Source organism: Streptopelia decaocto, assembly GCF_964273445.1.
Source record: "Streptopelia decaocto genome assembly, chromosome: 1".
NCBI lineage: Eukaryota > Metazoa > Chordata > Aves > Columbiformes > Columbidae > Streptopelia > Streptopelia decaocto.
In genome coordinates this window covers 79,330,213-79,402,301 of record NC_138663.1, presented here as the reverse complement: position 1 = coordinate 79,402,301, position 72,089 = coordinate 79,330,213, and positions in this window count along the sequence as shown.

Sequence of the window (72,089 nt, the reverse complement as noted above, 5' to 3'; positions counted from 1 at the left end):
ATTAGATATGGCACCCACATATTACCTAGGTTGACAGTTTCTCACACATCAGAAGAGTCTGATCTCACTCCCACTGAAACTGTCAAGAGACTTTCCATGAATTTCTATGGCAACTCAACGAAAAACTGCTTTTAACAGGTACTATGATATTTAAAATATTGATGAATCTGAAGGGTGTTTGGAGACTTGTCATGGCAGAAGAGAAAAAACGGTGGTAATAGAAAAATCTATGCCCTGAACAGTCTTGAAACGATTGTTAAGTAGTGAGGAGTACTTGAAACTTGGAAACAAGAAAACTTGAGAAGGCTCGTTTTATCAAAAATGGAAGTTGAAATGTTTCACAATTCATTAGTAATTAAGAGTCGTTTTATAGACTATGCATTTTTGAGACTTATAAAAAGTGGGATTCTTGGCACTATCCCGGAGTATAAAGGTAGTCCTTTCAATCTGCTCCCTGTGGGCCTGATTCTGCAAAAAGATTAGTGGCATAGATTTCTTTATAACTCCACAGTGTCTCTTGAAGTTAAATATACTCCGTAAAGAGTGAAAGAATGTGTTTAGTTGTAAGGATGAGACCAATGCTTGTAAAACCAAGGTCTAAGCAGATGGAGCAAGCATCAGTGTAATAAACCTGACACACACAGAGCAGAACATGTATCTGAACTCTAAGCAGGGTAGGTATCTTTTAAGACTGTTTACTAGCAGGCTTAAAGGTTGGTAGTACCTACCACTAATTCACTATTCCTTTTTCTTTAAAAAAATCTTTTAATGAGGTGTTTCCATATGAGCTCCTATACATCACGCATAGGATAATATAGTCAGAGACGGCTCTCTCATGTAGTTTTGGTGATTGTAACATTATATATATATATATATATATATATGATTGTTATGTAACATGCTAACACCCTTACTAGAGAAGAAGAGAGTTCTGGTATTTCTCCCAGCTCCTATATATTACAACATCCCTAAATGCAATGCAGGAGACAATACTCTAATACTGTTTTAAACTACTTTTAAAGCTTTTTTGCTTATTGAAGAACAAATGTGTTGCTTTTGCAACTTGGTAACAAAAAATGGAGAATGATTACAGAGATATTCCTAGAAACCGGTATCAGTTCAGCCAGTAGAGCTGGTAAGTAATATCTGGTGCTGCAGTGAAAAGACAGTGGTAAGCTTCCCTTTCATTAAGGGACACCTATAGTGGAAAATGAATCTCATTTAAACTAGCAGGTCTTACTTCCATACACCCAGTTTCAAAGCCTTTGCACCTAATCCTAATATTCTTGAACTGAACCCTACTGCGTTATTGATGCTTTGTTGAAGATGGTTTCCAGACTCTCTTTTTCTGTTTCCAAAGTAGTTATTTTTCCTGTCAGATAAGAACATATTGACTGACCATCTAATTATGAAATGTTGTTGATACAGGTAAGTCAAAAGAGGTATGAGACTGATAGATACAGAGTAACACTACTGATAACTTGCTCAAATATTTTATTTGTATTACTTCATCTTTGCTAGCTTGTATGTTTGAACATTACAAAAGATTGAGCATGTGTGAGCAAAAAAGCTTCTTTCTGTAATCTATGCTACTAACAGCCACTGTGTGTAAATGTTTGCAGTCCAGTTTACTAACATGGAACTGAATTTTGGTCCTCCAGTTTACACCTTTCCCTTGGTCCTGTGGGCTAACACTTATCATTAAGTGAAGCTAAGATTCTTGTACCAATTTTAGCAGCTGGAGCTTTAACAGTTATCAGATCTCGTGAGATTCCACAATAACATGCAGGAATGGTTAGCAATAGTTGTTCCTTTCTTTCTGTAGGAATATTTTGTGGGAACTTCGAGCTACGAAGTTGTGTAATCTTTGGAATTCAGTGTGGATTATAGTCAATGTATTCTAGTTAATCAGGACCAGTAAATTAGTGAGATCCTTTCTGTGGCCCCCATGAATCACCATGCCTATGGTGCTGACATGGAACAAGTGAAGTCACCTGAACCTTTCACTCTGATGAAAGACTGGGAAAATGAATACAAGGCCTCTGTGTTTTCCTAGATGCAAAGAAGGCTGAGTGGCTGATTGCCAAGTGTACCATGCCAAGAGTTACTGGGATCTCTGACACATTCCAGTGGGAATATTAACAGGTCTGCATATTGCTGGATAAAGTCTTCCAAACTTTGAAGAGTGCTGTGAATTTCTACTGTTTAATGTACATACGGTTTGTGGTCCCTAGCTATCCAGAAAATCTCAAAACTTTGCAAATACCTCATGAAACTCTCACACCCAGACAGCTCTCCAAACATTCCTTCTCCCCTCTTTGAGCATATGTGGTCTCAGAATCCTAAAACCATCTGGAAGTATAAGCTATAGGCTTCCAATCATCACCTTGTAATAGGATTAGCACCCCATCAAGCCCACAGATGCTGGGCATCTGCTGAAATAGCTGTAGTACTTTGAAATTGAAAATATCATTAAAAGGGTGTGTGGAACCTGATCCAAAGCTCACCAAAGTCAGTGAATTCTGCTGCTCCACATGTCTCAGTGGGGTTTGGGTTAACCCACAGTCAGCAACAGCTTTGGATCCTCTGGGTCTTTATTCCATTTGAATACACTTTGAAGCAGCTCATCAAGACCAAATGAAAGGTATTTTGCCCCTTTATGCTGTGTGAAAAGACTGAAATAATATAAAGTTGCTAACAAAAATCTACTTCTGGACAAGGCAAAGACACTCTACAGAGAACCTCACCAAGAGCCTTTTCAATCTGTGGCCATAGGAAGGCGAGAGAGGAGTGTGTCAGGCATCGTCAATGCCATTGCCAGACTTGACTGACTCCTGGTAGCACTGTAGCCCATAACAGGGTAGACTCCAGAAAAGCTCTGTATTAGCTTTTGGATTGTGTAGACTGTGCTGCAGGCAGAAGTCTAGATGTTCTAGATTTTGGGTGTTTGAAAGCTTCCTTTGCTTTTTGTCCTGCTGCACTGTGGGTGCTGTGCTCTGCCTTCCAGAAGAGCAGTGGGGAAACTTGGCCCCAGGCTGTTTGGCACCCATTGAACTTAAATTTGCTCTATAATTTTATTAGAATGGCAAAAGACTTCAATTCTAATATTAAAAAAAAAAAAAGTTACCGTTGAAGACATTCCCTTTACTATTTTGGAAGCTCTACCTAAGCCCATATCTCTCTTAAATGTCAAGAACATTTTAAACAGTTATTTGTAGCTTGTCTGTCCCAGTTTGATAGATCTACTAGTTTCCAATGTTTCTTTGCCTTTATTTTATATTCCTTCTTGGACATCCCATGAAAAAGTACCACCTATGTTGAATAATCAGTCCTTCCAGCAAATTATAACATGTATCAAAAACATCAAAAATAGTCCACCTTATACCAGGAGATGATAATGGCTCTGTCTTCCAAGAGGTATAAAAAGGTTTTCAAGAACTATCACTGAAAGGATGGCATGAGTGCAAGTACCTTGCTGGATCAGGAATACACTGAAGAAATATACATCCATCACAGTAGGAGGTTGTGGAGTTGTTTGGTGGGTTTTTTTGAACAATGTGAAGTTTCTGCTGGAAAAGCTTTATATCATTCAGGATCTAAACTTCTGCGAGGAATAGTAGGCATCTGCTTTCTTGCTCAAATTCATGTTTTCATTTCACCCATCAGGGGAAGGAATCTAGTGATGCTTGTTTCCAGATCTGAACATCATATGAGGACATTTAAACCTCTGTCTTTGATGTGGACCCACCTAGTCTTTAAAATAAAGTCAAGAGAATAGTAAAGGATTGGAACCAAAAGTCACATTAGAAAATTTTCAAAAGGAAGACATGCATTACCTGACAGTAGAGGAATTTCAAGAGGCAAGCACCTGCTGTTACACTAATAGAAGACAGAACACATTTGACCTGGCAATTGTGTGGGGACTTTACGGTAGTGGAACAAAAGGAGAGCCTGAAAGCACATGAAAACTCTTACGCTGGGGAGCGTGGAGGGGAATGAGATGACAAACCGGCCTGGTCCCAAATGGAAATTAAGATGCTTGTTTTTTTTTTTTTTTTCTTTCCTCATAGACCGAAAAACTTATAAAAGCAAACTCAACTCAGTGTGTTCATGTTTGGCTCAATCTGCTCATTGAGTTGTGTTTTCCTGGGACAGCTGAAGTTGGTAAATGCTGCTAGAGCTATCACCTTCTGTTGAAGTTTTATGCCAAGGTGGGTACCCTTGGCTGGCCATAGGCTTAATTATATCACTGCTTCCCTCTACACCTCATCTGCCCACAACAACAGTTTTTTTGGCTGGCACTGCTTCTTTGGGTCAAACTGGGTAGCTGTGAAAACAGCAGAAACAGGTGATGGAGACACCAGAAAAGCGTGTACTCAAATCTCTAGAGAGGTTTTCTGCCTCCTGAATTGTTGTGGTAAATATCACTAAGCTGAGGAGTATCAGAATTTAATACTAGGTCTCTTCCTGAGTGACAGAAAGATCTCTTGCAAAACTTGGATCAGATTTCTGGCTTAAGGTAGCAATTATTTGAATCTGAGATTTTGGTCTACATTCCTCTGTAGCAGGAATGAAGAAAAGTGATTTGGGCAACATAAGAAAGAACTCAGTGTTCACTCTCAAAATGAACTGAAACAGAATATTTTCTTGCTGTTTGAAGTTGCTTTAACTTCACATTACTTGGGGAAAAAAAAAATACTTTTCATCGTCTTTTGCTTCCAGATTTGGTAATGAAAAGTGGCTACTCTTGCAGAACGTCTTCTGCACTGGTCTTGTCAACCAGGAAATGCACAGTTTTGTAACTGGTAAATAAATCATTGTTTTGCTCACTTAATATTTAGACTGGTCATTTGTTAATGTTATTACCAGTAGTTAATGCAATAATTTGGCAAGTTGAACAAATATAAAGCTATGCATCTAAAACAAAAAAAAAAGGGTGCAAATAATAGAAAAAGAAACGTAAGGAAAGGTAACTTTGAGATTAAAAAGTTGAAAAATGCCTAGAAACAGTGACATTTGGACAAAATAATATTTGTAGTTAGAAAATATTTCAGTGAAGTATCTCCGCTGAGCTCTGGTAGCCATATTTTTTGCAGTAATTAAAAAGTAACTGTATTATGTGTAGAACATTGGGTTAATGGATGATGAAGTCAGCCACTCAGTTCCAACTGATTGTGAATCAAACCCTAATTGCCTATAGACATTTCTTAAAATTCTTTTGTATATCTTATATGGCAAAATAAACCTTTTCAAGGGTGGTTGGTACTGAGTTAAGATGAACAGTTTTAGAAATGAGAGAAGTTATTGACTGGGTAAGATGGTAATTATTTCTGTATAATAACTAATGTGGAAAAATAAATGCAGGATGAGTGAATATGGAAGATCAAAAAAAGGATGTCATTGGCATCATTTAGGAATAACTTTGTTTTAGAAAGAAGGGATGGGATTTTAAATCATAGTAGGAATAGAAAATCCCCTTGTTTATTATTTCAGTGATATATTTATGAGACAGACCTGTAAAATGAAAAAATCTGTTTAACATGCAGTGATCACTGGAGTAATGTGAACCTTTGCTTTATTTCTTCCTGTGATGCAGCTCTTTTGCAACTCTTGACTTTTTCTGACAGTAACACATTATGAGGTTCATAAAGACTACTAATTATATTGTACAGCTACACAAGCAAACTAAAACTTCATAGTGCTTTAAAGAAACTGCAGTTCATATTTTCAATTTGGTGTTTGTAGTTGTAATGATCATGTTGTTACTTCATTCATTCATTCATTCATTCATTCATTCATTCATTCATTCATTCATTCATTCCAGAAGGGGTTGATTCAAAGCCCAAGACAGCTGTTGAAGGAACTAGTAGTGGTCTTTGATATCATTAAAAATTGGAAGTGTTACAGAAAAAGTGGTTGTGTTAGATTCAGTCAAGTCATCCTGTTTCTAATGTCACAATAGGTTGTACTAGGTGATTAAGTTCGACCTCTTTGAATGCCAGAGATTAACTAGAAATTGTCAAATTATTCAGGTACTTGTGTTGATTATATGGTGGGAAAAGCTGAAAAATATAGATCCTAATAAGCAGGGTATTGGTTGAAGCTAGAAAGGTGAGGATACCCAATGAATTGTGAAGACTGGGCTGAGGTTCTGAAATAAAAGGAGGAATCCCACCTAATGAGGCCTGAAGTAAGGTAAACTAGCAGAAACAAAGAGAAAAAACATTCATCTTTGCGTGTTCAATTGATTTTCTACCAGCAAGAAAAATACATAACTTGTGATTTCAGTGTCAAGTGAAGAGAAAAGACAATATCGGCAAAGAACTGAACTGGAGGAAGAGCATGACATGGGCCCTCATTCAGTACTTAAAAAAATATAGTTTTACTCAGTCATCACAGGATATGTAACTGGGTGACAGTGAACAAGGAAGTAATGGAAAGCTGTTTCTGACCTTTGTTCACAACCTAGTTATGTGGTAGCTGTTGCCTGGGGATAGCATGCCAGGGTTCAGCTGTCCTGCTCCACAGGGATCAGCAAATTTGCTGCCAAGGAGGAATCAAACCAAGTGGGTTCCCACCTCTCCACACATCATTTGGGTATTCTCCAGGGTTAGGGAGTCTCCATTAATCTCTGAGACTCAGTTCAGGAGCAGATGGCAACAATACCTGGGACAGCAGAAAGAATTGTTTCTTGGCAACGGTAAATCCATGTGCTTGTGATGAGCAGTAGGCAGCTTTTATCACAGGAATAACCCATCATATGGAAGTAAGTTAGTCCCACATCCTGTAAGTATTTCAATGTTGCACTCATCATCTGCATAATAATCTTGAGCAGGCCAGTTAAACTGTTACCTCTTTTGCCTGCCTCTTTTTCCCTCCAGTCTATCCTATTTGCAGACTTGTATTTTTGCCTTTTCTGTACTGTTCCTTATGTATTGTACTTAAATGATATTCTCATTTGTTTCTGTCCAGGGAGGGAGAGCGAGAGGAAGGAATATGCCACAGATACTTTGGTAATAATAGAGTGTTGTTGGACTAAAATAATCAAGGATTGACACACTGACCTTTTCCACAACTCTGTCTGGCAGTAATGTCTATCAGCTGCTTTGAAGGCAGTTTCAGTGAGATCAATGAAATGGCAGCCCCACTGCAACCATCTACACTGCCTCAAGTAACTTCTTGTCGGCCAGCAATAATCTGCCTTACAGTGATTCTCTTTTCTATTCTGTAGCAAATTTTCAGTTAATGGAGGCATAACATCTTTCTGTTGTCTCCACTGTTCAAGACAATTTTGCATCTGAAACATTAATCTCCTGTAAAGTTTATTACGTTTTTTTTTCTGTGTATCTCAGGAAATGGTATCTACGCTATTCCCCTGTGTGTGTACCCTGGCCAACATCCCCTGTGAGAACTCCAGCCAGTTAGCAAGACATGGACTCCTTTTCCTGAAGTCTGGTTCGCCATCATTAATCAAGCTGTTCAAATAGTTTGCTTTGTTTTAAAATCAGCTTCAGCTAATGTGTGTGTAATTTCCTGCTCTGTTCGCAGGCTCTCTCTAAGACAGTGACATGATCTGGGACCTTTTCTGTTTGCCCAAGCTGCTGAGGGATCTCAGCTGTTATAAAAGTCATCTCTAAGGGAGCGGCACCCTCTTCCTCATTCCTGTGTGAGTGCCATGCTACAAGATGATGATGTTTTTCCGAGAAGGGAAATAAAGTCTCTTGATTGCTGTGGGGATGCAGGGTACCCTTCCCATGCATGCACCAGCACTTTGTGAGAAAAAGCACCCTCTGTGTGGCACCTGCCTCTGATAGCTCTGTGGCAGCTTCTCTGAAGTGACTAATGGACTTACATGCGGATTATTGGCAGCAGAATCTGTTTTCTGTTGGTCTTAGAGCTGTGTTAATTAATACCTCAGCTGAAGGATATGAAATAGTTAAATCATGGAGAAAAAATAAGCTGCACCTTTTATGAATATTTGAAATTAACCTTGGCAGGAAACGGAGCCTAGGGTTGCAACAGTTTCTCTCTTACCACTAACCTGGAAACAGAAGTAGATGGTGTAGTGAGGACTCATGTCAGTTTTACCTTCTACCCATGGGATTTCTGTCCTTACTGATGTAACCCAGAGTTTTATGTGGAGGGTCATCCTGCTATAGATATTCCACTTCAGTATTGAATATCCACTGAATGAACCAATGACAGAACTTACTTACCTGCAACAGGAAGTTAAATATTTTCCATTTATGATATAGTCTCTTGCCCCGATGAACATTCACTTATTTAAGCAAAATGGAGAAATGAAAGTGTGCATGCAGTAGTACCTGATGCTTTGATGAGAATGTGAGAAGATATCATTCAGGCCTAATTAGGAAAACAGAGAAGTAAACCTCAGTTTTCAGTAGCCTGGACATGTCCTATACCTCGTCTGTTCTTGTGTGAAAGGGAAGCAATCACAGGAACTTCAAATGTAACTCTTTATTTGCTTTGCTTTGTTTTTCTTGGTCCTAAAAGAAAAATTTTCTTATTCAATTGTACAGAATGTTTCATTTGCAGAAAACAGATTTCTCTTTTTTTTTTCCCCCCCCCAGTGAGATATTTTAAGTGTTTTCAACAGTTTTATGATGAGATTTTTTTTTTTTTTTTCAGAGAAGTATTTTTGATTAAAATGCTGAATCAAAAATGATTTGTGCAGCCATGCTTAATATATTCAAGATATTACTTGGGTGAAACAGAAAATATAATACCTTTTTTTTTTTTTTTTTTTTTTTTTTAGTATATGAACTCTTTCTGTAGCTTTTGGATGCTCTTTCTCTTCTACATAACCAGGAACTGCAATATGTTGTAACACATTCTATTTAGTTCATTATTTGTTCCCTCCCACTTGTGATCTTCACAGACTGAGTGTTTCAAGTGAGCACTAGTGCTTATACAGTGCACTGCTGTTGTGCAATATTGACCAAATAAGTCTGTCAAATGAGCCATGAGAAGAACTTTGTAAAAAAAAAAAAAAAAGTGGGTTTGATTCGCAAGAGTTCCTGCTATTTACCTTCTTCCTTTCCTTTTTTTTTTTTTTTAATTCCATTTTTTGTGATAAAACAACTAAAGGTGGCAAAGATGTGATACTGTTAGACAAGTAGGGTGGCATCTCCTCAAAACCACTCAGTCTTTTTGCAAGCTGCAGTTTCACATCAATAGAGATGTAGCATAAGAGGAGCTTCTTTTTCTGTAGGCAAAGAATTATCTGTGATTAACAATAGAGGCAAAACTTAAGGTGGTATGAAATAATTTTTAAGCTGGCAAAATGCCTGTCAATCTTAAACTTACATCTTACAACAATATTCACTTTATGTGTGGAGCTTTTTTTTTTGGAAGGTCTTTTAATAATATAAACCAGTTCCTATATGGAATCTTAAAAATTCTCTTACCCTCTTAACCTTTCACATTCTTCCAAAATCCCTCTTTCAGAAGGCTGTAAAATATATGTTAGTCTTCTGCATCTTATCCTGTTGTTTGGCAGGCAGCTTTTTAAAAAAGGAGTAGATTATCTATCCGTAACATCTTACAAAGTAATTATATGCATTTTGCAGAATCATAGAATCATTTTGGTTGGAAGAGACCCTCCAGATCGGAGTCCAGCCATTAGAGTAACGCTGGCACTAAACCATGTCCCTAAGAACCTCATCTACACGTCTTTTAAACACCTCCAGTGATGGTGACTCAACCGTTTTCCCCCAGGCAGCTTTCCAGCCACTCTTCCCCGAGCCTGTAGCGCTGCCTGTGGTTGTTGTGACCTAAGTGCGGGACCCAGCACTTGGCCTTGTTGGACCTCATACAATTGGCTCAACCCACTGATCCAGCTGGTCCAGATCCCTCTGTATGGCCTTCCTATCCTCCAGCAGATCAACACTCCCACCCAACTTGTTGTCGTCTGCAAACTTACTGAGGGTGCACTCCACTCCCTTGTTCAGATCATTGTCAAAGATATTAAACAGAAATGGCCCCAATACTGAGCCTTGGGGAACACCGCTTGTGACCAGCCACCAGCTGGATTTGACTGCATTCACCACAACTCTTTGGGCTTGGTCATGCAGCCAGTTCTTTGCCCAGTGAAGAGTACAGCTGTCCAAGCCATGAGCAACCATTTTTTTCCAGAAGAATGTGGTGGGAAACAGTGTCAAAAGCTTTACTAAAATCCAGGTAGACAATATCCACAGCCTTTCTCTCATCCACTAAACAGGTAACCTTGTCATAGAAGGTGATCAGGTTAGTGAAGCAGGACCTGCCTTTCATAAGCCCATTCTGACTGGGCCTGATTGCTTAGTAATTCAGCTTATGTAACTGAAAAAGTGTCAAGACTTTTACAGAGCATCATGATGGACACCACCACTATGATAAATATCCATGCAGGTGAGGTATTTCATGGTGAGAGGATGCATTATCAGCTTGTGGACAGAGGCTGTGTGTGAAATCAGCTCAAGCCTTTGGTGAGACAACAGGTTGTCAGAGCTCCTCTATGCCTTTGGCAGCATTGTGAGGAGGCTATGAGGGGTAACTCCTCACCGGAGCTGCTGCCTCATGCTGTCTTCCCAGGTAGCAATAGCTGCTGCCAGCCTGATCCTCCAGAGACCTCCCTTTGGCTCATTGCCCATTCCCACGGCAGGAACAGCCTTGCCCAAGCTATGTCTGGGCAAAATTAAAAGCTGTCTGAGCTGGTAAGAAGCCTTGACTTCACCCTGTCTGTGAGAACACTTTCACAGATCTGCAAAGAGTGGAAAAAATTGAGAGGTAGCCCATTCTAGGCTGAGGGTGCTGAGCTCTTGTCAACACCATGTGCAATGGGACAGGTTAGGTGGCACCAGTGGGCGCTGGAGGTGGTTTTGGTGGTCTGAGCAGGCTCCCCAGGGGAGCCCAGGGGAATGGAGAGATCAGCAGAGATGTGTGAGGAGAAATATGTAGAGAAGGGTGCAAAGCTTTCAATCCTCCCCATACCGGTAGCAGTGTGACACCTCTGCTTCCTTGTGGAGCGTGGTGTAGCTCCTCTGGTGCTGTTGGGGACAGTCCCCACAGCCACTCTGCTCTTAGGGAGCCCTTTATTTGTTTTGAATGTCTTTTTTGTTGTGCTAAAATGCTTATCAGCTCTTCAAATACGCAGGCTGCTCAGTATGGAAACTATACTACTGTTTGTATAGAGGTTTTGTTTACAAAAACAAATAATAGTTAAACATAATTTATCATAATTATTCACCAGCTGGTCATTTAAAAACCAAAACCCCTAGTACTATGTGCTTAGTGCCTGAAAGCTGTTCAGTTTAAACCTTTATTATTAATGTTCTCATGCTCTTTCTTTTAATTCCCATAATGGCCGGATACTGTGCTGCACATCAAAGGAATTTTGGTTTTAAAAGCAATGGTAAGTGCTATGTGCTGCATTCACTCCCCTTTGATCACCATCCGCAGCACAAATAAATCTCATTAATCAATATTTTCTCTATTTCCTCCTTGCCTTTCTGTCAGTGCCAGAGATCTGTTTCTGATTTGCTATGCTTTGTTTTAATTGAGGGGAAGATTTCTATGGCTATCTTCTGCCTAAAAGGTAAATTTCTCATTACTTTAGGAATGAAACTGTATCTGTTGTAACTATGGCTTGATCTAAGCCTCCTCAGCTTGAATGTCAAAGCAGGAATATTGAAGCAATTAGACCAGACATAAGTCTGTGAGCAATCCATTGGCCAGGATTCATTCACATAAAATATTTGGTTTACCCTTGCCAACTGGAGACAAATTAATAAAAGTCACAGTCTGTTAGCAGACAATTCTTGAGAAAAGTGATAAATTTGCTGAACAAATTGTGACTTGCTCATCCACTTCCAGTTGTGACTAGAAATTACTATGAGTAACTGCAGTGCTTTCCTCACAAGCCTTTAAGACATAGTCTATTTTAATTTCCTCTTAAACTGCTCTGGAGTTTTGTTTTGTGACTTCACACACTCGCTGCTTCAGTGTGAATGAATAACCTGAGAAACAATTTCAGTGTAGCTTGCAAGTAAATGTGAGGAGGAACTGAAGGTATCTTTGCACGAAAGCCTCTGTTGAAAACTTTAGTCATTAGCAATCTCCTTTTCCACATTACCCAAAACCTAACTTTCATCAAATATATGGGCCATGTATACATCTTCAGTTATATGGGACCATTGGGTGTTTCAGAGTACTGTCTGCCATTGACAAATGAGGGTGGCAGAGAAAATACAGTGGTGGTAAGGAGTTACATCTGCAAAACTCATTTTGGGGACTGGGAGTACACAATGACTAAAATGTTTTTAAGGTAAAATTATTTGCTTCCAGCCTCAGAGGTGCCTCTTTCCTAACATTTTACCATGTTTTAGCTGTGCTGTACTGACCATTACTACGCTATTTCAAGTGCATTATTTGTTTTAAGACTTCAGGGTGAAACACAAAACACAGCTTCACCTCTCTACATTACATACATTTGTGGCTTTTTTCTTCCCCCTTGCCCCGTATGTTTTCTATTTGTCTTCAGTTTCGTGGTGCCAGACATTTTGGTGCATCTGCTGCCACTAATGAATGGCTGTGTCGGGAAAATTCAACTCCTTGGAGGCGGAAAGGCAGAGAATGGGTGATTATTTTTCCATTTTATTGAACAAAGCTGGCTTCTGTTGCCATTTTTAACACTCTAGTATTACTGGAATTAATTTGATGCGTCTGTTCCTGAATTACCTCCCATAGTTCTAGTACTTAATCGACTTCCAAACCAGTGTTGATTTAGGTCTGTTTGTTTCAATCCATATTGCATTCCCATAAAATCCTTGCTATTTTAAAGCAGTAAAATTGCTTTTTAAATCCTTCAATATTACAGTTACAATACATTTCAATCTTCATTATATTATTAAATATATGTCTCTGGATTCTTTCTAGTGGTGTATAAAACCTGACACATATCACTTTGTCTGAGCAAGCTGTGAATATTCAGTTTCTAGAGCCTGGTCAGGGACAGTTTCATTGGAAAACCCCAGTGTGTAGTGTTCATTCTGTAGGGATTCTCCAGATTCCAACATAATTCGAACCTATTATAGTTGACTTAAACATCATGAATGCAGAGCGAATAAACACCTGTTGGTCACAAATAGTGTTTTCTCACAATTAAACCTTCCAGGTAGCATGCCATTGACAGATAGTTGCTTCACCTTGAATTTACTGTTTTTGTACTTTGACCTGTTGGGAGATAAAGATTCATTTATTCAATTTATATTTGAGCTGATTTTGTTGAACACACGTAATTTCATTTGGCTGGTGTTACTGCAACTCACCCTCTGTGAGTTTCCAGAATTCCATCTCCTCTTGGTTCTTATGCATGGATTAATTCAGAAGCAGGAGGAGCAAGGTGGGAGAAAAGTATATTGTAGGGAAGGATTAAAGGGAAAATGATGAAACTTAAAAACAAAGGCATCCTATTAAAAATCAGTCTTTAAACATGCTGCTGGGGAGATATGTATTTTCTGCTTTCTCCAGGTTAAATCAATTTATAATAACTCTCTAGTCAGTTTTTGTCTCTTCCCTTTCTCTTTCCACTGCCCCAGGAAACAGAGCTGAAAACACAGTGGGAGACTTAAAAACTTCCCTTAATCTTGATCCAGATTGGGACATAAATTTAGAACAGCATTACATTACACTTCCTATGGCCTTGAGAGGCTGATGTGATGGCCAAGAATAGCTGAAAAAGAGCAATGCTCTGGCCATGTTCCCTCAACCTCTCTCACACTGGGAACCTAAGAAAGAGAGGTACCGAACTATTGCAGAGGTCCCACGCTGCCCAGAGAAGCCAGCTACACTAGTGGTGCCCTCTCTGCCTCCCTCCCTTCCTTCTGTGTATGCTGACACAGATGATTTACACCACCAGGGTTAGCATGCGTGTGACATGCTGAGTAGCTGCTTTGAAATAGGCTGCCCATATCAGGAGTGAGAACAGTGAGGAGTCCAGAGGAAAAGATTTATTTTAGGGTGGAAAGAGGTAAAAGAATGTGGGCTTGATACATACCTTTATCTAGCATTTCCATTAAATTCAGCCAGAGTTTCACACTCTCCACAGTTGGGCTAAAATCCATTGGAGATTCTTTTTTCTTTTCTTTTTTTGACCTAAAACTGGAGGTAAAAATAACGACTTTACTCAGCCAAAAGCATTTTGAATATCAAGTGATTAGGCTTTTTAGTGAAATGAAGCATGTGGCTTATTTAAAAAACAAACTGTGAAGAAAAAAAATTTAGCCATTTCCATTCTAAAACCGGATATTTTGAAATCAAGTAAAATACATGTATTAAGGTGTCTTAGCTTTAGTTCATTGATACTGCTTTTCCTTTGTATGTGTGAAAGAACAAGAGTTTCAGATAGTTCACTTACAAACAATTTTAAGGAAAGCACCCACTCTGTCAACACATGACATCACTCCTTTTAAGGGATAAACTTGTCCTTAAAACATTCCCTGAGAATCAACCATTTGAGCAAGTATGGGAGAAGAGATGGTAGGGTTCCACATAAACGTTTCTGCTTTCTCTCCCACACTTTTAAACCCTAAACTAGGCTGGACTTTTTCAGTACTGCACTGATTTTGCCCAAAAAGAGGTTTCTATGAGGAAATGGAACTACTTAAGTTTATTCTTGTGAAAGAGGAAGGCTGGTGTTAATCCTTCTGATTTTGTTTGGGGAAAGCAACAGTGAAAAACTGTTCCATATCATACTCAATGGAAATCCTATTCATGGTTTCTTTACTCTTTCTATAAACTGGAAACCATCTGGTGTGAAATTTAATCTGTTTCCTTCTGCACCTCTGTCCTTGCCCTTGCCAGTTCTTCTTGCCATTTCTTCCCCGGCCAAAGCCTTTATTACAACAAAAGCATGGCAGTTGACATGCAGTTGGAGGAAATAAAATATAAATTAATTTCAGTCCTGCAATTTTGGAAAATCTCTTCTTGGCTTTATGGAGAAGATAATAAATAACCTTGGCTTCCTCTTCAGCCAATATTTTACCTGGGAAGATCAACTGAATACCTCATTTCCCATTTCTATGGTTGTTACTAGTAGAAGACAAAAACAAAACAGTAAACCCACTGGAACTACAAAAATGCTCAAGAGTGCCAGGAAATGCAGGGAAGCTACAGAGGGAAGTGTCCTCTCTAGTTGTGGTTTACAGTTACTTCTTTCTGTGTATGGCTGCATTACTGAAGAACACATCATGGAGAAACACCCGCTGATCCAGGTGTAGCTCAGTCCTCCTGGGTGAGAGATGGAGCACCATGTGCAACCTCCCAGCTGGGGATGCCTTTGTATTGTAGTGGACCACAAAGCCTTGCAGTCTGACTAGGCTCTGCTTGACTGTTGTTATTTCTGGTTTACCTCTGTGTAAGCTAAACCACAGGGATGTTAAGTTCATCCAGGTTGAGCAGTTCATTTGCTTTACATTAGCATAGGTCATATACAGAAAGTCCCTGGTTCCAGACTCACATGGTAAATACAGCACTGTATTATCTCTCACAGCAGCTGATTGATGAGCCAGTACTGAGAGCTATGGAACATACTCTGATTTTTGGATGATTAAGTGAGTTTGGATATTCACAAAATTAAATTGAAAAAAAATGTGTAGAAGGCTTAGGCATTTGTCCCTTTTTCTTTATGCTCCTTATATAGTAATATGAGAGATAAGTTAGTGCTTTGCATGACTGAAGAAACAAACCATCAAATCCCACCAAATCAGAGTAGGCTCCTGGCTTATGTATCCATATTTAGAGACTTAACGCAGAAGGTGTGAGCAATTAAGGAAGAATTTATGTGTGCTACTAAAATGCATGCCTATTTAGCTAAGCACATTTTGTTAACCAAGTTTGAAACTGGTAGGAGATGAGTCTCCAAACAAAGGGATGATACAAGAAGGGATGATACAAGGAGCAAGTAGGTTGTTGGGGTTTTTTTGTTTGTTTGTTTGTTTTGTTTTTTTTTTCATGGGTTTTTGTTGTTGTTGTTTTGGTTTGGGTTTTTTTTTGTTTTTTTCCCCCTGGCAGAAAGATTTATGTGTCAACATCTTGCAAGCTGAATAATTTATTTAGTGTTTTTTTCAAAGTTTGCTGGTTGTCTTCAGAATTCCACCAACTGAAATCTGTGGATTTCTGTAGTTATCTCGTCCTGTGCCTTGTATATTTTGTGAGCTGGAAAGAAAGCAGAGATTCTCTGGAAGCAAGCTCATACTCAAGTTTCAATATCTTCTGCTGAGTTAGATTCACTGTTTGGCTACAAAAATGATCCCCAGCCTATCAACAACTTTGTTCACTGACAAACTTATTTGGAAGAGTACTGATTTTTTTTTATATACACAGTAGATTTTAAAGTGCTTTTTATATATATAGTTCAGTTCAGTTTACATCTAGTACAGTTTAAGTGGTTAAAGAGAGAAAGCATGAGAAATGTAAATATTGTTGACATGAGCTGTTTTCTATTAATTAACTTAAACATATTAAACAGAATGTTGTTTCCAGCACTTTGCATTTTGTTCCCTTTCCCCAGAAGCTTGTTTGCCAAATACAACACAGGTTAGACAGTGGGAAAAATAATCAGGAGAATCAAGTCTTGATGTAAACTTCTACTGCTATCTATGCGTCTGGCACTGACACAACTGTGAGGACATTTATAGGAGCAACTATTTTTGCTACATAAACACAAGCATCTAGACTGCTGAATTACCTCACTGAAGATTTATAATAGGTGTATTTGGAGGTTTGGGGTACTAATGCTAAACAAGATCTCTACACTGCTTCATGCCTTCTTGGATAACTGATAATCAAAGACTATGCTGTTGGCTGGGTACTTGCAGCCTTGCTCCTTGGCATCCAGCCCTGGTATTCTTTTGTCTCGATTCTGCATAGTGGTTATCACACTGGCTTGGCACAGAGAAGGAGCAAAAACATTTTTTAAAAGTGCAAAAGAAGAAATAGAATTAAGATAAACATTTACACAACTGGGGAAAATTAGCCAGGAAGGACTGGAAATCTGTTGACATTCTGTTTACCTAATGCAGTATTAAAACAGTTTGTGAGAGACACAAAACAGAACACTTTGTATAAATCACTGTGAATGTAAGGACCTGTGAAGCAAGACAGTAAACACTAAAATGATCGAGCTGGCTTAGCATAATAGAATTTACTCAAGACAATATTTTGCACAATAACTTTACTAAAGCTCTTTTGAGAAGGGAAAATAACAAGATGGCACACAGCTTCATGATAAAAAAAGGTATTATAGACTGTATATGTAGCATCTGCAGATGCTAACCAAATCTAGGACTTGCTGTTCCATAAATGTAGAACTTTCTGAGACTAGAAAAGGTGCTTTCTTGCTTTATTTTTGTTAGGATCCTATTACTAACACTATATAAACACAAGGTGTGTTTGCACTTTTCACCCATTTTGGCCAGTAGAGGTACAGTTGTGTAGAAATCTAGGCTTTATATGGACCGCTTCACTTGTCTACTTGATACAACCTGACTTCGGTGCCTCATAAATGTATTTACCCTTCTAAGAGATCAGATTCCATCTAAGAAATGGACCCTGGTTTTCTAGAAGCAGAGGTTTCATTTGGAAAACTGCCACAACATTTGGCTTCACTTTCTGAAGCTACTCTGAATTTTTCATGCCCTCAAGTTAGATTAGATGCATCTTTTCTCTCAAGACTTCATTGTAATCCTAAACAGGATTTTTCAAGAGTTAGAATTCAGTTGCAATACTGGATGAGGTGCTGGCAAGCATGGGAATGGCTGTTTCCTTTTTCAGCTGGGCTAGTCTAGTAGCCCTCTCGATTACAGCATGTGGTGTGTGAAAGTTAGCATCAAACGAATCAGATAGGCAATGCCAGAAAGAGAAGCAGCTAAAGAGGTCTGGGAAAAATCCACAATTGGGAAATCTGAGCAAAAAAGAAGTGGAGAATTATTAATGTGCAGATGGATTAAGAATCCTTCTGCAATGGGGAAGGACCACAGCAACCACAAATTTCACATTTTCAAAATAAAATACAAAGGCAACTTCTTTAACCAAAGCTTCTCAATAATAACATAAGACAAGCATATTCATCAAAATAACATATCCACCCTTCTCACTGCTTGGGAAGAGAGAGAAATAGTTTTGTGCACAACTTAAATTTTGTAATAAATACTGTATAAGAACATAAGCTAGATAACATATGTCACGATAAATAGAGTCTAGTCTACTCAGAGGCATTTATTAATAAAAACTACAGTGACAGCCAAAACAAACAGGCCTCCACAGGGCTCAAATTTCTGTTTCATGTTCTTTATGTGCCAGTGATGTCTAGAACTCTGTACATGGCAATGAGACATATAGTAGCTGAACGATAAGTCAGAAGATGGATACAAGCTACTCAGTTCCGCCAGGAGATATGGAGACATGGGAAAGAGTCTGGCACTAGATGAGAGAGCAGAGCAGAGAAGAGGAAAGTAAGGCTAATGAAGCCCATTGAACAGGGAAATGTGACAACTGTGAAAGAAGTTCTGGGAGGAGGAAGGATGAGTTGTTTGAGTGCTGGAGCTGATTTATTTGCTTTTTGTGGGAATGAAAACTAGCTGCAGATCCCAGTCCACTGTCAGTTCTGAACATCTGGACAGATTCTGGACTTGCATCCAAACACTGTGTTCATCTTTTCTTCTCGCAGTTCCTTGCCCTTATCTTTGTCTTATGTGTCTCTGCTTGCTCTAGAGGAAGATGTATGCTCCTTGAGGATGTAAGCTTAAGGATTTCCCCATGGGAAATGTTTCTGGACTTTCTCGATTCAATGGGGAGCTGCTTCTTGGATCAGTACACGTCATCATGTGGCACAGTGCCCAGCCCTCTTAGCTGGCAGTAAAATGTAAATGCACCTTTGTTCATCCTATCTTTGTCAAAGCAGCAGTGTTCAGAAAACCAGGATGATATCAGAGGGTGCTCTAAGCATGTTCATGTCATATTTTATTTGGTTTTATTGTGTTTCATTTTTTTTCCCTTTGTAAGCAGTTTTTTTTTTTTTTTTCCCTTTGTATGTGAACAATTGATTCCAAGGCCAGTAACAAGGTAATTCCATCATAATGCCTAAAGCTGAGCCTTTCCCAGTAATAATATGGCAGGTTATTGTTCTGTCATTAAGATTACAAACTTTTTTTGGTGCTAAAATATAAACAAATAAATAGTAAAGTTGTATGTGCCCACAGGGGGCACTTGACTATGAAAATAAAGAGTACAAGTATATTTCTCATTGCAGAAAGAAGAATGGGGATATGTTCAGAACAATAGTAGTCAATTTCAGAAATGTTGTGATTTATTAAGTGTGACATTTTCAGATTTTTGAGGCATGCAGAATATAATCTTTATCCCTTTCCCCTAAACTGATAAAACTTTTGGTAGAATTAGGACACAGTTTACATGATGATGTATGCTAGAGGAGCAGGGAAACATTAATTTGTAACAATTTGCTCTACTCTTCTCTGAATTGGGTTAATAATTAATTGCCTTACTAAAATTTTGGTGTCCACTATAGTAACTTTTTTTTTTTTTTTTTTTTTTTTTTAGATACGGTTCACCACCTCCCAAGAGGTTAAAAACATGCACATACTACTGAAGATGAGAAATCTTCTCTATCAGGCCAGCTGATATTCAGGCACATGACAAATAGATGTCTCTATTTCCTCTTTAAGACATAGAATATCATAACTCAGTTTATTTGCCATTGGGATGGTGTTAAGTGACTGTTATGAATAACATAAATTAAGAGTACTGTAATATAATTATTCCATAGAAGTGACATTTGAAGAAGTTTCTTCTTAGATGGGAAGGCTTCCTGGTCCATAGTTTCCAGGGGTTGATTTTTCACATAAAAAACTCTCCCTCTCAGTACACAGAGCTGAGCTTGCTATTGGATTTACTGGTCTGTTAATTTTTGGCACTTGGAAGTAGAACATATAAAACTGATTGGTGTTGAAGCTTATGTTAGGGAAAAAAAACCCCAACAATTCATATCTGATCTCTTGCTTAGCTTTTATGCTTGGGAGGTCTCTGGCTTGCTATAACAATCAGATAAAATTGGCTGCCAAAATCAAAAGTCATAACAATCTACTTAGCAGACTTGCCACATTCGCTGGAAGATCTAATCCTTGATCTATGGACACTTGCCTTTATTCTCTCAGTCACTCAGTAAAAGAATATTATGTTCCTAGTTAGGTTTGCTTCTCATCATGCTCAGCAAGGCCATTTTTGTTGTCCTACCAGAGACTTTGTGGCCCTACGTTGGTTGCTGTGGCTAAGAACAAGCATTCTGACTCTTGTTAACTGTGAAGCTGCCGCCACTAAAAGTGATAGCCTGGACTTTTGTCGTCCATTTTCACATAGACCCCTTAGTTGTGTGTAGCTCATGTCAAATCCTACTTTACCCCACTATAGCTACTCCCTGGAAGCTTGCTGGCAGAGAAACAGTTCTTGTCACCTATTAAGAGATTAATCATCTTCACCTTGAAAACTTTACCTTTTGGCCAAAGGTTGTGATCTGCCACATCCCCTCTGTTCTTTCTTGCTTGCTTCAGTACTGGGCAGGGCCAGTGTGATACCAGCAGCCAGAGGGGTTGTTCTGGGACAATGGAGACAGCAGATGTAGCCAGAAGCAGGCTATGACTCACTGCATAGAAGAGTCCTCATGCCGTGCTGGATGGGTCCTGGCATGCTCCACTCTGTGACTGGGAATGTCATGGCTGGCTTTGGCAAGATGTGCACAATAATTACCAAGTGGGTTAAGGAGGAAACATAAAATAGCTGGAGTTTCGGCCCTAATGAAAGCAGGGCTATTTTGTTTCAGTGTAACTGCTTTCCCTCAAGCTAACTCATGTATTGCTTTTTGTATTTGTAACATGACGCTCACCCTGTTTCACCCCAGAATGCTAAATCTCCTTTTTACCATGCAACTTCATCATCTAATTGTTGGTTGTATGCATTATATGAGACAGTGCTTCAGCGCAGCAGGCAGAACTGATCCCTGCTGCAAGTCCATTAACTTGGATAGAGCTACCTCCAGAGATTAATGTGTATAAAACTTCAGCATTACTTTAATCAGAGTATTTTAAATTCATGAACCTGTGTGTAAAGAGAGCTGTGTAATTAATATCATTCATGATGCTGCAGGGTATTCAAGCTAAGATAAGGTAACTTGTTTTTTAAGGGCACAAATTGATCTCCTGCTGTGGTTAGGAAAGCTTGAACCAGTGTACATGTTCAGAGGAGGATTTAATGGTTATGCTGCAATTTTCTGTGTTCATGTAACAAGAAGAACATTTTATGAGAAATAACATGTTCATTTTGCTTAGTGTTGATGGCTGTAACCAAGGCTAAAGCTCAGTAATATACACAAAAATTGCACTGAACCAATGCCGTGCTTGTCTATAGCCCCCTTCTGAATATTGGGAAAGGACAAAATTTTGGGGGACAAATTTCTGTGCCTTTCCCTTCTCTTAAACTCCTTAGAATTCCTCAGCATATGAGAATACATGCATCTTTTTCTGCAGAGGGAAAAAACACAGCAATTATAAGACGTATGCACGGTCTCATAGCTCCTCTCTCTTTGCCTGACTCATTCAAAACCTAAGAAACTCTCCTCAACCTAAAATATGATCTACTGTGGGAAAGCAGAGTTTTGTCCCTGTGAGACTGCAAATGGTACTTATGGAAGAGTTTTAAAAATGTTTCCTTAGTGTTTTGAACGAATCATGCAATTTTAGATCAGTTCTGTATTCCCCTCTGGCTTAAGTGATGAAGGAAGGAGGCATTTAGCAAGGCTCTCCTTACTTTCCACAAATCTCATTGCAACTTGCCATGGAATTGTTCAGGAGAGAGGCCTGAGAGCTGATGTGGGGAGGCTTGAGAAGCAGTTTGTCTGTTGTTGCATAATGAACCTTCTGCTTTTTGAGAGTATTTGACACTTTCCTTAAGAAAACTCATCTGAGGGAAAGACTGTTGGATAGGAAATCATGACCTCCCTCATGTCTTGGTGAAGGGCAGATCCTAACTGCAGAGGGAGCAATGATTTTTTTCTCTCATTTCCTTGCATCCAGGAGACAAACCCTCCATTTTCCATGGCAGCATCTCTTAATGCATTCTGTTATTAGTCCCTTCTCCCTTCAGAGTGAAAATCTCTAGGGGACTTGTGTGTCCCACAGCATGCACCAGGCCCCCTAGTTCTTGGCAGTCTCATGTAGTCACTGACTTCATGCATTTTGTGAAAGTGGAAACGGTATTGCCAGATTAATCATATGGGAAGCTTTGTAGGTGGATCTGATGGGTTGGTTTGGGGTTTAAATTTACAAAAATACCGGTGCACTCATTTTTGTATCCCTTTACAGAAAAAGAAAAAAAGGCTTAATGAGTCTGATTTTTGTAGTACCATTCTTATTTCCAGTCTGCTAGTTTTCTGACCTCAGAAAAGACCATTTGCAGTTTCAGTGAATGCTCAATAGCAGTTTTTCTGACACTGTACTTTAGGAAATATAACTTGATTTTTGCTGTATTTATTTTTATGCCTGACACAAACACTGTTCCAAATTACATCAGGAGACCAGAAAAGCAGATATAATTTAATGTAGTAATGTTTATATCTCTGCACAATGAGACAGGCAGAAAAGCGCCACTCTAAAAGTTGTGCATGGATGAGATGATGAATTTTAGCTTAAGCCAAGACAAATCTGGGTGCTTCAATATAAAGATATAGGCATGTGAGCCAAGAGCTTGTGTTTCCATTTTAGTCAGCACAGGTCTAGTAAGTGCCATCAAGACTGATGTCAAGAAGTCATTACAGCCTTGTTTTCTACACAGGCACCAGTGACAATGTGTACTCCCAGCAGCACTGTACCTGGCCTCCAGCTACTGCTCAAGGAGAGCCTGTGTCTTACATTGCCTCTGTGACACATTTGCCAGCCCCACCTGGAAGTCTCAAATGGCAGCAGGTATCTGTGCTTGGACAACTTAACTGAGCCCTAGATGTCTACTTTGGGATAAGCTGAGATTAGTGAGCTACTTTAGTGAGAGTTCTCAAAGCTCAGTTGGATGATTTGCCTGGCTCTGCACTAGGCTGTACACAGAGCTGAGTCTTATTCTGCAGCAAAACCCTACCTTAAATGTCAGGAAAACTCCAAGCTGTTTCACAAGAATAACCATACTGTCTCTGGTGCCTTTGTCAAGTTCTAATCAAGATTATCCTTGATCTGCAAAACTTACCAGATGCTGTGAAATGGCTGTCACCCTTTATTGGTTATGCGTTCACTGATGGGTGAACTGACCCAATGTTTAGCTTACAGAGCAGTAAATCAGGTTTGCAGAGGAGTTTGGGATTCTCTGAAGAAAGAGAACATTGAATATCAGATTATAATGTTGAACAGAGCAGTCCTTCCAAATACACTGCATGTTTCATTCAGAAAATTTACAGCAGCTGAGCAAGAACAAATGATGGTTGTACATTGCAACACTTACAGAAATTTATATTTTAATAAAAATAAACTTCTGAACTTTTTTATTGGCATGTGAATCCAATAAGGGTTTAACTTCCAATTCTGTTCTCATACCTAGAGAAATACCTTTGCAGTTTATTAGGGCTTGATGCTTTGCAAATTATAAACTGGTAAATGAGAATGATTTCGTGCACAGCATTATGAAGTAATGATGGTTTTGAGTGAAAGCTAAAAGATTTTGCCATAGAATTTTCCACGAATTTTGATGGAAGATGCATGGTTAAACCACAACACTTATTCTCTTTAGAAGTTCTACCACTACCTTCTTTCCTTCCATTGATATCTCAGTTTTTTAATTTTCTTTTTTTTTTTTTTTTCCTTTCCTGCTCCAGACAAATACCACAGTGATGAATATGGCAGAATAACTTATAAAATAATTGAATTTCTACAGTTTTTCACTGTTTCCCCACTCTGTACTTTACCTACTCTTATCTAGTGATATTTGCAAATAGATAACCAATAGCCAAACCAATTATTTTCTTCATAAGACTTCAAGCAAACCATTCTGAAGATTCTAGAAAGCTCAAATAATTTATTTCACAGCACCTCACATATTTCTATCCCTGGGCATCTCCAAGTTCTGGAAAGAGGAAGAAACATTGAAGTATTGTGTCACATTCACTTCTTTTATGACATTCCTGCTTTACTTCAAGTGGGAGAACTTGCCATCTAGACAAATGTCCTAACCACTTGAATCTGTTCCAGTATGAGGTGCTCTAAGTTTCTATGAGAAGTTTCAAAATGTTGGGGTTTGTTCTCAATAAATGCTTTAAAGTTTTTACCTTCCTAAGCCATTTCAGGACAAAGAAATGGCTTTTCAAACTCTCCAAGCCTTTCCTAATATTAGATTTTATAGGTAGGTGAATCAGTACTGTTTTGTTTCTGAAAGCAATAACTGTTAAAATGCATTTCTAAGTAGTTTTCCAAGCAGTAAACATATTACTGGCAAATTAGTTCATCTGAAAGCAAATGATATCTAGCTAGTGTTTTATATAATTTTGGTGAATATGGCATAGTGAACTAAGTCTTTATCTAAAGAGCTGTGCTTTGGAAGGAGGTCAAATAGAGTTTCTCTTCTGATTGCAATTTTGTTTTGCTTCAATATTTTTTTTCAGGGAGATCTTGACTATTATAGCTGAATAGAAAAACATCTTTTCCTACTGATTTGAAAGCAAAATGTAAATCATACTGAAGTTGTAATAAAACACAGTCCACAAATACAGAAAAGGAAAAAAGAAGGTATACCCTCAAACTAAAAATTAACCCCCGCACTTTTTTTTTTGTGATGACATTCAGTGGTTGATTAATGTTGCATCAGGCCACATTTTGTTTAGCTACATAATATTTTACTATTTTTCTGCAAACTCTTTTCATGCCTTTCTGGATGGCGACAAGAGCTTGGATTTTCCTAGTGATGATTAGTGTCTTGGGGCTCTTCTCCGTCTGGTTGCCTATTCTCATTAGGCAACATTAGAAGCAAGTGCTTTCTATGGAATATTTCTTGTGCCAGAGGATGTGCATCACTACTCCAGCTCTCTGGTTTCTCCCCTCTGAGATTCATTTAGATCTGCAGAGTTGTCCCTTGCACATGAACACTCTTTGTGCAATTGCATATATATATCACTCCATTCTGATCTCTCTCTCCTTTTATACCTATTTGTACAAGACATGGTTAGCATTCACAAAAAAGATTTCTTCTTTCTCCTATAGTTCAGGCACTGAATCAGGCTAGGTAGATTCTGCTAATGCTCCTGTCTCTTCTTTTTCTTTATATGTTCTAGCATAAGTGACTTGGCCTTTCAGTATCTCAATTGCCTCATGTCTCAAATAAGGATAAAATACATTCCTGCCTTCACTCATTATTGCTATTTCTTAAGGTCAGACCAGACTGAGAATGGGGGAACTGCAGGGTAGAATCTAAATGAACAGGGAATATGGCAGAAGCCTGAGTGAACCCAAAGAGGAAAAACAGAGAAACCATATTGTTGTTTGGCTGCTCCTCCCAGACAGCCCACCTCTATTCCTTGTTTCCGTCCTATCCATGCACTTTGGTTAGCCTTTGCTACGGTGTCTCACTCAGAAGACAGCTGGGGCTACCTGCCTACTTCCAGATCTGCTGGCACTGGGGCTCTCCTTACATGTTCAGTAGCAGTGTCTCAGATGTGGAATATGTCAGAACAGTCAAAGTCAGTATGTCTGCTAGGGTAGTACCGATGCATGGAATTCAAAGAATAGAGAATTATTTATTAGAAGTGTAATTTTTCAGAGACGAACTAAAAAGAACAGTAGATAGTATATAATATACTCCCACAACAGAATCACAGAACAGAACAGCATTCACAGAATCACAGAATAGTTGATGTTGCAAAGCACTTTTGGAGATCATCCAGTCCAACTCACTTGCCCAAGGTAAAGTCAGATACAGCAAGCTGCTCATGGCTGTTTCCAGTTGAGTATTGAGTATGTCCAGGGACAGAGACTCCACAAATCCTCTGGGCAACCTGTTCCAGTGTTTGATCCCCCTTACAGTAAATATATATATATATATATATATATTTAAATGGAATTTTGTGTGTGAGAAGAGTCTGACTCTGTCTTCTTTACTGTCTCCCATTGAGTAAGCTCCTCTGACATTGGTAAGATCCTCCTGAGCCGTCTTTTCTCCAGGCTGAATGGTTTCAGCTCTCTCATTGTCTTCATATGACAGATGCTCTAATTCTCACCAACTTCATGGCCTTTTGATGGACTCAGTCTGGTAAGACCACATCTCTCTTGTACTTAGAAGTCCAAAAATGGATACTGCACTGCAGGTATGGCCTCACCAGTGCTTAGTAGAGGGGAAGAATCACCTCTCTCAGCCTTGCTGGCAACACTCCTCCTAACATATTGCAGCGTATTATTGGTTTTCTTTGATGCAAGGGCACATTGATGGTTTATGTTCAATCTGGTGCCCACCAGGACCCCAAGGTTCTTTTCTGCCAAATTGCTTTGTAGCTGGTTGGTTTTCAGCATGTCCTGGTGCATGATCTTATTCTTTCCTGGACTTCCCTCTGTTGAACTTCATGAGGTTCCTTTGCTCAGTTCTTTAGTATGTTCAGGTCCCTCTGAATGGCAGCAAAACCACCTTATGCATCAGCCTCACCTCCCAGTTTTTCTAATCTCTGTAAATTTACTGAAGGTGCACTTTGTCCATCATCCAGGTCATTAATGATAATGTTCAATGCTATCAACCCTCAGAATAATGCCTGGAGAACAACCCTAGTGACTGATTTCCAGCTGGATTTTATGCCACTGGTTACAACCCTTTCAGCCCAGTAAGTCAGCCAGGTTTAAAATCTACCTCGCTGTCCACATTTCTGGCCTGTACTACTTCAGTTTGTGTATGAGAGTGTGTTATAGGAGATTGTGTCAAAAGTATTGCTAAGCTCAAGTTAAACAACATCCACTGCTCTTCACTCATCTCAAAAAACAGTCGTCTCATTTTAGGAGGCTATCAGGTTGGTTAAGAATGATTTTCCCTTTATAAATCTATACTGACTACTCCAAATCATCTTATCCTTCTACAGGTTTGGAAAGGGTTTCTATAATTATTTGCTCCATCACATTCCCATGGACCTAGGTAAGCCTGACTGGCCTGGACTTCTCTGGATTCCCCTTCCTGAAGATAGACGTGTTTTTTTCTTCCTTTTCTTACAGTCCTCAGGAACCTCCCCTGTTTACCATGACCTTTTGAACGTAATTGAGAGTAGCTTTGAAATGACGTCAGCTAGCTCCTCCACACTTACAGGGGCACCCCATTGTGTCCCATGTGTATGTCCAGCTTGTTTCAATGTTCTGTAATCTAATCTTCATCCACTGAGGGTAAGTACTCCTTCCATTAAACTTCCTGTGCATCTCCAGGGCCTGGGATTTATGAAGCCAGGTCTTTACAGCAAAGATTGAAGCCAAGAAGGCATTGAAGTCCTCAGACTTTTCCATATTTCCTGTCACCAGACCTCTGAACCAGTCTACAGTGGGCCCATATTTTCTCTAGTCTTCCTTTTGTTGATGATATACCTGTAGAAACACTTCTTATTTCCCTTCTTGTTCATCATCACAGTTAAATCTAGGTGTGATTTGACTTTCCTCAACCCAACCGCACATACTCAAACACTATATCTTTATTCCTCCTGAGTCACCTGTCCCTGTTTCCACCCTGTATGTTTCCTTTTTGTGTTTGACTCTAGTAAGGAACATCTTATTCATGCATGCAAGCCTCCTGTGACCTCTGCTTGATAGCCTTCTTGCTAGGACAGACCAAGCTTGAGTCTGGAGGAGGTAGTCCCCGAATATCAACCATATCTTCTAGTCCCTTCTTTTCTCCAGGACTGTCTCCCATGAGAGTCTCCCAGGCAGATCCCTGAAGAAAACAGTGTGTTCTTCTGAAGTCCAGGGATTGTGCTCCTACTTTTTGCCTTGTTTCCTTCTTACAGGATTCTGAATTCCATCATCTTGTGGTCATTGCAGCAAGGCTGCCCCTGACCTTCACATCCCTGACTAGTTCTTCCTTGTTTGTAAGTATGAGGTCCAGTAGAGTATCTTCGCTTATTGATTCCTTGATCATATGTACCAGGAAGTCATCACCAATGCACTCTAGAAACCTCCTGGTTTGCTTGTGTCCTTCTGTGTTGCCCCTCCAGCAGATGCCAGGGTGGTTCAAATCCCCCATGAGGACCAGGGCCGTGAACATGAGGCTTTTTCCAATTGTCTGGAAAAGGGTCTTACCTTCTTGTTCTTGTTCTTGTTCTTGTTCTTGTTCTTGTTCTTGTTCTTGTTCTTGTTCTTGTTCTTGTTCTTGTTCTTGTTCTTGTTCTTGTTCTTGTTCTTGTTCTTGTTCCTGTTCTTCTTCTTCTTCTTCTTCTTCTTCTTCTTCTTCTTCTTCTTCTTCTTCTTCTTCTCCTTCTTCTTCTTCTTCTTCTTCTTTTTATTTCCATCTTTCTGATCAGGCAGTCTGCAGCAGACATCCATCACAACATGATCCGTGTTAGTCATTCTCAGCTGACTCATCATTCATCCCAAGGCACAACTGCCTGCATTCCCACTGCTCTCTCAAACAAAGAGAACACCTCTCATTGTCATCCTAGTTTGTCCTTCCCTAAGAGCCTGTATCCATTTGTTGCAGCACTATGATCCTGTGTCCTATTCCACCACTTCTCTGTCATCTTAGCAGGTTTGCAGCTCTGCAACTGCACACAGACCTCTAATACTGTTTGTTCCCTGTACTGTGTGCATTAGTGTACTGGCATTTCAGAGACATATTCACTCATGCTGATTTTCCAGAAAAAGCAGAGAACTTTCCTCATAATGTCCTCTTGGAAATTTGTTTTTTTGTGTCCATACACTTGGCATGAGCCTTTTTCTGCCCCGTTGTGGTGCTTCAACTCAGGAGCATGCAAAACAGAAATGTTAATTGCTGATAGTCTTAAGTGCATACCAAAACTTAATTTCCAGTTATATCACCACCACTGGATATTCAGGAAAGGTGACTGACTTGCAATTGCCAATTGTGGCAACCTTCTTTAATTTTTCTGGCATCTCTGCATTTACAGTCCCAACCCTATAGCTAAGTTGATTAGAACTAGCTGTGGTAAGAACTGTTCTGCTGGCTTGCTGCACATAAATAATATTCCATCATTTCCTGAGGGGAAAAAAGTCTTGTAGACTCATTGCCATTTGTCCTCACATCTATTTGCAGCTCCTTATTTCCCTTGAGAAGCATCCAAGACCATTTGGAAGTTAAATTTTCCGATGTCCTCACTGATCTCCACCTCCTTCCCCCTCCATTTCTTGGAAGGATCAGCTTATGAAGACAAATCTCCCACGTTGTTTAATTTCATTATTCACTACTATGTGTCCATTTTATTTCAACTTATCATACAGCATTCTTTAGCCTTTCCTTTTTCTGAACTTATTTGGAAATCAGCCCCTTGTAACACTTACAGATGCATAAACATATAAAAAGTGGACACTTTATCATGTTATAGATCTTTTCTTATTTAACAGCAGATTCAGCTATTAGGTTATCATTAGGTAATGTGTTGACATATGCGTTCCTGAGGGAGATGATTGAGAACTGCTGGAGGAAAAATGATCAAGATTAGTCTGCCAAATATATGGTAGGTATTAATCATCATCAAATAGAAGCTGAAACAGCATTTTTTCTCAGAAAAGCAGCAAACTATAATTCAAAGCTTGTCCCTTTGTCTGCAGAATTACTGCAGCTTGTAGTAAACTTTTTTTTTTTTGACTGAATCAACTTAGACAACATATTGATCTAATAATTTCACACTTGCTTTCTAGCATTTTGATGTTTTCTCTTCTCCTCAGAATTTCCCTTCAACAGATAAACACACAGATTTTGATGAAATTTGACTGAATTAACATATAATTACATTATCTCCATTAAGAGATTTCAAATAAAGTATTTTCTCTCTTTCATTGGTATTTCCTATTACTGAAAATAATATCAAAACTACTACACCTTTTCAATATGTGTATACCTTCTTATGCTTGGAACAGAGCCTACTTAACATTGCATCTTTGCATTCTATATCCACTAATGTACACATAGGATAAATGTTAATATGCCTGTATGAAATACTTGAACTTAAATTAAGACTTGATATCTTGAGCCTGATAAGATTCAGATCCCCAAACAATCAATGTTAGCAAACTGAGATTCTAAAAGCATGTCATTAGACTCTTTGTAAAATAGCATCTCCCCATCCCCCAGACATTAATGAAATATTCTGAAATTCAAGTAGATATGTAGAGAAAAAAAGATGCAATAAAGAACCAAGACAGTTTTTATGTGATCATATTCAAATTTTTCCTTGAGTAGATTGAACTAAAGCTTGAATGCAGTAAATGACTTAATTTTCCATTTCTCATTATAACCATTTTGCCCTCACTACAGATATCAGTCTGCCTTTCTTTAAAAGAAATGCATCAAGTGTTACATATGGTGTCAAGGAGGGAGCTCTAGTCAGCTAATCATGGTTTAAGTAGCATGATGCAGGTCACAGTATATCCGCTGACACCAACAGAATACAAAAGAAAAAAATGTTTTGTTGTTATCTACTGCCCTTAAATTTGCAACATCTTCAAATAAATATTTGTGAATCTAATAGATTGTGTGCTGTGGACACCACTCAAGACTGAGAACTCATTACTGTCAACAATTTGCCAATAAGATTTTGCTAAGAGTCACTAAATGGTGCAATTAAATTTGTTGTGTTCCTTCAAGGCTCATTTGCCTTGAGGGAAAAATCAACTGTCAAATAGAACAAGAGTTGTTTTAGAGAAATAGGATAATCTATTAGCGACTAGTGGAGCACTTTTAGGCAAATGATCTTATCCATTAATATAATATTGTTCCTAGTACAGTCAAAGAATGCTATTTCATCTTAATAGTTCATGTTGTTAAACCTCAGTGCCCAGATGAATTTCTAGTTTCAGACTGGGAACTAAACATTGCAGGGAGCATAAAGATAACAATTTTGGGAGTTTTGACCAAAAGAGTCAATTCCTTCGTAATTGACCCTTTTGAGGATAATATCTTCTTCTGTGTAAAAACTGCTGAACTATTAATATAATACCATTAAAGTTCTTTTAGTTCCTGCATATCAGTTGGCATACGGATCTTATGTTATTCGGCTGTCAGCATTGCCATAAATGATACAACACAGAAGTATGTTAAATGCATTAGTGTTTCCATTTAGATTTGCAAGTACTTACATCTGAAAAGATGAGCTGAGAGGATGGCTATTTAAAATGTTTTTCTTTCCTCACATCAAATAGGTTAATCCAATGTTGAACAGATCCAAGTATTCTTGTTATGAACATGAGGTACCACTAAGCACTGCTTTTTAAAAAAAATCTTGTGTAGGAGACCTCCTGAGAATGAATTAGGGAGTGTGTGATTTGAGTAGCAGTAGCTGGAAGAAGAAGTTGGTTTGTTCTCCTGCCAAACGGATATCTATTGATTTGTACTGGGCTTATTCAGTACATGGGGACCAAATCGTGTTTTTGTTGAAACCAGTGACAGAACTCCCATTGACCTGAACAGGATCTGGAATTAATGCTCTTTTTCTCTGTAACTTATGTTTTCACATAATTTACAAGATGGACCTTTTTCATCTTGGTCAACATGGTAGGAGCTTGTCAGAACATCATGGAGATCTATGAAGTAACTGCAGATTAATGTGACTGGAAATTAGAGGAGAGGTTGACCTGCTCTCTGTTGGAGAGGAAACCTGAAGTAATGAAACCAGAGTGCAAGGAGACCACTGGAACTGGAAGATGGGCTCCTATTTTGAAATAGAATGGCAATATCGTAATAGCTGCTGGAGCTGCAGGATTGCTGGAGCTTATATGGTTTTTGGAAACGGGGAAATTTCTTACCTCTCATACTTTCTCTTAACTGCCTAACACAGATTCTGAGAGAGAAAGAGCTGGGCACATAAAACAGCTTGAAGGCAATTGAAGCTAGAAAATGTTTGGCTGTAGTATTTCTTTCTAAAGTTCAGGCAGGAATTATAGCAAATAGGTACAACTAGTGGTTTCCCTCAGCAAATGGAGTGATACTCAGCCCAGCTTTTCCTGTTCTCTCAATTCCCTGGAAAATTATGTACCTCATAATATGTTCAGAGATGACACTGATGCCAGGTCACACAGCTACTGTCTGAGAAGCGCTGATGTGCAGTCTGAGAATGGTTAACGTTTCTTTTCATTGCATAGCCAAAATAAGACAGAACTATACTGCAGACTCTTTCCCACTTATACTCTGGGGATTCGGAAATATTCCAGTTTTCCTGGTGGCTATATGCAGCAAAACAAAACATCAGGCAGTAGTTTACATTCTTGCTGCCTGCTTTATTTAGCACCAACCCTGAAGTGACTCTGGGCATTTATAAAAAGAGAACTCTCACAACACTAAGCCCATGTGAAAGATGGTGTTGGCTTCCCTCTGTGGAGATTAAAAACAGAGGGTGTGCTGTACAGTGCCAAGCCTAACTTCATGGCTATGGTAAGGCAGTGAGCCTGTTTTCTGTCCTGTTGTTGACTGTGTAATGCTCTCTGCAAAAGTGCATTGTGGGTTAATGGTATAACGTTTCTTGACACTCTTTCTTTCCATGTGAATTCACTGGTTTGAGGATGTGATTGATACTTAAAAATGAGCCCTGAATTTAGATCAAAATGGGACAGTTTTTCCCAGGAGAAGGACATACTGCAAAATGGATCTGAATTGCCATTGGCCAGAACCTTGTGCTAGTAAAACTAGTCCTAGTTTAGAATATAAACATTTCATGTCCCTAAAAGTTAGGGAATTGGCCCTATCAAAATGAGACAACATTTAATAGAAAGTGTAAGCTATAACCTGTTTCCTTTCTGCATTCCAGTGTCTTCATGCCAATAAAAGACAGTGAATAACACATTAACGTTAGGAAAACACTCAGGGTTTTTTTTCTAGATATCTTCAATTCAGTTTAACATCTAAAAGCAAAGAGTCTAGTGGAAGTTTTGCTTAGGTCACTATTCAGCAAAGGTCACAGGTCAGAACTTCCCCAAAGAGCATTAACGACCCTATGAATAACATAAAACAACCTGGTGGCATGGAGAAGAATTACCTGGTGGTAAGGGCTCTACAGAAAGCATTCTCTTTTGCTTATAAATGTGGGTGCTCAAAACAGGAATCTCTCTTTGAGAAGGGGACAGAGCAGGATACAAATAAATCAATACACCAGAAATGCTTGTGGGACAAAATATTCCAGTCTTTCAGGCAACTGAAGTCCAGACATTCAGGGGAAGTAAGTTAAATAACTGGTGGTGCATTTGAATGAGAACATTCATCTTGTTTGTCAAAGTCCCACTGATATTCTTCAAAATGACAGAAGTGTCTGACCACATTTCCCCCCTTCCCTACCCTGAATGAACTTGTGAACTAGTTAGGCGCTGTCTGGGTTCCGGACATTTCAATAGTTTTGGCTCTATTCTAACATTCAGCTTAGAGGAATTCCTGTTAATTTTGTTTATGCACTTTATTAAGCTTTTGTTTTGTTACTTCAGGCCTTTTCTGTGCATTGAATGCACTAATGGGAAAACCATTTTATCCAACGAAATCTACATTGCTGTAATTTTGAGCAATGGCTACTTCCTCTGAGAACATCCTACACAAAGGTCCAGAGTCCAAACATTCCTGAACTTCGTGTTGTTTGGGTTGTTCACAAGATACATATAGACCTAGACTTCAGTTCTGCAAGTGGCTTTAAATAGAATGGGGAGAAACAAAAGCTTAGTGCTCTAAATCTGATTTTGTTATGGATAGCTCTAACCCCCAAACAGTTTTGTGGTTTATGCCTTTAAATGCGTGACTATGTTGCAGAACAAGTGACTGGGAGGAGTGCTTGCTGCTTCCTTAGCAGTGGGTACTCAAGTAAGCGAACATCTGGGGTGTGCTGGGTATTATTATGTGGGAACCAACAGCAAATCCAGAAACTTGTGTTTCAAGCATGTTCTCTTGGCAAGTCTTATAACATCAGGACAACCACATGGAAGAGCTTAGAAGAGATCAAGGTTTCTTTTGCAAAGCATGGTGTGGAAATAGCCAGCCATCCTCATACCACGAGAACTGAGCAACTGGCACTGTCAAAAGGAACATTCTTTCAGCTGCTTTTCTGGATAAACATCATAATGCAAATGTCAAGATGAAATTATGACAAATCTGTCAATCTCATAGATCTTGGATTAGTCTGGCAGGTGCATATAGTACCTAAATGCACTTTATTTGGTGTTTGTTTAATGTGGTGAGGCAATCCTTCTAAGGCTTCTGACTTAGTAAGTTTGTAGTTGTATTGACCAATCCACTGAAACTTCTCATCAAATGCTTTTAATATAACTCAAGGCATAACTACCATTTTGCCTGATTATGTTTTCAAATATGGCCTGCTTTTCAATTTTTATTTTGGACATGTCAAAAAGTTTTGCAAAAATTTGTATTCAAATGGTTAAACTTGGCTCAGAGCCTATAAGCAGGTGGGTATTTTGTTTGTTTGTTTATTTGTTTTCTATGCTTTCAAAGCCTACAAAAATAGAGAGATTTAGAAGGTTAGGTTTAGGCTGACCGTCTCTTTTTCTGCCTTTGTTTTTATCTCTCAGAATAAAGGCATAAACCAACATAATTATCCTTCGACTGTACAAAAGATCTTGAAGGCAGTAAAAAATCTGTTTTGATGCTCTTTAAATTTAAAATGTATATAATTTTACATGATCCTGCTATTCTCCCTGGTAGATAAAGCTGAAGTATAAAGTGTTAATGAGGACTGCACCATATTCAGTCAAAGTTTTTTCCTCTGTGTCTACCTCATTTACCTGGCTAAGATGGATAATTCTGAAGAAAAACACAGGAGAATCTGCAAAACCTGAATCCACATGAATGGTACAGCTTTTTGAATGACATTTCAAAGGAGCTGAGCAGCAGCTGACTGAGAAAGCAAAAAGAGTCAGTTTAGTATCAGTCTACTGCTTATGAGACTTGTGTATGTAGAAAAAAAAAAAATTTTTTTTTGCTTGATTCATGTTACCCTCCTGGCTGTGTTGACTCATCTTAATTTTAGTGAGTGGTGCCATGTGCAGCACCTCTCAATATTTACCTGAGCTGCCTGTGCAACATCTGAAGGAAGAGAGTCACTCCCTTTTCTGTCGCCCTATACCCAGTGCAAGAGCACAGAAAAAGCAGTTTGACTACTGTGTTGATATTCCAGGTGCAGTGACTGACACTTGTCTGAAGCTTTCAGATAGAACTGGGAGAAACAAATCTACTGCAAACTACAAAATTAAAAAGAAATATATTTCAGTTGATTAAAAATGGTGTTTTCTCACTACTTCACCTCAGGCCATCAGGTGGATGATATGTCTGTTCTTCCCTTAAAATAACTTGACAGTTCACTTCAGAAACTGTCTTCTAGCAAAGATGAGACTGCATCAAGGGCTACGTGATGAGGTAGTGGTCTGTTTGGATGGGAACTAGCAGATTAGCTCGATGTATTACAACCAAAATTTATAAAGTTGGCTTTGACTTTACCAGGACAACAGGAGCCTTATTTGAGCAGCTGTCACCAGGACTGGCACTAGTTATAAGACTGGGCTTGCTCTTAGAGTTCACTGGGGAAGGATTTAGACCAGGAAGTCTCCATTTGCTTGCCTCCTTCTGTAATGAATGGTACATCTCCTTCTTTACTATTTCAGTTTTTTCCTGGCTCGCACAGCAGCACCTTGTAATATCATAACATCCCTTATTTAGACCCATGTGAGGAAGAACTCAGGTTGGTTGTTTATTTATGCTTGAAACTGGGTTACTTTCTTCCTGTGCAGCTTTTCTTCACTGTAGGGGTGAGAAGGGACTGACTCATCTCAAAATAAGGCAAATTAAACACTGGCAAAACTAAGAGTAACTCAGATTTCACCATCAGACTACTCTAAATGATAATGTGACCTACTGATTATTGGAAAAGTTATTTCAAGAAAAAAATGACTTGACTTGGTTTTGCATTTAAAACTTGAACAAAACTATGTCTTGGAATTCTATCACAACAAACCTTTCTTAAAAATTTCCTTCCTCCATTGTTTTTCATGTGTCTCTGCATTTCTTGATTCTGACCTCAACTGAAACTAGCATGAATCTGTCCCCTCAAGAAGCCCGGATGTTACAGTAAGTACTGGATAACAATCCTCACCTGGTAATGATATAGGTAATGTATCATAAATAAATCCTCTTTCTAGTCTTAAGCCCATATCTTATGTTGTATGAACAGTGTTCACAGATGTGTGTTAATACTAGAGAATCATAGTACGACTGAGGAAAACTTCTGTAAGTGCTGCCTTTATTATATAAGAATCTTTGGTTGGATTGCTCAGAAAGAAAATTTCTGTGATAAAAACCATAGTGAACCAAGTACTGCAGAGGTAAACAACAGGATTGGTGAAAATACAGAATAGCCCTGCTAAGTAATTTGAGTTCAGCAGCTTTAACTGTGAACACCAGCAGTGTAAAACATTGTTTGTAACTGAAGATGTTTGTCTCCACTGACCCGCAAGAGTCTCATCAGTTTGATGCTTGTTCTTCGAACTTTCTGGAAGGGCATTTGGCAACACGAAGCTGCCATCCTGGAACTTGATGATAGGGCCAAGCTCAGTTGTCTTCCTCAGCTCTAGCTTTGGCTACAATTTGGGTTCTTCCTGGGTGTGGTGGGGACAGCATTGGCATGGATCTCTGTTGTGAGCAAGTTAATGCCACCTTCAAGACCTCTTTTCTGCCAGTAGAACAGTGCTCATGACATTTCAGGTGACTGTGGTATGAAGGATCTGCCTTGCTGCTTGAAGCTGTTTGGTTGTCAGGCAGACATAAAAGCATCTTAACCTATGTCAGTTAGGTCTCATCCTGCTCCCATTTAATCACAGGCAAGTCTCCAGTTGAGTTAACTGGGACAGAATCCAGGCCATTGTGCTTGTGGCTTTGTTTTCAAGAGCTCAACTGAGACCAGTAATTCACCCAAAACAGATGGTGAATTAAATTAACTGCTTTTTCAAAGAGAAAATGGGTCTACACAGGCTTTCCTGATGTCATCTCTATCTGTGGTTTGTTTTGCTGTCTCTTTTAAAATCTCTGTTAGTGTTTAAGATGAATATATTTTGGATTTTTTCACTTTCAAAGAAGTATCTGTAATTTAAAAAATTGTTAACCTCCCTCTCCCAAAGTTAGAAGTCCCAGCAAACTGTGCGCTGTAACCCTTCAAAGATGAGTAGCAAGTTGCTTTGTTCCCAGAACTGCTTTGAAGGGTTCAGGACTTTCCTCCTGGTGCAACCTTGCAGAGGTACTGCTCCATGCAGTGCCAATGATCTGATCGTGCCTTGCTGGTCTCAGCCAGCTTCCCATGACAACAGATGGAGCCTTTCCAGTGACAGAGATCAAGCACTAAAGGCACTTTTCACCCCAACCATGCAAACACCTCTTTGGACTGAATTATGATCTCTTGACCCGCTTTACTTGCTCATTTATCTTTGCAAAGTCAGTATGAGTAGTCCCACGGAAGCTTACTAACACAAGTATTGTCAAGGTGAAGTGTTGGACAAGAAGTTACAGTGTGGTCTTCAATGTCTTCAAATACAGCTATGCTGCATAATGGTATAAAGTGTGATTAAATCCAAGAAGCTGCTAAACACTTTGTCAAACCTATGTTATAGTTTGACGAAATATACTTTGTGATCTGTTAAAAACATTTTTAGCTCATTGCAACTGTTTCTTCTAGCCTTAAAATCAACACAGTACTATTTGTTTGAAATATTTAAATGCAGATTTCAAACAACTAGACAGTTATTTTTGTCCTGCCTCTTTAGAAAAGAATCACACACCACCAAATGAATTTCCAGTTTTGCTACTACTAATAGAACTGAATATGGTTACAAATTAGCCATTAAGTTTTGCACCCTATGATGAATACAGGCAGAACTTGGGATCGTAAGGTAGTTTGTATTCCAAAGCAGGATACACTCCACTGAAAAAGTCCATCTGTCAAGAAAAAGGTGAATATAGAAACTAACAAAAAAAGGGCTCCTGAATTACTTTATTTATCATTATGTATTTTAGAGACATATTTTGTCTTGTGAGTCAACTGATATGTCCCCGGGCCAAAATTTATACCTGAAAATGTAGACCGGAATGCTACTGACAGGCAAAGAAAAAATTACGCAAGATCTTCAGCTTGTATAAAATTTCATAGTGCTGCTGACCACTAGAACTGTACTGCTTAAGAACTGAGTTTATTAAGGTCAAAATACATTGATAAACCCAAACACCTTGACCCTTAAAACTGGAGTTTTCTTGAAGAATTTAACTCTCTGTTCAGTTGGATTTAATATCTACGAATAACAACTACAAGTTTACACAATAGAGAGATCCCATATTATTTCATTAATGAGGTAAGAAATCCTTGAGAATTAAAAGCTTGAATTGCTATAAAGTAGATTTAGAATCGTGGGTATGCTCAAAAACTGCCACAGTAAATAGCCCCAGTTGCTGAGTACAGCAGATATTCTTCTCTTTCATAAGGTTTAAAGCATAGCTACGGCCAAACCCAACCAGCAGGAAAGATTCAGATGTGCAGTCTGCTTTGTTTTGTATAGTTCCACACTATGTTAATACTACAGTATCTTCCAGCATGCATAAACCAAATGAATAACATCTGTCTTAGGTGGCTGTTCAGCACGTTCCCAAGAAGAAACACGCACAATATTAAAGTGGAGAAACGCCAGTTGTAGTAGTAGTAGTAGTCGTTTACTCTCTGTTAATAACTATTGCTATATGTCCAATGATTCTAGTCTATTTTTATCTTAGGGTATGTTTAAAAGGCTGAGAGACAGAAATCAACTTGGTAACTGAGCAAATTTTGTCTTGTATTCCTTGACAGGTTATAAATATGGAAATTATTTTTAGAGTCATATTAGGAGTGTAGACACTTTCAATGCAGATCAAATATTCACCCTAATATACAAATATTAGGTAAAATATAAGTAGGAAGTCAAATGTCTCCTGGTAAATTTTGATACAGTTTCAAAAGCGATGGCCCTTGATGTCAAAAAGTCATGAAATACTTGAGATGTGATTTATTTCAAAGACGGACTTTCTATGAGAAATTGCAGGCCATGCCAGCTGAATCCAAGAAGACCAGAGACTTTGGAGTGTGTAGAAGTAGAACATGATTTTCTAATTTATAGTTCTAAATGCAACTTATTTGAGATTATTGCCAGTGAAACCATGGTGACATTTAAAGGGAATTTGACATTTCTTGGGTAGCTTATTTAGTACAAAAGTCACAAAAGTACTGACCAAATCCAACAGATCATGTATTTTTCTCTGCATTTGCAAACATCTATTCCTGCTCCAAATTAGGAATCTTGAGTACAATAAATTAATCCCAGAATATTAGATACTGTGTTATATATGGAAACCATGTTTGTTCGTTTGTTTGTTTAGTATGTATAATGCCATTTTGTAAACTAGAAAAGGAGACTATGATTATCAGTAATATGTGTCCATAGAGCTCAATGACAATCTCTAATCAAGGAAATTAACCCCCTTCTGTTACAGACTTGATCCTGGGATGTAAAGTCTCCAGTGTGTTGATGTTGTGTTATATAAAATTTTTATTTGTAAGAAATGAGAACATCTTACAATTTTCCACAGAAAGCAGCTCAGATTTCTGAGTGGGTAAGTCAGCTGGTGGTGTTCTTCATTTTGCCAAATCATTCAGCTCCTTCTGTTGTGCAAAACCATTGGAATGGACAAGCATGAGCTGACAGGCTACAGAAGAGGTCTTCAGATGGTCTCAAAAAAATAGAGAACATGGGGCAATATGCAAATGTTCTTTCATAAGCTGCACTGAGCTGTTTCTTAACTAATACAAAAATAATTGCTTGAAGGGAAGGCATGTAACTGAACTAAGGTCACATATGGTGAAAACGACCAGGAATTACACCGACAAAGACGGCTTTCATAATAAATCTTTAAAATGCAAAATTAGAATTTCTACTTAATATTGGGTGCAGAAGTTACTAGAAGCTGGAAACATTATTATCTTCCTCTCTACGCATGAGACTCAGAACACACCACTCACTACATATTATTTTAACTCTTGTGGTAGCTGTGTCTGTGTCGTAGCATCTGTCAGCCTGCCTGCTGACAATGGACAGCCATTAGGTGCAATAAAAGTAGAGAGCAAACCAAAGCAGATGGTGCTGATGCTGCACTATCAGCAGCAGCTGTACTTTGGGGAGGGGGTCACTTTGGACTGGCTTTAGTCTGGTCCACTGCAATGAAAGTCCCCAGGATCCATGTGATTTGAAGATGTCCACAGTGCTGATCATCTCCAGGCATTGTGTTCCTTGTAGGAGTTGGAGTACATTTGGTGTACATCTGGAACAAAGTTCAGTTTCGACCTGAAAGAATTTAGTCCATGTGTAGTGAAATCACTCTGTGAATTGAACTAATATCCAGCAAGTGGGGATGACCATGGAATTTAATTCAAAACTGCCCCACTGCTCTGAACCACTTGGGAGGAATATAAGGTTGCTGTTAGAGGATGTAGCAAGGCAGCTAGGATAGCCAAGGCCTCCTTAGAATTACAGCTGGTGAGAGGGGTCAAGGATTGCAGAAAGAACTTTTTCAAATACATAGCAGATAAAACTAATACCAGAGGCAATGTAAGCCCACTGATGAATGGGGTGGGTGCCCTGGTGGCAGAAGATACAGAGAAGGCAGAATTACTGAATGCCGCCTTTGTCTCTGTCTACTCTGCTGGAGGCTGTCCTGGGGAGCCCTGTACCCTTGAGACCCTGGATGAAGCCAGGTCAATGGAGGAGTTTGCTTTAGTTGATGAGGGCTGGGTTAGGGAGCAACTAAATAGTCTGGACATCCATAAATCCATGGGTCCAGATGGGATGCATCCGCGGGTGCTGAGGGAGCTGGCTGAAGTCATTGCTAGACAGCTCTCCATCATCTTTGCCAAGTCGTGGGAAACGGGAGAGGTGCCCGAGGATTGGAGGAAAGCAAATGTCACTCCAGTCTTCAAAAAGGGCAGGAGGGAGGACCCAGGTAATTATAGACCGGTCAGCCTCATGTCTGTCCCTGGGAAAGTAATGGAACAGCTTATCCTTGGTGCCACCTCAAGGCATATCAAGGATAAGAGGGTTATTAGGGGCAGTCAGCACGGCTTTACTAAGGGTAAGTCATGCTTGACCAACCTCATAGCCTTTTATGAGAATGTAACAAGGTGGATGGATGGTGGCAGAGCGGTGGATGTGGTCTGCCTTGACTTTAGTAAAGCCTTTGACACAGTCTCCCACAGCATCCTCACAGCTAAGTTGAGGAGGTATGGTCTAGACAATAGAGTAGTGAGGTGGGTTGCAAACTAGCTTAAGGAGAGAAGCCAGAGAGTGGTAGTCAATGGTGCGGAGTCTAGTTGGAGGCCAGTATCTAGTGGAGTGCCTCAGGGGTCAGTACTGGGGCCAATATTATTCAATATATCTGTTAACAACTTAGATGAGGGAACAGAGTGTACTATCAGCAAGTTTGCTGATGACACTAAGCTGGGAGGAGTGGCTGAAACGCCAGAAGTGCTGCCATCCAGTGAGACCTGGACAGGCTGGAGAGTTGGGCAGGGAATAACCTGATGAAATTTAACAAGGGAAAGTGTAGAGTCCTGCATCTGGGCAGGAACAACCCCAGGTTGCAGTATAGGTTGGGAAATTACATATTAGAGAGCAGTGTAGGGGAAAGGGACCTGGGGGTCCTGGTAGACAACAGGATGACCATGAGCCAGCACTGTGCCCTTGTGGCCAGGAAGGCCAATGGCATCCTGGGGTGTATTACAAGGGGGGTGGTTAGTAGATTGAGAGAGGTCCTCCTTCCCCTCTATTCTGCCCTGGTGAGACCCCATCTAGAATATTGTGTCCAGTTCTGGGCCCCTCAATTCAAGAAGGACAGGGAACTGCTGGAGAGGGTCCAGCGTAGGGCAACAAAGATGATTAAGGGAGTGGAGCATCTCCCTTATGAAGAAAGGCTGAGGGAGCTGGGTCTCTTTAGTTTGGAGAAGAGGAGACTGAGGGGTGACCTTATTAATGTTTATAAATATATAAAGGGTGAGTGCCACGAGGATGGAGCCAGGCTCTTCTCTGTGGCAAACAATGGTAGGACAAGGGGTAATGGGATCAAGCTGGAACACAAGAGGTTCCACTTAAATTTGAGAAAAAACTTCTTCTCATTGAGGGTGACAGAGCACTGGAACAGGCTGCCCAGGGGGGTTGTGGAGTCTCCTTTGCTGGAGACATTCAAAACCCGCGTGGACATGTTCCTGTGCGACCTCACCTAGGCGTTCCTGCTCCAGCAGAGGGATTGGACTAGATGATCTTTTGAGGTCCCTTCCAATCCCAAACATACTGTGATACTGTGATACTGTGAACCAAAACATAAATGGAGGAGAAATATCTTTTCTCCTTTGTTGAACTTCGCATTGGTCAGTTGGTAAAGAAGAAGGTCTGTCTTCACAATCCAGATAAAACTAGGAATAAAAATAAGGGATTTTTTGGTAGGCAATTTTGCAAGGCTGATATGAAAACCAGCATTTAATTTTGCTGTCTCAAATGCTAGATAGCCAAATCCTATTTAACTTTGAACACAAGTAAGTTGGGGTTTCCCAGCTAAATCCTGTGACTGAGAAGCATTAATAAAAGGAAAATAAAACTTTTGAAATTAATCTCAAATGTGCATTCATATGTAAATACCGTCATGAGACCTGTTTAAATGTGAAGACTTTATATGTATTCGAATTTGTTTGTTTTATTTTTCTTGAATGCAAAAGATCATACATGCAAATAATTGTTTTAATTGGTATAACTGTTGTAATTTATTTTGTTTAACTTCATATAACTTATTTCATTTCACGCTGCAAAAAGTAGGGCTTTTTTCTCCTGACATGGGTAAAACTCAATCTTTTGGAATTGATGTAGAATTACTACAACAAGTGTCGCAATTTACAGAAAGTTTTGCTGCTGCCCAATAGTCTTGGAGGGGAAGAAAAATTTTTAGTGAGTCAGAGATGATTCTTACATATTTTTAAACATAAAAATGGACTGTCATGTATCAGTATTGAGACCTAACCTGAAAAAAAAAAAAAAAGACCTCAAAACAGACATATCTTTTTGATTTACCACCTTGTTAAGGTTACTGTCCTAAACCTTAACTATACCTATAAAACTCTTCCTTCCACACCCACTCTCTCCCCCCAGTCTGGTTAAAAGAGATCAAAAGATTGTTTACAAATTCATAGTGATCATGGTGAACTGCTTTACTCAGAAAAATCTTCTGAATTATTTCAAGTTCAGATTTTACAAAAGTACCTTTTCAGTGTTCAAATGGTTTGAACACAGTTCCAAATTTAAACTCAAATAGTAGATTAGTTTATATGGTCTTTTGAACATCAAGCAAAGTAAAATGTGCTGTTTGTGTATTTCACAGAATCACAGAATGTAAGGGATTGGAAGGGACCTCAAAAGATCATCTAGTCCAATTCCCCTGCTGGAGCAGGAACACCTAGATGAGGTTACACAGGAATGTGTCCACACAGGTTTTGAATGTCTCCAGAGAAGGAGGCTCCACAACCTCCCTGGGCAGCCTGTTCCAGTGCTCTGTTACCCTCACTGAGAAGAAGATTCTTCTCAAATTTAAGTGGAACCTCTTGTGTTCCAGTTTGAACCCATTACCCCTTGTCCTATCATTGGTTGTCACAGAGAAGAGCCTGGCTACATCCTTGTGACACTCACCCTTTATATATCTGTAAACATTAATAAGGTCACCCCTCAGTCTCCTCTTCTCCAAACTAAAGAGACCCAGCTCCCTCAGCCTTTCTTCATAAGGGAGTTGATCCGCTCCCTTCATCATCTTTGTTGCTCTGCACTGGACTCTCTCCAGCAGTTCCCTGTCCTTCTTGAATTGAGGGGCCCAGAACTGGACACAATATTCCAGGTGTGGTCTCACCAGGGCAGAGTAGAGGGGAAGGAGAACCTCTCTTGACCTACTAACCACCCCGATTTCTTAATGTAAACTCTCTGGCGTGCTTCCAAAAGATCATTTTTACACAGTTCTTCATGTTGCCACGTGTGGCAACATGTATGTAGTGTGTAGGTTGTATGTATGTAGTAGGAAGATGGCCAATCAGAGCTTACTATCCATTCTTAGTAGAGTATGGAAAGGAGGTGAGACATCTGCAAAAAGTGTGAAAGGCAAGGACCATGAACAACCAAATGGGGAAAGTGTAGTGGGAAGTGGGATGGAAAAAACATCTAAGCTCCTATCTGCCCCAAGGAGTCTGACTTTGAGGATTCAAGTGTTCTTGTGGTGAGTATTTGGGTTTAGAAAGGACATGGCAGGGAATTCTGACTTGCTCAATGGAAATCTTGACAAAATGTCTGGTTAACTCATTTTGCTGATAGTCACAGAGATTGCTCTGGTCTAGTTTTCCCTATGCAGAGGCATTCTTTCCCCTGTCTTACTACAGCCCTGAGAAATAGAAAAGAAGATGTCATCTCGAGCTGACTCTATAAACACTGCTATCAGAAAAGACATTTTAAACTATCGTAAAAAGACCTATTGTGCAACTGGAGTCTTGGAAGAAGAATGGGTTGCAGCTCAAATGTTGTTAAAGGTTAATGTTTCTATCATTGCGTTCCTTTTTCTAGTTCCCATAACCAGGCTGTAATGATAGAAAAATATATGAGCTATTTCTTTGTGTTGGCAAAATCGCAATTCAGAAAGACATAGTTTCCTAAGTTATTTTTAAACTAATATGCTGGTTTATAGCTAGATGAACAAAACCATCTTTTTTAAGAAAAAAAAAATGAGCAAGATTTTTTATGTTATGCTGCTCTTGCAGAAAGCAAGCGTTTTTGTCTATCGAAAGAGTAACAGCTTTCTGAAGTCAACTCATGAACTGAAAAGGAAACTAATTGAAACAATAGCATTAATTTTATGTTGCCAAATGTTAACCAATCTGGTACTTTCCACAATTATTTTTACTGTTGTAAAATAATTCAAATGTCTTTGTCGTTGTTTTGTATTGTTATGTTCCTGTAAGTGTTGAACACTGATTCCAGGGCAGAAATTCTATTTACTGTTAGTTGACTGAGCAACAGAGTCTGCATATCTCTCTTCCCAGCTGTTCTAATTTTGATACAAGGAGCAAAGTAATGTCTCCTATATTTTAGTGAGTTGCTGTGCTGCTTGCTTAGTGCATGAAGAGTACTCTGATAAGAAATTATAACTTCTAGGCAACTCTACAGATTGGGGCCTAAAAGTTTTCTTATGATATGGTAGTGGCAGAGCACCTTCTTAGCCCAGGCTTTCTTTAAAAGTCAGGACAGAGGAGATTCACTCTTCACAGTCTCTCCAGATTTAGATGAGCTTCTGAGTTTCCATAAAATTCATCTGACCAAACACTACTACTCTGCTCAAACACCTACAAGATCACAGGTTCTTCTGAGCTGCTAGGCCCTAGTGGTGGAACTTGTGTGTTATTTGCCCTGTGTTTTGAAGGCTATTTTCTGGTGAGTCCTTAACACAGCATAGCTATGCTGTCCTCTGTGACTATTCAACAAGGTTGAATGCCATATTATTGTTACTGGTCACAGGTTTTCTAGTTCAGGGACAAACTGAGAGGAAGAAGTAGGCCAGCTGCAGCTACCTCCTGTTTTTGGAATCCAGTCTACTGAAATTGTGTGTTTCTGAACTCAAAGTAACCCTAAATCAGTATTGTTCCATGGAAGCAAAGCATTCTGTTAACTCTTTTCTGTCTTTTGGTGGATTTGAAGGGAAGTGAATAATTCCTGCTTTAACAATCTCAAGGAAAATAGCAAGAAAAGTAAATCAGATAAGACTTTGCTCCATGGCAGTAGTATCCTAGTGAACACTCAAACCTGGGTGTCAGATGGTGTCTGAGTAGATGGCCCCTGTTCCCTGCAGACATTCAATGTATCAGGTTGTTCTCTGGAGTGTGTGTTAAATGTCCTTAAGCAAAAGACAGATGGTAAGCCCTGTTAAGGAAACTCTTATTGAAACATTCTTGCAAAGACTTTGTATTTTTTCCTACAAAAAGGAATAATGAAGGTCCTCTAATCCTGTTTAGGTAACTTGTTAGGTAACTTTTAAATGGAAACTTTAGCCTATCTTTGAAAAACAACCAAGCAACGAAACTAAAACCAACAAAAAACACACAAAAAAACCCCACAAAAACCCCAAGCAACCAACCAACCAACCAAAACCCAAACGAACCAAAAAATAACCCCCACAAAACAACTAAAGAGAACCTTTCAACAAAGAACAAATACTGCCAGTGCATGCCCATGGACTGTGAACTGCCCTTTAATAATTTTCTGAAATTGTTAGCTCTGAAGTCTAAAAACTGCTGTAAAATTATGAGCACTGGCTATTTGGTTTCTGCTATATTGATACTGAATGCAAAGAACCTATAATACACAATTTTCAACTTTGTTATCATTAAGGAAGCTTCCTGCATTTGTTCCTTGTGCAGATCTCCCGCCAGTGGTGCTGTATGTTTGTTGTTTATGTGGAGGAGCAGATAATACTGTTTACAAGCCTCGTGTGGATACTAGTTAAATTTATCCCCTGTTAGCACTAAATTAGCAACTCTAGTGTGTTTTTCAGGCTATACTTTTTCTCTATAACTGCATTTAAACTCCTGTGAAACCCTTCTGCTGTGTCTATCAGAAACATTAGAGGAAAGAATCTATGGTATTTGAGGAGGAGGTTATGAGAGTGTGGCAGCAGTAGTTTGGACTAAATATGTTTTAACAGATACAGTGATGCACAACTGTTATTTCCATATCATTTGCTTCTCTTTCAATATGCTAAAAACTTGAATTTACCATTTTATTCCCACTTGTGAGGTTTGCTGTATTAAAATTGGATGAACATTATCTGGTAGTATTCTTTTATTTGCTGATGAACCAGATACCACTGAAGGATAAGACAAACACGTCATGTATGTACAGCAGGAGAAACACAGGGAGGGGATACCTGCACTTTTAAAGTGCTTCAGTTACCAGCACTTGTGTGGAAAAATAATGTTGGTTCTGCTTTCCTCATCAGACTCCATGTACTCAACTCTTTCCAAAACTTAAAAATACAACATCACACGTTAGTGTCTGTTTTGCCTTCACTGTGATATTAAAATTAATATGGTTTCAGATACTACTTTGGATACAATCTCTTCAAGATCTAGTGAACTATGTAAATTTAAAGCAATAGATTGCAAGGGCTATAGATTTTGGCCCCTGTTAAAATAATACTAGTACTAAGACTAATATTAAAAATAAGTACAGCTAATTACATGAATGTTTACCCACAACATGCAAGTATCTGTAAGGAAAAACAAAGAGATCAATCAGGTCTCTTCAGAGTGTGGAAAACTGTAAAGTTGCATGCTCTTTGTTTACAAAAATTACTATGTTTATCTAAGTAAAGTGATACATATTATACACACTTTAGCTGATGACATATACTGTATAGAGCTGGGATATTACATAGAAAGTTACATATAATTATCCTGCCCTCTCAATGTTGTTCCCTGTTTTCAAAGCCTGCACAATTACCAGATTTCATGAAACTGCATGTAAAATGACACCTATTCTTATACCACATCAGTATATTTCTCCAGTTTTACTGAATATAATCCTAAAACCCGAGGTTTTACAAAATACAGCATGATTCTAGTTTTTCCTCATTTCTATTCAGAATAAAAATTAACCTACCTCAAAAGCATACTTCTGATTAAAAACAGAAAAATTATAATGCATTTTTTTTCTTAACTGAAAGTTAGTATGTGATTTGCTGGCGTCAGAGTTAGAGACATTATTTTGCAAAATCCGATTTTGTTTTAGTTTAACTTCAGGTTTTTAGGCTCACTTGTGACATTTCCATACAAAAAATGGAATATTTTTCGAAGTGTTAGATTTTTACTTGAACTGGTAATGAAATTTAGAACTTCAGCATGGAGATACAAATTTTAACTTTTAAACCATTCACAAAAACAAATAACAATGTAAGGAGCTGTAAGAAAGTAAGGAGTGTATTTTTTTTTTCACTGTAAGTATTCTAATTAGATTTTTGTAAACCTAAAAATTGTTTCTAAAAACATGTTTTGCAATCCATCCCATTCCTTCTGAAAGTACAGTGCTTTAAATCAAAACAGTTCAATTTGTCTTAAAAAAAGTAAACACTCAAAATATTGCATCAAAGGAAATTTTGACAGATACTTCTAAATTATTACATCTGATTAGCCCATCATGTTAAAAAATATGCAATATGTTTTGCAAGTGGATATGAACAGCTTCAGGTGGATTTTTTTATAACACTTGTCGCATTTCCATACAAAAAGGGAAACATATCTTATAGAAATTTTTTTTTTTTTGTTTTTTTTCATATTATAAAAATTAAAGCATTTATCCTCCATTAACTCTTAGATATTATTAAGTATTAAATATTTTAAATATACATACAATACTTCTTGATTTCAAAGTAAGTACCCCTGCCTTGGAATCAGTAGGAGTATTAATTTTTAATTATCTGAATTATTTTAACTGTTTGGGGATTTAAGAAAAAGAAAGTAGCCTAATATTTCCAGAACGGGACAGTGTTTGTTGTGATGTTCTTTGGTAGGAGAAATCATCTTCCATTAAATACAACATAATATGTTTACCTGTAAAGTTTGAGTTCAGAGACATGAAAAAGTTAAACACAAAGAGAAACTGATAACCCACAGTCTCAGTACACCTTAATTTATTGGCAAGACGTTATGGTACCTCCTGAAACTCTTCTGTCTTGTTCTTATTTTTAAAACATGCTTTGGATTTTGCTCAATATAGATTAAACCCCAGAATTTTAACTGTCAGAAACTGCAACATTTTGAAACAGGTTTTTGCTTGACAGAGACAGCCAACACATCATTTACACAGAAATTTAGAGGTGCTGGATAATTTCAGGTAAATATTCAGGGTGACCGTCATGTTCTGATTGCAGCACTCTCACCAGTGCAAGTTTCCCCACCAGCCCTATGAACCACTGAAGCAAAAGCCCCACATCACCCATGTCCTGCCCCTCTCCACAGCATGCTGCAGCCTTCTCTTTGGCTTTTGTGCACTGAAAAGGTTGGGCAGTGCAATCACATTTGCGTCATTTGGAATTTTGATTGCCACTTATGGCAGTATGAAAAAGGGTTGCTGTGCACATACAGCTCTATTTCATGGTGGAGTTCTGCAGATCTGCAAACTGATTTGAACATGTATTCAGAGACCTATTTTTTCATTTAGAAGGCTCTCACAGATTTAACTGTCTTGCTAACAACTTTAGTTCAGTAGTAAAAGTGGCTGGCTCTTACCGGCCTAGGAAAGAAAAGGCAAGTTTAGAGTTGGTCCTCACTGGAAAGGGAGGCTGCAGCCCTACTGAAATAACCAAGACTTTTCCCTAGGTCTTAATTGGGACTTTGAGCTGGATGCTGTAGTGCTATTGTAAAGACATGCTCTGCAAGCGAAAACAAAACAATCCTTCCCTCTTCTCTTCTCTTCTCTTCTCTTCTCTTCTCTTCTCTTCTCTTCTCTTCTCTTCTCTTCTCTTCTCTTCTCTTCTCTTCTCTTCTCTTCTCTTCTCTTCTCTTCTCTTCTCTTCTCTTCTCTTCTCTTCTCTTCTCTTCTCTTCTCTTCTCTTCTTTCTCTTCTCTTCTTTCTCTTCTCTTCTCTTCTCTTCTTTCTTTCTCTTCTCTTCTCTCTCTTCTCTTCTTTCTCTCCTCTCCTCTCCTCTCCTCTCCTCTCCTCTCCTCTCCTCTCCTCTCCTCTCCTCTCCTCTCCTCTCCTCTCCTCTCCTCTCCTCTCCTCTCCTCTCCTCTCCTCTCCTCTCCTCTCCTCTCCTCTCCTCTCCTCTCCTCTCCTCTCCTCTCCTCTCCTCTCCTCTCCTCTCCTCTCCTCTCCTCTCCTCTCCTCTCCTCTCCTCTCCTCTCCTCTCCTCTCCTCTCCTCTCCTCTCCTCTTCTTCCAGCCCTTCCCTTCAAATAACCTCCTGTGAAAAGATAAAAAAACATTATTTAAAAATGTGTGACACATTCTGAAGGAAGATTGCTGGACTTAATTTCCTTTCTGTTTTTCTTTACCTCCCTATATAACATTTAATGATTTAATGTCATAGCTTAGAAGCTTTTTTTTTTTTTTTTTTGGCAAGATGAGAGGGTTGTGTCAAAACCAGAGATAACTAGTGATATGTTTTAGTGTGTCATGACATGTAAGTAAACATACCTTGGGTAGCAGGTGAAGAAACATTGAGAACTGCTGGTGAGAAAGAAAAGAATGAACTTGGCCAACGAAAGGTGTCTATATAGAATGTCAGCACGCGCTTGATGGTGCAGACCTTGGTTACATCATGAATATTTTTCTTACGATTAATTTTGTTACACATGTAAAGTTACTTTTGTAGTAATAGACCACACGAAGATGACTGGTGATGAACATGTTTGTTTTTTCCATGTAAACCATACTCAAGTAACAAGAAATTACTGCCTCAGAAGTGTAACGAGTGATATGTTAGCAGTCTTCGGGTGTTCACATTTACAGTGCAATCCTCTCAGCATCATCTTCATCCCAGTATGATGTCAATAGTTGTTAGCTCCCATCAACCATTGTAAATGGCAATGACTCATGTTAAGGCATATGTAATTAATTATGGTTGCATTTTTGATGCTGATACTGCTAGTGGTTCTTTACACACAAAAAATGGGAAAGAGGAAAAGGGACAGCATTCTTCTTTCTGGTAGCTACATTATAAAGTGTTTGTAGCTTTCAAAACAGATGACTGTTTTTTTCCAATTTTTTTGAAGGGGGAAAAAATCCTCCTGAGATGCAATCTTAAGCAAAGTACAAGAAGTTCCCAAAGGATGCTGACCACAAACAAAAACATTTCCAGCATTCTTATAATAATGCTGTGTTTACTTTGTCAATTAATGATTCATTACCCAAACCAAGTTCTGCATTACAAATGGTTCTGCACTGTATTTATGGGGCTGCAAGCTCTAAAAAGTAAAGAGGCTTTACTTTTCTTGCAACCATTTGTTTGTCTGAATACCAGAAAACAGAGTTGTAGAGAGTGTGTAGTGTATTATATGGTTATTTACTTCTAGTCCTCTAGTACCTTTGCACTTTGATGACGATCTCCTATCCTACAGAGTTTACCACCATAGGAACTACCAGATCTGGGTTATCTTTATTTTCCTTTACAAACTGCTAATAGGAATGTAGGCAGGGTTTGCAGACTCAATGTATTATACAGTCTGGAGTTGGACATCTAAGTCTAGGAGAATCAGGCAGATGGTGAGATGCGGTTTCTAGTCCTGTTTCTTTAGATCTAGAGAGCCTTAGCATAGCTTCTACCACTGCCATGGGGGAACAGGGCCTTGTGTTGGCTCTGAGCAAAGAGACCCAGGCCACAAAGAACATATTTCTCTTTCAAGAAGACATGTTGCCCCATTACCTGCATGAGTAGAGGGACAATGTGACCCCATTATTGCAGTGTGCCTAGAAGCTAAAGGCACAAAGGCAATTGGTTTCTAAAAGCCATTATAAGTTGGCCAAGTAATTACTGCAGGACAGGAAAGAGGTCAGGCCAAATATTCAGTTGGTGTAAATCAGTCCAGCTTGTCACTGACTTTAATGGAATTGTTTGATTTATATCAGTCAAGAATCTGACCTATCGCACACAGAGATTGAAAATGTAGCACAGTTGGCCTCAGTGGGAGTTGTGCTTCCCTGTCCAAGATGCAGTGTAATCATGTGTATAATATAACTGAGGTCCTGCAGCTGTGGGATATATATTTTGGGTTTTCCCACTTTGGTGTTCTGAAAATTATAGCACAGCTTTTCAGTCACAGAACATTTTATTTTATTTTGTGACCATTAGATCATTTAAGCTTGGGTAAACATGTGGTTGTAACTTTATTAGACTTTTTCTAAAATTAATTACACCTCTTTCACCCATGATGGTTTCCACCTCAATATATTACGTCATAAATGGACATGGAGAAAGCTGGTAGCATTACTCTAAAACAACAGGTTTAATGGTTTTGATTTGCAGATAATGATCACAGAATTTCATCAAAAGCCCAAAGCAGAGAAACTCTCTTGTCTTCAAAAAGCCATACTAAATAGACATTGTCATTGCTGGTGCCAAAAGGTTCAAGCTGTTTATTTGCAGTCTTATCTTCAGTACAGTTTGTCTGGCATTCAGACACACGTCCACAGAGGGATGTACTCAAAAAGCCTCAGACATTCAACTCTTCCAAGAGAGTCCAAAGTGCACAGACTCCATCTGTAACATTCAAAGGTAGAGTCAGTACTTTGAGATGAATTTAAAAGCATGCAGCACATTTCATACCAAAAGGTAGAGAAAATGGAGGGTAGCAAGTAGCTTCTATCTGAAAATGAGGGGAAGGACACTTTGTTCAGCATCACTGGGCTATTCTTCTCGCCACTTGTGTTTCGTGTAATGGAGCTCACTTGTGAGTTGTGTGAGAGAAGAGTTTTGGATCCCTTACAGAAGCTATCATTGCGGTAAAAATTAACCTGCCATTTGCTGACTGTGCAGTATTTGCACATATGTTGAATACTAGTGTATTAACAGAGTTATATTAATCAATATTATCAGGTATCACAGAAACAAAGAATGTTAGGGATTGGAAGCGACCTGGAAAGCTCATCTAGTCCATTCCCTCACCAGAGCAGGAGGACCTAGATGAGATTACACAGGAATGTGTCCAGGCGGGGTTTGAATGTCTCCAGAGGAGACTCCACAATCTCCCTGGGCAGCCTGTTCCAGTGTTCTGTCACCCTCACTGTGAAGAAGTTTCTTCTCAGGTAGTGTCTGCAAATCATCAATTTTTTCCCCCAGAATTATTTTTTGTTCTTATTGTCATCAGTTTTTATGAGCATTATGTATCTAGCTAACTAGAGTGATATAAATCTTAAAGCTGTGAGAACTCAAAACATACTTGCAAGGAATTATGCAATAACCATATTAAAATAAAACAAATTGGTGCCAAAGTCTAGACATTTGCCTTTCAGTTATGTGCTTCTTATCTCTGTCATTCACTTTCTCCATGGAGGTTGTCAGTAATGTCTTCCCACAGAAGAAATGATAAAAGTTCACAGCAGAGTTGGCCAAACAGTCCAGTTTAAACTGGTATTGTGTCATTTTTCCTTATTGAGTTCATTAAAAATGTAAAGCCAAATTATGTATTATTTTATTTGATAAGCCTTCTCTGTATTTCACTAATAGCTCTTCTGAAGTCCAGAGAGTCCAGGTCTGGATCCAACATGTTTTAGAAGGCAGTAAACTGATGCTGTTTTCCAGCTGAACAAAGGTTAGACTCAGCTATGGAAACTGAATAATGACTCTACCCTGAAGGCTGGAATTCTAGTGAAATTTCAGTGTATCATAGGCAAGTCCATGCTCTCCAGTTGGTGACACACCATCCTTCAGCAGGACTACTCTCTTCAGGATTTCCAAAGACTTCCAGACATTTAACCAATGTTAACATAGAATTACTGCTGTCTCCCTGGAAAGGACATATGAGGAGTTGGATGGATGTTGGATGGCCATACAAAATCTAGATCTTCTTTTGAAGAGCTGCTTCTGTGAGTACGCTGTGTGTCTTTTCAGAATCTTGCTGGTAGCCTTTAATTTCTTCTGCAGAATTTGGCTCAGTGACTTCGTTCAAGGGCTTTGCATGAATTACACAAAACATGAATAGGCGAAGAGTACCTACAGGTACAGAAAAGACTGCTCAAGAAGTAATCTATATAGAGTATGCTGTGGCCTTAGAACATGTTCAATTTGCTTACATTAGCAGTCCTATAGAAGCTACTGGGTATTGTCACATAAGTGAAATTAGAAGAATTTGGACTCCTAATCAGATTTTACAGCTCTAAAGCTATATATTGTGAAGTGCTTTGCATGCTGTAGAGGAGCTTCTGTCCTCAGAGGATATAGTGTGGGAAAGAGCAAAAATAGTCAATCTTTTTGGAGAAACCAAAATCAAGGGAAAGCAAGCAGTCTGATGGGGTTGGTATTGATTGTAAGTCTGATGGGATCCACTTCTCTGTTTTTCCTGAATACTTCTCTCCGTTTCCATGGGATTTTGATTTATGAAGAACACTTGTGGAAGCTTAATTTTCTGGCAATGAAAGCTAGATAACTTCAGAATACAGCTGATCTATTGTTTCTTCAATGTCAGACAAATAGATAGAATGGTGGAGAAGTCCCATGTTCATACCTTTGTTTCCAAAATCCTGTTACCTCAGGCTATGAGAGGTACCAAGCTACAGAGATACTAAGAAGAAAGATGAAGGACTAGTGGCTACACAGAAGAGCTTATGACAGGTTAGGTGGCCAACTGTTGTGGTTTAACCTGAGCTAGCAGTACAACCATGATAGCCACTTGCTCACCCCCTTCCCCTCCCCGCCCCCCAACAGGGAAGAGAATCAAAAGGGGAGAAACTTGGATTGAGATAAACAAACAATAAAATAACAAAATACTAATACACTACTAGTAAATATAAAAAATAGAAATGAAAGATACTCAAGGCAATTCCTCACAAACTCTGTCCACAACTACGTAGTCAGTCCCAGTAAGCCACACCTGGTCCAAACAGCCGATTCCAGAGAGAGAAAAGAGAGGAAAAAGGCAGAAATGCTCAGAGGCCTCTGCAAAATGGCAAAAGGCTGGGGTAAATGTTCTGACTGAAACTTCCCCGGCTACCCCCAGAGAGAGAGAGGTAGCAGAAGAAGAGAAAAGGGGCGGGAAACTGGAAAGCCCCACTCTTAAATCTGAAGTATGATGCCAATGGGATGGAATATTCTCATTGATCAATCTGGATGTCAGTCAAGCTCTGCCTCGCTGCCTCACACCTGTGGGCAGAGCACTCAGAGTGTGCTCTCACACCAGAGCAATTAAAAATATTAGCTCTGTCCTGGGGTGTTCTCTGCTTATTCCCCAACTAAGTCCAAATAATGAGTATGCTAGCTATGAAAAAGAAAGGTTTCTAACTGCATGAAGAAAATTAACCCATTTTCAGTCAAACCAGCACACCAGCTCAGTCACTTCCATAAACTTGGACTAGGGCCGTTGTCTGTAGACTATCTGGGTAAGTTTGTATTGCATTCATTGACATCATGGCACTTCAGCCATATCTCTTGATAACTTTTTTCTTTTAATTCAAAAGCATATTTATATATTTATAAAATATATTTTTTTTTATTTAATGGTTCCTTTCTTTGAAAATTCTGGATAACCATTAATGTGCAGGTACTACTGATGATTCTTTTCTACCAAATTTTTACATTTTTGGTACTGGAGCTATTTTATTTAAAGCTTAATGGTCTGCTTTAAGATGCAGACCATTCTCTTGATCTTTTCTTTTTTGAGGGAGAATTAGAAAACAATTCTTAAGAACAAATATTTTCATATGTAATAAGAAAGAGGATCACATGATAAGAGAATGGCAGGAGAATTGCTCACAATACCTAACAAAGCTAGGTCAAAGGATTCATTATGAGGCAGTAGGTAAATTTACATGACAATTTGAGGCAAAAGGAAAATGCTTAAGATATGGTAGAAACATTGATTGTTAATATATAAAATGAGAAACGGTGGTTCTCATGGGTTCTTATGAATGGCAAATCCACATTTTTTCACTGTTTCCACAAATTTGGTTGTTTTGAGAACAAAAGATATGTGAATGTGTTCAGACAAAACCATTATGTGTTTTTACAATCAGGTTCATGATTCCAAGCTCAATTTTATCAATGTCCTCCCACCATGATTTCTTGTTGCAAACAAATAGTCAAGAACTATGAATAAATCTCCTGCTGTCACCTCAGACATATGGGTTTGAGGTTGCTTTCTAGCTTATTTCTGTGTTGAAGTGTCACAGCCACATTTCTATCTCCAGTCCCTAGTACTGTTTGTTTCCTGAACATTGTTCCTTGAACTGCTTGAGACTGTTGACAGAAAAATGACTTACTGAAGAGCTCTACTAACACCACTCATAAGAATGCCAGAGTAAAAAAGGCAGAATATCTTTCTTAATTGAAATATTTTAATCAGTAAAAATATTAATCTTCTTCTAGAATCACTAGATTTCATACTTAATTTCCCGTTTAGCACTGAGCGGAATAGCCATAGAAGTTATTTCTTCTTGGTTAATTCTTTTTGCACTTAATTTAGGTGGAGATCATCTCTTGGAATATTTGTCTCACTGTTATGTCTCCTTCCTTCAAATTTCTCAGCTAGTGTGTTTATAATCACAATTAGTCTCCTACAGAGGTCTTCTTTTGGATGTCTTTTTGAAGAAAGTGATTCATGGGATTACCCTGATCAAGTAACGAAAATGTGTTTTATTGCAGGACAGATACGGTTCAGCCTCTCTCATAACCTGACTTGAAGTGTTGGAGCCAGTGACAATCTTTTCAGGGATTTTTATTCAGTTAAGTTTGCATAGGAGCTGTGTTCTGTCTAGTATTCATGTAGGTCTGTGAATACAGGCAGAATAAGTGTGCCAGACCAAACATTCTAAGCACCTTCTGACACAACCTCAAGAGAGACAATATTTTAAGTTTTAAAATACAGTAATTTAATAACCCACCACTGCTAAGATTGGCACTTGACAGCTTGCATCCACTCTGATATTGGCAGATGAGGGACTTGGCATGTGAAACATAAAAAATCTTTCTCTTTGAAGTCCACATTGTCAGTGCTATGCTTGGATAGAAAATTTGTTTTAAATTTCATACCTGCACTCCAGAAGTTGGCCTATTAGCATCTGAGGTTTTAGGTTCAGGCTTATTGCTAGTGAATGGCTTCTCTCCCGCTATGAACCACAGAGAGTACTGCAATTAAAAAACCTGAGCTGTTCCTATGTTCTAACATTTTCCTCATCTCAGTCCTGGACCAAAAAACATGGAGAAGTAGCATATTTCAAACCCTCTAGAAAATAACTTTTGTCGTATGATAGTTGAAGCTCAAGATAGTCCATGTCTCATCCCACTGTGTATTTATAATGCTTCTTGAATTCCAGCACATTTTGCTTTGACGTTTTTATCAAGAGTTATCAAGACTAATATGAGTAGTTTCAATCTACTCCAAAACTGTGATACGAAATAAAGGACACCAAATATTAAAATCATATAAACAGCTATTTAGTGAATACTTAACCATGTCATGACAGGAAAGCTCAGGGACTCAGTTTCAAAATTAAGTTTTGTTCTTTTTCAATATCTGTTATAAATAATTCAGTCAAACCATGAAGCACAAATTCCTCAATGTACAAGGCATCCTTAAATGCCTAATTTTAATACTTAACAGACATATAACAAACAATCTGGGGCTTTTTTTGACATTCCACCCTCCTGCAGGAGCTCTGCTAGCAGAGCAACCACCTTTGTGGCACAGCTCCTTTCCTCTCTCCCCATGGTAGCCTGTGCAGGAGATCCCACCAAGGTCTCATGTAATTCCTGTAACATGCAACTCAAATAATGGGTTACAACAATGTAAAGGTTATTTCCATTGCAGTCTCCACCTCTGGCCACTTTGGACCAGTCCACAGGGTTTACTATTGCAATGAACTCCTCTTCTTGCCCCTGCTCTGGCTTAGACTTGTTCACAGTCTGCAGTCTCTTAGGGGTGTACCTGCTCAAAGTGGAGCCTTATCTGTGAGCCACAGTCTCTCCAGGGGTACATGTGCTGCAGCATAGACTTATCCACAGCCACAATCCCTTTGAGAAAATTAACTCTGTCCCAGCCAAAACCAGCACATAACCACATCTTCATGTACAATATGCCCAGTTAATTACCATCTCCAAAGATAAATACTGATTCTGATGTTAGCTTTCTGGATAAGGGAGGCTACCTTCCACTAAATACACATGTTCAAAACTAACTTATATAACAGAAATAAAACAAATTCATGATTCATATTTCAATTATATGAAAGGTCTTTATAATTTATTTTAATTCTATTCCATCCTGTTATGGTTGCTATGGGGTGCTCTTCATTGCGATCGCTGACCCACTTGCAATAGTGCATTAAGCTATGTGATTAACATCTGTCACATGTTGTTTGTTCTCTCATCTTCTCCCCAGGGATGCAAGTGTGTGCAGTGAAGTGTCCTGTTAATTTGTTATTTTAAATATGCGTGTTGCTATGTGTATATTAATGAAGGTAAGGTCAGGGAAATGGGCCTTACATTTGGATGAGAAAATGAGCAGGTTTATGATGCATTTTTTCCTCAGTCCTGATGTAAAATAATAGTGAGTAAAATTAATGTAGATATTTAAAATTACAGGAGCCATGTGATGTCACATATTCTTTTTACAGGTTCTGTCAGTGCTTTGTTTTACTGTGTTTGTTCTTACAGAAATGCACGTCTTCTTACCAGGGAATTATCCTGAGTCCAGAATGCTTTTTGAATCATGTACTATCTTTTATCTGCAGTAGCAACACTCAGGACATAAGCACATATATATATGGTAATATCTAACAGCATTTTAACCTCAGAAGGATTAGGTAAAAAACAAGGCTTCATCAAGAAGTGATGGGCACAGTTTTACAGCAGTTTCATTTTGACCTTATTTGTTTTTCATCTGTGGTTTCTGAAGTGGCTCCTCATCCAGCTCGTCTTTACTTTCCTTACTCATTTTTTATCCAGTTTATTTCTGGTCAGACTGGCCTGCATAAAAGCTAGAAGCTGTGAGACATTAGCTTCTAAAAACAGGAACTTGGTTTTGTAGTTATTGGGCTGTTTCAGATGAGTGTTGGAAACAGCTGGGAGACTAATCAGTAACTTTCTGAGAAATACTAATTAATGAAAAATTTAGTGGTCTGGATGGCTTTTAGAAAAAGTGGCTCATTCCTTGTCAGGTTTCTATATCCACTGAATGTTTGCTTTGTTATCCTAAGAATGCTTTCTAAATGGAAAAAGGAAAGTTTGAAGAAGAATGCATGATAACTGAAAATGAGAAGATTATAAATATGAACTCTGGCTAGCCTAAACTGAATGGATAAAATTTAATTAACCTCATTGATGCCCAGATTTAAGTCCAAAGCTTTCTGATAATGTTTTTCCAGCCGCAGAGTGCAAGTGTGAAGTAATACTATTACTGATGATATACAAAAGTGGAACATGTCAAGAACTACAATGTATTTTGTGAAATTTAGAAAGTTTTTTGTGTCTTTGCACCGTCACCAGACTTCCCACATGGGCCTGATTTTGTTTGTCATAATCAACTCTTTGAAGCCATCACAGTTATCAAATTTGGTATATCAGGTTTCAGTGCTGCCTCTTATATCCCTTCTCCTCCACTCTTCATTGCCTGATCTAATGTAATTGTTGATCTTGTTCTGGCTTTTGACCAGGATAACCCACAAACTGCAAAAAAATCCATTAGCTTTGATCAGGATTATCTTGGTTTTCAAAGTTTGGCAAGCTGATTTAACAGTTCCTATTTCATGTCACATTTTTCAACTAAAATGAGACCTCTGACCCACTGTTGATGTAGTGAGGATAGTTAAGATTACAACAAGGAGAAGACCTGGATACAGGAGAGACTATTTTTTCGACAAAATCAATTTCATCATTTACAAGCTAGGCTGAGAAGCTGTTATTCATTAAGCTGCTCTGACAGGATACCTTTGAATGACCACATTCTCAGAGAGAGACACAAGATTAAACCCTTGTGTCAGAAGTAAAACAGGATAGAAGACGTCCTTAAAATTGGAAAAGAATTTTCAAAACTGAAAAGAAAATTCCATTCCTGATGTTAAACTGAATGGCTGTCACAGCTTCAAGAGCATACTTGAATTAATCTTTCTCTCCCATATCAGGAAATTAGGAGACCAAAAGATGGTTTATTTTGTGCCATAGGCTCTCTTCTGTCTGCCCCTAGGATTCAGCTCCCTCTTCTGAATCCTCTCATGTTCTGCAGCAGTAGATGATGTAAGTCTTTCGCTTGCAAGAGTTTAGTATTACAGACACCTGGGTACCCAAAAAATCCCACACCTATGCGGTCTGCATGCTGTATCTTCGAGACCTTTGTGTATTTAATCACTGAGCCAAAAGGAACTTTGTAACTGCACTGCATAACTGAAGATGCTGTTGCTTCCTGTTGAATATTACGATAGGCATAATTTCTCATGCAGTTAATTGCATCTAATCTCAAATTAGAATTTGCCTGTGTTGATTATAATTGGTTGTGTTTTGCTGCACATGGAAATTCTTAATACTGCGTTGTTTAAATCATAGTTCTGGAGTAGCAGTTAAGAAGGATTCTTCATAGTGAAGAATTGACAACTGTAATTGTGCCATGGATTAATTGAAGCAGATTAAGCAATTAAGGAATTCTATTTATAACCAGAATACTTTACTCACTCTTTTTCCCATCTTCCTTATTTGTTACATTATGTACAAGAGAAAGTATGTTCCCATAGTCTTAACTAGAAATGTTGAATGTTTTGCGTAAAGGTAGATTCAGGCGACAGCATTGAGATCTGGATTAGAATTTGTCAGAGTAAGGGTTCAGGCCCTGGTTTATGAGCCAAAGAATGTAGCAAACTTCTTGATGAAATTTCTCATCAGAATGGGACCGCCACCCCTTATGCTCATGTTCTGGGGCAGTACTCGTCTTGAGCAACGTGGGTCACCTGCTCCTTTATGAAAGTTTCTTCCCTCATCTCAGTTTCAGGAAAGTGACAGGCTGTTCCTTAAATATTTTGGCCATAGCTGAACCTCACTGGAAGAGTGGCCTCTGCATTGTTGCACAGGGGCCAGGGCCAAAACCGTGAACATGGTTTATGAATCAGAGACTGGAGTTTGAATACTCTGGAGGAATTTGTATTCAGAGTTCTGATTTTGGCCTATTGTAGCTACTCTCTTGTTTTGGTTTGGTTTGGTTTGGTTTTCTTATATATTGATGAGGTGTTTGAGCAGTGTAATTCACAATGAATCAAGAAATAGATCACACAGCCTGAGGCAAAGAACATGGAGTTTTGCTTTGTCCTCCAACTGCTACCTATCCCTTGGCTCCTGTTTCATGATCCTAGGAAGACAGGGTCCACTTTTCATGGGACAGGAGATTATTATCACTAACACAGAGAAGGATAAGAGGTTGTAATGAGAGAGCTGAAGTCATAGTCCATGACAAACAGGTGAAATAAAACTTTAGCTGCTCTAAAGTAACTTTTAGCAGTCAGAAATTATTTATTGTGAATTGCACTTTAGTTTGCTATTGCAATTTTGTGTCAGAACAGGGTGTATGTGAATGAAAATCACTGTGATATCTCTAATACCCCATTTATTTTTAAGGTCTTTAAGGTTTGACCCAAAGTAGCACTTTTCTCTTCTGGAAATATTTTTTTGTTCTGCTTTGCAGAGCAATTACTTGTTTTTGTTGGTTTTCACTCCAGTGAGATAGGCATGAAACAAGTACTGCTGTTCCTGTGAGAACCCCGGCTAACTTGTAGCCTCAAAAAAGGGGAGCCAAAGGCTTGAGAAGCTTTCAGTGTGCACAAGAGGGCACCCTGGCCTGTCCACTGGTTAGGCTTGCTGTGGAATCAGCCCTGTGCCCCCAGGATGCTGTATCTCACTCTGCAGAGAGAGCAGACCAGACCTGGTACTCCCACTCTCTCTTCGCATGGCAGCAGCAGTTGTGGACCTACAGGAGGGTCCTGTGTTTGTGCCATGGTTCACATTGCTGGAGATTAGAGTTAGGCTTGTTTTCTGCTAGCTGCACACACTCAATACCAGGTTGTGGGAAGTATGTGGGTAAGCTCTAGAAACAGGACACCATTGCCTTGAGTACAGCTGAGAAGGTTTCTGGGAAAAGGCTTTTATAGGGGATCTGAATGACAGTTAATCTAGAACTTGGTATGGTGAGACCATGCTGAGGAGTGTGACTTAAATCAGCCAGTACTGTGGGAATCACATTCATGATATCTTGCAGCAAACAAGACAGACAATCCCAGACAAAAACAACTGTATAGTCAAGATATTTGCCATTATACTGTCGCTGTGGGCCTGCTGTGCTTAAGGGAGAAATCATAATCTTGTTGAAGGCTCCCTGATTGCCTACACCATTTTTCATTGCTCAGAGCTTTCAAATTCACAAATGAAAATTAGGAAGCATCATTGCCTTTATTGCTGAGCTGTGCTTTGCTGCTAAGCATTTGAACTTATATATTTTGAGGCTAAGATCAAGACAACGGGCATCAGTGTAATCTCTTTGTTAAATCAATCTCTGATGTTTATGTGTTTATGGTTGCAGACAAAAGGACCTAACCAATGAGTCAGCCTGAATATGTACTAAGATGACTTATGCTGAAGAAATATGAATGCTGCCTTTCTAAACAGGAAGCATGATCTTCATCTGCCAACATACCAGAACTTCACAAGTATATCAACATCATGGTGCAGGACACACGAGACAAGATGACCATCATTATTCCTTATATAGATTTAAAGATTCTGACTTGTACACTTGAAAAACAAAAGAACAAACAAACACCCAATAAGAAAAGTCTGTCAGTCAGATGGCCAGTCAAATGCTAACAGATAGAAGCAAAAGTATCAGAGGAAAAAATCTTGTCTGCAGGTGTCAAATCAACAGCTATTTCCCTTGAAAATGAAGTGGAGAATCTTTAGAATGTTCAGAATACCCAGAGCAAGGGCCTGGAGACTCTGAAATGTTTGAACTGGTGGGTATTTTTACATGGATGAAAAGAGAAGACGATGTTCTGCGATGACTGTTGTCAGTGAAGATGCATTCTTTCACTACCCTCCCATGGCATCAAATTGGTTGCACGGTCTTGGACACTACAGTAGTTAGACTGTTGACACTGTAACCAGTTATGAAAGTTTTGACACTACCTTCTGTGAAAAGTTATATTTCATTATTTCAGTCTTTTAATGCAAAATTCTTTGAGCAGGAATTTGTGCGTGCTCTTGGGAATTGAAGTCCAAGACACTCATCAGCAGTCTTTCTGAGGTGTTCTGTATTACCAAATCCCTGAAACATTTTCTGGACCACTATGAGACTGTCAGGGACTGTTGGCATTATTCCACCTGTATATGATCACTGCAAAGGCCAGCAATATCCCATCTCTGTACATGAAGAATGGTCAAGACCTTGAGACTCTTGCTGAACAGAGAGTTCTTTAATTGGTCACACACAGAGAACTCTTTACATTGACAGTAGCTTTTAATAAGTTAATGGCAGTATGGGGATTTGTGGGGATCACAAGTGCTCTGTGAGCAAAGCATTTGAACCATTCCTGCAACCACTATTTGCTGAAGGGATAACCTTTCCAGAAGTGGTGCACCTTGTCTAGTGTACTAGTTATGCCAGATGATTAACAGTTTTTGAAGAGCTTCCCAAATCAGGTATCTCCAAATTGGAATTTGTACTGTAGCAAGAGGTTCAGGGAGTGCTTGCCAGAATTATAAGCATCATAGCATCATTCAACAGTGTGCTAATTGTAGATGCAGCTGAGCCTAAACTTGTGAAGTCACTCAAAAAACTCTAGGTGAATTGGAGAAATCAAGTGTTCTGAGTTAAGAAGGAAGAATATGCAACTAGATGAATCAATGTTGTTTTCTTCAGCTGTGGCAACATAATAATTGACAATGATGTGTCTGAGATAAATTCAACAAAGGTAAATTTAAGTCTTTCATCCATATTGAAAACTCCATGCAAATTAATAGTTTGGAGGCCAGGTGGCTTGAATGCAGCTTTGCAAAAAAAAAAGACCTAGGGGACAACAAACTGGACCTGAATCAGCAGCATGCTCTTACAAGAAAGAAGGTCAAATACATACTGGGTTGTATTGGTGAGAGTGGAAGCAGGTTGAAGGAAGTGAGACCTCCCCTCTATTGCTCTAATCACCACTACAATGACTCTGTTTCATAGAAGTCAGCAATTATTAAAATGCCTTACAGTCTGTTAGCAAGGGAGATACTTAGAGACAGATTTGCCAGCATATAGAGGCATTAAAAAATATCAAGCAACTGCTGCCCAACTCCACAGTCATCCATTACAATGAAGAGAGGCTGTTGTTGATCACTAGCTATGCATCTTTTTGTGGTTTTGGAGCCATTCTCAGCCATTCATTAATAGGTGGAATTGAAGCACCTTTTTCTTTCTGCTGAGGAATGCTGACCCTAACTGAACAAAATACAAATTGATTAACGGCTTGCTACTTCTAAGGATTTACTTGAAAGACAAGCCAGCAGCTTCAGTCATATTGCTGTGCATGCAGAGTTGCTTATGTGCAGTAATTGAGTTGAGCACTTATGATCACACAACTTTTTGTGAGCCAGGAAAATAGACTAAAAATGCCAATATGTTGAAATGAGTGCAATTGCATATGCCAGATGGTGCTCTTCCACCTGCAGCTGAATTCTCAGTTCTGGAATTCCTCCCATGCCTTTTGAAGCCAACCATGTCATGAAATGGCTGCCAATGATCTATCTAGAGCTTGGCATGAGTCCTTGGCTGGGTCGGGAGAAAGAGGTTGGCCAACAGAGCAATGTTGGCCATTCAACAGAATGGAGTTGAAATAATTTTTAACCCAGCAATCTGATCTGTCTTCTTGCTAAGAAAACCTTTTATTTTGTTGTTCCTACAGGAAATAAACAGATTATTTTGCTTTTAGCTGCATTATCTGCAGCAAATTCAGATACAGTGCACCTAAAACATTGACCAGAAGTTGTTTATGTTGCTCTGGAATCAGTGCTACCATGATCACAGTTGAGTGTGTCAGCCACCAATAACAACAGTATTTCCTTGGGATATGATCAAGAATCAAATTTACTAGCCTCTTCTTTCGAGATAATTTCCTGAGTGTTATAGGTTTCTAAGCAAAATATCTTGAACCATTTTTTCTTGTCACCTTGAATATTCATTTCAAGAGCTTCTGCTGTTTCTCAATTATTTGCACATCACAGTTACTGAATATGCTGTATCATATTTGACATCAGAATGGCCGTCAGTTCTGGTAAGTTCAGGGACTTTCCCAAAAGCAACCTGATTTGAACTTTTACTGCTACATCATGCCTTTTCCAGGGAAACAATCTGATCAACTGACTCAGTCAGATGTTTAAAAAGGATTATAATAGGCTCACTCCTCATGAGTACAATTAACACTTGTCCAACTGGTGAAGTCAACCCAGATGTGCTGAACATAGGACAGGTCAAGCCAAACAACAGTCCTCTCAACCCTGCTCCGTCTAAAAATCATGATACAGGTGAAAACAAGCTATGAAGTAATCTCTATAATTTTAATTAATTTGTATTTGCAGAATAAACCAGCTCAGAATTGCAAGAATATGGAAAGCTGGACCAAATTAAGTTCCTCTAACACTTACTGATGTAACCTTGTTCAAGCTCATTGGAGTCTTTACTTAGATGGGAGGAATACTTCCAAATTTGTCATTTAATGCCTTCAGTAGGTGTTACAGAGGATGTTGCTTTGGTGGGACTGATACCAGCTCCTTTGCTGGTATGTTTTTTTGCCAAACCTACTTGAGCACTTAGATTCAAGCTCCTACTAGAAGTTGGGGGCAGGAGGAAAGGTGAACTGCAATACTCCTGGGGTCTAGGATAGTAAGAAGATTATTTTGATGGTTCTTAGAATGCCCTGTCCATTGTTACCAGTCCTGATATGGACTTCTGAGGCTACCTAAGTGTTAACCTCAGTTTCTAGCATGAACTTCCTTCCTCTGAACTTGCTAAAATAGTTCTCACATAGAATATTTAAACTGCAAACAGTCTATAAAATGTTAATGAAAAACAATCTCTTTTCTCTGACATAAGATTAACAAATCCAAGCAAAACTACCAAATGCTGTACAGCTGTAACTAAGCTGAACAACATGACCTCTTACAACAAAATTCAGCACATAAATGAAATGAAATTTCTCTAAGAGTTTATTGATGTTTCCCATTATGACACAGTGCACATGGTTCAATTCATTCAATAAAGTTTTATATAAAAAGAAAATTAACCTATAATTCTGACATTAACTGCCAACAATTAATATTACTTCTGTAGAAGAAAAGTCCCCTCAGTTCCATTCTTGACAATTCAGCCCCAGAAATTGGTAATTTATCTTTATTGCATAAGTGCACCTTAATCAAAAACAGAGAATGCAACTACTTTAAATGATTTCTGATTTAATTATATGCTTTTAAGAAAAGGATATTTCATATTAGTGATTTCTTATGACGGGAGAAAAAAATCACTCTGTAACCTTTCAGAAAACACAGTATACACGTAACAAATCTCCTAATGATATTTCTCTATTCACAAAACTTCATCTATCAAGTGTTTTGAGAATTAATATGTAATCTGTTCATCTGAGTAATGCCATAGTGGAATTCTGTTTTATATAACCTCACTATAAGATACCTATGATTCTTTAGAAAAGCTTAGAAGATTACTGTTGCCTTTGCAAATGTGGTGCCAAGATAGTAATGTTTTAGCTTCTAATTATAGATTAGTGATTCTTTTTCTTCAAAGGCTGCAGAATTTGGACCATATAAAAGTAAGAAGGGAATAATAAAGTCAGAAATTTCACCAAGAGAGAATTCCCCTGAAACATTTTTGTCTTCATAGGAGCAAATGAAATTAGATTTAAAACTAGCTTTTTACCCTTTTCATTTTGAGGCATGTGATATAAGGTTTCTTACAGTGAAGGATATTTCTACATAAAATTATTTTTATCAACAGTGTAACATCTATGCTACAACTGCCTTGCTAATAGTGTGTAGTACAATATTTTTTCTCCTCTTTTTTAATTTTGAGTAAATAGCTGTGTTAACTTGTAAACAAAATTATATGAAAAATCATAAAACAAAGAAAACATAAAAATAACCCCCCAAAATAAATAACCCTGTGTACCTGAGGTAAGTTTTGCATAAGAAAGATTGAAAGAATGCACACATATTTTTGTTGCTGGTTCACTGGAGGTCACAAGAAGAGCCGAAGTTCAGAAACATTACTCTAAATGCCAAAGCTGCCACCCATCTGATATATTACACCGGCTTGCCCATATATCCTTATTGAAGCTCAGGAGTGCTTCATGGAATGCCCTGGGGTCCTGACGCAGTGATCATTCAGAGCGAGCTGGAGCATGCTCTGTATCCATTCTGGTCCCCTCTTCTTTCCCCAAGAGTAAGAGTGTTGAGAAAGAGCTGTTATGCATCTGGATTTTGTCATAACGTGGGACAATATGTTCAATGTTTTTTTTTTTTTTGTAGCACTTGCAGAACCAACTATTTATATATAGCTGGTAGAGAGATAAAAATGAGTTACAGATTGACTCTGATAAGATAAATGAAGTATTTTCACAGTATATGATATATTCCAGTTCTATAATGCTGGAAAAGAGCCCTGACCAGTGAGCCCTGGCAGCTGCAGTTTTGTTCAGTCAGCCCAATGCTGCCAACTCCAAACCAGTGCCTAAAGGAGGCTATGTAAGAAAACCATTTTATCACACTGCCCAGTTTAGTGAGTAGCATCAGAGGCTGTGTGGAAAAATCTTGTGCTGACCGTACCCCACCAATCCTGCTACTCATAGTTCAGATATCCCTATTAGATTTACAAAATCATAGAAGCAGAGGGGTCTAAATCACTTGCTACTTGGAAGAAAAGACCAACACCCTCCATGCTACAACCTCCTTTCAGGTAGTTGTAGAGAGTGACAAGGTCTCCCCTCAGCCTCCCTTTCTCCAGGTTAATATTTTTTTAATTTCTTTTTTATTTCTGTCATTCAAATCTATCAACCAGAGCCATGAAAAGAGTAATCCTCTTCCTTTTTACAACATTTTCTATAACTGAAAATTTTTGTCTTCTTTAGTTTTTTTGTGGTTTTGGTGTTGGTTTTTGTGTTGTGGTTTTTTTGTTGTTTTGTTTTTGTTTTTGTTTTTGTTTTTTGTTGTTGTTGTTTGTTTGTGTGGTTTTTTTTGTTTTGTTTTGTTTTGTTTTTTTAATGTGGAAAGACCCCCTTCAGCCTTCTCTCACATGTTATGTTTTCTTCACTCCTGTCTATATTTGGTGTTTTGCCCAGAGTCTCTTCACTTATTCCATTTCTTTCTTAAAATGTGGTGCCCAGCACTGGACAACTACTGCTGGACCTAAATAGTGTGAAAAGATAGACTGTCATTGTGCTTTTGCTCTGATTGCACATCTTGTTACATTACATGCCATTTTCAAAGCAGTGTGGCCCTGTTGATGTGCAACTGGAATGGCCAGGACAACCTCTGTGTCTTCTCTGCAGAACTCAGCCAGTGTTTCCTCCCTCCTGTTCACTTTTTCAGTGCAAGATGAGAGTCATATTGTTACCCCTATGAAATATTGTCCTCTTTTCTCAGACCTTCAGTCTGAGTCTCAGTCCTCCAATTTGTCATTCTGAGTTGTCCCCTCTTCCAACATATTGGCAGAATTTCTCAAGGCAACCTATTTGAGAAATGTCTTTTACTTCATCATTCTACAGTTGCTTATGGTGATGATGATGATGTCCCTCTTTTGTAGTTTTTTTCAAAATATTGAAACTGGGAACAGAACCCAGTTATAGTACTGCAACTGAAAATATCCCTGTACATCCTGGAGGTCAGATAGATCTTCAGCTGAGCCTTCTGGGAGCTGGTGTTGCAAAGCACTACATCTTGTCAAGAAGCCTCCTTTGGAAGCTGTTAACATATGAGCTGTTCTGGGTTTTGGTGACGGAGAGAGAACTCTTAATTAAGAGACAGCATATTGTCACGGTTGTATAAGATACTGTCTGAGTTTAGTGGTGTCTACAGGGACAGTGGAGCCTCCAGTGTTAATTTTGAGAACTAAGCTTGCGGGAGGCTGCACTGACACTATGACTACCTCAGGTTAGGAGACTAAAACTAGATGTCGTAGTAGCATCCACTCTGTACCCCAGCTGTCATGTGGATTTTACTCATTTCATTGTAGATTCAGCTGCCCAGAAGCTAAAGGTGTCTAATTTAAGCTGAATGTCTAAAATCACACTGTTGCCAGGGGACTCTCCAGAGTATCATTCATCCTTTCTCAGCCATTGATCTCACTTTGGAATGATTTTTTCCCTGGACAAGCGTATTATATTTCCTTGGGCATTGAAGGGGCCTAGATGACTGAGACTGTTAACATTAAATAGGATTAACATAGGCTCATGTTTGAGGTTATTCATATGTGAATCTAAGTAATTATACTTCTTTAGGACATTTAAAGCCTATGTGGTGCTTGCTTTTGGAAATGGTCCATGAGGTGACAATGAACAGAAGAGCCTCCTGGTAAAACAAACAACTAATGCATTCTACTGTACAAAAAATTGTTCCAATTAATGGAACAATATGATGTGGTTCTACAGGCTGGAGAAAGTTTAGCAAAAGTATATTAGGTGGCCTTTGTTGTCTTTCCCCTTTGTGGGATTCTTCAGCACACTCAAAAAAGTTTAGTTTAGTGCAATTAAGCTTTAAGAAGTTTGGTTTTCTTCCAATGAGTCGAATTCTGTCCTGCATTTTGTATGCCAGAAGATTTTCATCTGTTTTTTTTTTTTAAAAAAGTCTGGTTTAATGTCTTTAAAATCAATAACTTTCAGGGAAAACATTAAAATAAAGCAGCAGTAATTTATGGATGGTCAGGGGATTGAGAAGAAAGTGGGATGTGAAAATAGGAGAAATAATGAGACTAGAATCATTACTGCTCTTATGGGTTCAGCATGCAAACTAAGTTGTGCCAGTTACATGGTATTGATACTGAATTGAAAGAAAAGTTGTTTATTGAAAATCTGTGAATAAAAATGGAGGTTTGACTGTTGTTTTACATGGAAAAATGCTGTGACAATGAAAAAACTATATAAGTTTCTAAATAAATAATTATCTTAGAACTGTCATTATTCCATCTGATAGTTTAATTTTACACATTCGTTACTTTTCTGGATAGTGGAAGATGATAAATGAGTATCTGAAACTGGGAAATAAGCTGCATTTTTCATCAGGTATTACTTATGAAAAAATAAATATGTGAACATAAAAAGACTGCTTATCTCAAATAGACATGTGCTGAATAAAGTAATCTGAACAATCCCTATACATTATCCATGTTTTTGGAACGATTTTTTTCTTTTACAGAATTCATCCTGGCGGGTAGTGGATCCTAGTATAGAAATCAGAATCTTAGATGGGCAGAAAACACTGACTGCATGAATATTTATGAAAATTATTATTAGATTTAGGTACAAAAATTACATCTTGATTAGAATTTACTAAACATTTATGAATGTTTCTCAAGGTATCCCTGAATTAACACTTGCATAGGCCAGTTCACTGCTTTAAATTTGAGAGTTTTGTAGTTACTTTTCCACTTTCTTTCTAGAAGGTTTTGAATTCAAGGGTCCACCCCTGATCCACATGAACCATCTATGTCCATATGAACAATGAGTATTCAAAGGACCAAGTAGTCAAATATCCAAATAATTCTTTCTAATTTGGAAAAATTGACCTCTGAGTAATGCATAAGCCTTACATGGCTTAGTTTGGGGTATCCCAAATATCTTTTTTTTTTTCCCCTGGAAGCCTTGAAATTAACATATACTCTCTATTTCCAGCCTATTACATCCCATGAGACAGTCTCTGGCTTCTGTGCAATGGTTCTAGGGTATTTCATGTGAACAAGCTGGGAGTAGGAATGCAACATCAATACATCATGTTACAATAAATAGTTTAAAACTATGATACTGGGTTTTTTTTGTTTGGTTTTGTTTGGTTTTTTTTGCTTTGCTTTGCTTTTTAGGTTAGCAAAGGCACCATTCACTTTCTGTATTTATATTCCTGCTCTGATGTTTCCTATGTTTGGAATCTCTAATCCCTTCAGTTCCTTTCCCACTTTTCTTTGAGATAAAAATCTGGCATTTGGGATAGCAAAAGCTTCAGACACACTGTGTGAACATCTGGGACACTTGACAGTTAAGTGTTGAGTCCAGCAACCAAGGAGTTGGCTAAGCCCTTTGCACTGCAACTGCTGGGTTATCTCTGTCCTTGGAGACCAATATGAAGTGAGCCTTTTTTTAAGAGTACTGGTAGAAGTATCATCATGGAAGCATTTGCTCATCCTTTCTGACACGTTATCGAGTTCAGTGAAGGGTTGGAAGATGGTCAGAACAAACACTGTAACAGGAAACTTTCTGGTTCATGTTATGCCTGGCTGTAATTCTGTCCCCGGGCCTGATGTACTGGTGGCACTAAGTGCACACTGTGTCGATCCTCAGCTGTTCTTCATTTCCCTATGTAGCAGTGGGAGTAGTTTTTATGTTGGCATAAACTTTCACCAGAACTAAACCCAATCCAAATCTTCACCCTGAAGCCTAATAATTTTAGTTTTTAGTATCTTTACCTGTTTTTTAAAATTATTTTTCATCAGAATCACTGCTTACCATCAATTTAAGTTTATTGCCTGACAAAAAATTGCAGACTCTTAGGGCTTAAGACGTGCCTAAGTTGCTTGTATTAGCACACCATACAACTAAAACCAGGCAAAACAGAGAAAAGCACAAGGCAAGGCAGATATTTTGCTATTTGTCTTTGGCCATGCAACACTGCCACCAGCATGGTTAAATGTTCAAATGAGATGCATTTAGAGATGAAGAACAGCTGGTAACAAGTAAGCCAGAGGGAAACAGAAAAACACATGCAGAGGTTTGAACCTGCAAAAGTTGTGCCTTTGCGTTTGTTTGTTTCTTTTCTGAG